The sequence below is a fragment of the Pongo pygmaeus genome, chromosome 9 (assembly GCF_028885625.2).
Source record: "Pongo pygmaeus isolate AG05252 chromosome 9, NHGRI_mPonPyg2-v2.0_pri, whole genome shotgun sequence".
Taxonomy (NCBI): domain Eukaryota; kingdom Metazoa; phylum Chordata; class Mammalia; order Primates; family Hominidae; genus Pongo; species Pongo pygmaeus.
The window spans coordinates 15149702-15221790 of record NC_072382.2 but is presented as its reverse complement, the minus strand read 5'-3'; the positions used below and the strand labels follow the sequence as shown (position 1 = coordinate 15221790).

The window sequence follows — 72089 nt, the reverse complement described above, 5'->3', positions numbered from 1 at the left end:
CTCTCAATTGTTTCAGATGTTCCAAACAAATGACGACGCCATATTATCAGAGATCAGTTACAAACCAAGGTTGCATACTACCTATGAATTTCCAGTGGTTTGCTTTGTGAAGAGGTATGTGTAGCTACTTCCCTTACACATTCTTAAATTTATTATTTGGTTGATAGATGTTTCTGTTAAGAATGCAGCTATAAAAATGCCCTGGAAGGATGCGTATGGCACAAATTTCTAAAGTTTCTCTAATTCTAAGGAAAATGTTCAAATGTACAGAATTGAAAGAATTTATATATAATACCTAGATTCTACCATTTTGCTAAACTTTGTTACACAATCATTTCCCCATCTATCAATTTTGACGCACTTCCAATTGAAGACGTGAGAACACTTTTCCCTAAGTGCTTCAGCATGCGTATCATGAATTAAGGATCAATAATTTATTTGAAGAAAAACTCACATGCAATTAATATATAAATGTTACACAAGTAAATGCATTTGTCAACTGAGCTTTATGTTTAACATAAAACCCTATTGCCATGCGTAAGACTGATTGCTGCAGAAAGTGGATCTTCCCAGTTGGTTCCTGCGGCCACACCTCACTGTTCTTGTCTCTTCCATAACTTTGTAGAAATAGAATCGCAGCATGTATGCTTTTGTGTCTAGCTTATTTCTTTCAGCAGAATGTTTGAAACTCGTTAATGTTGTATATTCCAGTAGCTTGTTTCTTTATATTGCTGAGTGGTATATTTCATTAGATACATATTATTTGATGAAGACTTGTGCTGTTTTCAGTCTCTGGCTATTATGAATAAATGTGCTATCACCATATGTTTGCATATCTTTGGGTGTATGTTTTTGTTTCCTTTAAATACCTAAGAATGGGACTGCTTGATCATAGGGAGAGTATGTTTAGTTTTGTAAGAAATGATGAATATTTTCCCAAAATAAGATGTCCTTTTTGGCACTAATACGAGGAATGTATGGGAGTCCAGTGGTTTCACCCTCTGATGTCAGTTTTTTATTCTAACGATCTGAATAGGTGTATAGTTGTATTTAATTTGCATTTTCTGATAACTAATTATTAGTGGTCATTGGCCATTTGTATGTCTCTTGTGGGCCATGTCTTTTGTTCATTTTTACTCTGCATCATCTGTCTTGAGTTGTAAGTGGTCTTCATATCTTAAAGACCAGGACTTTGTCAGATGTATTTCGCCCCAGTCCCCACATTGCTTATTCATTTTCTTAATGTGTTTTTTTGAAGAGCAGACATCTTTAATTTTGGAGTTTAATTTATAGACTCTTCCTTCTAGTTATTGCTTTCTGTTCTGTCATAAAATTCCTTGCTACTGCCAAGTCTTATTTTCTTCTAGAAGTTTTATGGTTTTGAATATATTTGAGTTTATAATCCATCTGAACTTAATTTTTGCATGTAGTGTAAGGAAGGTCAAGATTCTTCCCTCTCCATAGGGACATCCTATTGATACAGTACCATTAACTGAAATGAAATTTCTTTCATCCTTGAATTGCTCTGACTCTTTCGTTACATCAATGACCTTATAAGCTTGGATTTCTCTGGGCTGTTATTTACGTCTTAATGATCTATTTGATCTTTATCTTGACTACTTAAATTCATTTGCAACTTAGCAATGCCATTTTCAGCTGTTCAGGATGATTTCAAACAAATTCTCACTATATCCTTATACTTCTTGAGGGGTGGAAAAGGTCAGACAAAATTAAGGCACCCTGCAAGGAATGACTTGAAATCAGCTTTTAAAAGGAACCTCTGTTCTTTAAACTTCGCCAGTCATCTCTAAACCTTTGCTGTCTAACATAGTAACCAGTAGCCACTGGTAATATTACATTTAAATTACTAAAATTAAAACAACAAAAAATTGAGTTGCATGAGCTATTTTTTCGAGTGCTCAGTAGTGGCATGTAGTTAGTGGTAACATTTGCACAGTGTAGACTTAGAATTTTCTGTAATAAAAATTTACTAATGGACAGTGTTGCTACATCAGAATAAACACAATTGTTAACCAGACAGTAGCTAAATATCATAAACATTCATGTTGATCTTAAAGTGGTTCTAACCTTTATTTTTAATTTTCTAAATTTTAACTCTTATTTTAGATCCAGGGAGTACATATATAGGTTTGTTACATAAGTACATTGCATGATTCTGAGGTTTGAGACACTATTGACCCTGCTATCCAGGCACTGGGCATAGTCCGCAGTAGGTAATTTTCTCATTTTCCCCACTCCCGCCCCCACATTCCTTTTCCTCACTGTCAGGGAAGGAAAGATTTAACAGTGGGAATGAACGCTACAGCTCCTAAAGTAGGATGGTGAAGGGTTGAGATGACAGCTAAAGGTGGTGGAATCTAACTGCTTTTTAGCCTTGGAATGGGGTGTCTCCCTCTCTTGCCTGGCTAAGATTTTGGTGGTAGTCTTTGGCTTTTTAAATAACATGCTTCCCTGACCATGAGGAATTTTTACAAATTGGTATGAGTCCCCCGTACTTCCTGGAATGGGGTAGAAAATGTACCTCTGTTGTACCCTCTTTTAATCTGAGAAAGTATGTTTGTTCTTCCAGCCCCCAATGTCTTCTCAACGTCTCTGTCTATAATATTAGCTGCTATATTGTTAAAGGCACCTCCTATCCTCTTCCACTTAATTGACCCAGGGGTTAGCACCTGACTTGGACAATGCCAATTAATTTTTCAAACAGCCTTTGTAAACTTGTCAGCCTCTAAGCAGGTAAGGGCTATGATATTTAAAAAAAAAAAAAAAAGATGATCCTAGCACTTTGGGAGGCCAAGGCAGGCAGATCACTTGAGGCTAGGAGTTCGAAACCAGCCTAACCAATGTGGTGGAACTCTGTCTCTACTAAAAATACAAAAATTAGCCAGGCATGGTGGCACATGCCTATAATCCCAGTTACTTGGGAGGCTGAGGCAAGAGAATAGCTTGCACCTGGGAGGTGGAGGTTGCAGTGAGCTGAGATAGCGCCACTGCACTCCAGCCTGGGTGACAGAATGAGATTGTCTTAAAAAAAAAAAAAAAAAAAAAGCCATTAGTCTCCTCCTTTTGGATCATGGAAAGAAGTGGTACTTATGGCAATGGAGTCAAGGCAATGAGCATGAAAATGTGGTGATAAGTTACGTGTCATTTAAATTCCTACTTCTGATTCCTGAGATCTAGTTGCCTTTTTGCAGTTGATATTGTCATATTCACCTTTTAATTATCAGATAGTCTAAACTTGCAGAAAGTAGTTTCTTAGTTACTGTTTTTTTTTTCTTTTTTTGAGACAGAGTCTCACTCTGTTGCCCAGGCGAGAGTGCAGTGGTACGATCTCAGCTCACTTCAACCACCGCTTCCTGGGTTCAAGCGATTCTCCTGCCTCAGCCTCCAGAGTAGCTGTGATTACAGGTGTACCCCACCATGCCAGACTAATTTTTATATTTTTAGTAGAGATGAGGTTTCACCATGTTGGCCAGGCTTGTCTCAAACTCCTGAACTCAAGTGATCCACCTGCCTTGGCCTCCCAAAGTGCTGGGATTACAGGAATGAGCCACTGCACCTGGCGTGTAATCACTGCTTTTATGCAATGTAAATTTTTCCTCAATGCTTGACATCATCTTGAAGTTCATTTTCTGGTTATTAGACTTGTGAAGCCTAGTGGAATACAACTTAATACTAGATTTTCGTACTTAGTTTTCTTCTTTCTCTTCTTTCCAGTTCCGGCTATGCTGGGGTTTGAGTTTTGGAGTAGATTAATGTGATCTTTTTGTGGTTTTAAAATCTATTCTCTTCCCCTACTTTTCCTGTGTTTGCTGGGATAGGGTAATGGTATTAAGACATGAAAAGAGAAAATATTTCTTTGCTGAAATGGTTGTAGGGGTCTTTTGGCCAACACTGAGCATAGATGCCTTCTCCATGGTGGGTCCAAATGCCGGTCTTCCTCACTTAATGACTTTTTGAATGGGTCTGTCATGAACATCAGATTTGATCCTTGGATTTCTCACTTGGTGCTGGCCGTATTAAGGGGAATCTTAGCAGATGGGATTGAACTATATTGCCATCTATATAGGCATCCACTGAGCTCTCAAAAAAATGGTTTCAATAGCGGATTATAGAAGTAAAGGCTATTATGCCTTATCTATTTGCAGTCAATTTTTCTCGCAGATCAAACAGGCCAGGACATATTAGCCCTTCTAAATTCAACAAGAGATACAGAAAATTTGAATGAGATTTTAGCCTCCCTTTACACATGCACTCTGAATCTGAATCATTCTCCTGGAACTGCCTACATGCTGGCTTTGGGAGACGAGCAAACCACATTCCTTTTTCTTACATACAGGGAAGGAAAGACCAGCAGTGGGAATAAACACTGCAGCTCCTAAGATAGGATGGGGAAGGGTTGAGATGGTAGTTAAAGGTGGTGAAATCCTTTTTAACCTTGGAATGGGGTGTGTCTGTGTCTCTATTTCCTGCCTAAGATTTTGGTGGTAGAATCTTTTTGCATACATATGGGTCTCTGTTTTCAATTTCTAATCTTGGGATGTGTGTGTGGCCTGGCTTGGTTGAGTCATAGTCCATTCAGCTTAGATAGAACGTTTGTCACATCTAACAATCATTTTGCTTTTCAAAACTTTTATTGACCCAGGAGCCTCAAAGTCAAGTCAAGGATCAATTCTGGATCAATAAGTACCATCCTATTCAAGATTCTGTTACAAACTCTTTATTTAGATTTACTGAGCTACTTTGCCTTTCCTCCACAAGTCAGTTATTTTCGGTTATCACTTATAATGAACCTATCTAATACATATTTTTCCCACAAAAAAATTGTACAGCTATTAATCCTGTGCTTTTCTTTTGTTTGCTCTGCATTTAGGCTTAAATTCCCACCTGTGATGCATTTTGGAATGAGTGGGTTTGATGCCAACACCTTGAAATAAATCCCTCAGAAAACAAAAGGACAAGAGTCACCAGCTCCCACACAAAGTAAAACATGGACACTTAATTTTAACAGTGTTAATAAGGTGAGAATATTAAGGTTGTTTATTTTATAGTTAACCACAATTTGTTAAATATAACTTCAAGGAAGGCAATAATGTAAATTCCTATTTGAATGCTGCATGCTGAAATTGCTCTGGTTTTAATATGAACCCTGTAGAATTAGGTACCATAGTCTGTACTTGGATACAGTTATAATTTTCTTATTGCACATAAACATGAATAGGTTCCATACTGGTCAGTTTCCTTACCTATTCTCTCAAGTACTAAACTGTTCATTTTCAATATAGGCTGTGACAAAATGAAATTGTTGTCATAGAAGGCCCATACCAGATGCCTAATTTCATACTAATATTTGCAGAAAAACATGTCTATATACATATATGTGTATAAAATAAGTAGGCACATAGGTAAACTAGGCTTAAATTCAGAGGAAGTCACTACATCTAATTAGCACTTTTCCTAAGATTAATACCTGTAGAAAACACTCTTTTTAATCAGGATTTTTCTACTGAGCTTATTTTAAAAGGATGCCAGAAAACTTGTGCATATTGACAATAGCCTTGAAGTTGACATTTCATAAAGAAATAAGCTTTGTTCTAGAGATCTGAAAACCACTTAAAATCAAAGTTGAAATGTATGATGTAATTACTTGATAGTCTCAGAAAGGCAGTGATCTAGCCAACACATAGATGCTAATCACTTCTAATAGCATAATATCTAATGGTTATATTTGATATAGCTGATTAATTCCATAGATTACATTTTAGGGTAGAAATATGATTTTTTTTCCACATTACTTCTAATTGAGCACCCATGAGTTCTCTGAACATGTTTTCTTTTTAGGTAAGGTTATATTTAAGCAGCGCTTAACTGCTTTTCTCCCCTATCCTACAGGAGCAACTATCCAAGAAGTCACTATCAATAATGCCTGTGTTATAACACCTTCTCCTCCCTAAAGCATGGGAACAAGTGATACATACTTGTCTGAAAACCAGTTTCATCAATACTGTTGATGTGTCTGTACAAAGATGAGTAGCAACATCTGTTACCAGTTTCACTACATTTTGGAGTTTTGAATAACATATCTATACCATGATATTTACACTTTTTAATGAGTTAATTTTAAGTGAAATTGCCATTCTAGCTCTGAAATCAAGTTCATACATAATAAAGCTTGCCCATACCCAGTGTGTACTTTTCTGAATTAACATTCAGCATTTTTATGATTTAGTTGCTCACTTTAGTTTTACCCATTATGCTTAGTAACCGTGTCTCAGTGAAATATATTTAAGTCTCCCTCTTTTATAATGCACTCAAAAGGAGGATTTTCCCATGAGCCCTTCATCTGTGGCTTTCTATACTGCTTTTTTCTTTTCTGTTTTCTGGTAATGTCTCATGAGGAAACATTGTAAACTTATTTTGACATTGTGCATTTCTTTCCTATTACCTTGATAAAGCAAGAATCTAGAAGAAAATATTTCAATTGCTTTTTGGCCTAATTCTGAAAGGGTTGTAACCATACAGGGCCACAACTACACTGTCACACCACCCTTCCCACCAGCAGTGCTTTGGTGGAGATTTTCTTAGTGAACAAGATCACTTGCTCTTCCTTTTGAGGCTCCTGAATTGAATGGCAAAATGTCGAGTAGGGAGATCCAGCTATGAATCCCAAATAAGAATTCCCGTTGCATGGAGGGTGGCAAAGATAATAGTGCCAAGCACCAGGAGTGGGAGCTCACATATCTAGACCCACTGAATCTATCTTGGAGTTGCCAAGGATGACTTGGCACACACAAGGCACTGGTTGGAACCAGTGTCTTTTTTGTGTGTGTCGGGAAAGAAGGAAAGGTGCAACAAGGAGAAAAGATGAAGCAAAATCAGCATTTGTTGTGTGTACTACTCTCCCATGTAGGTCCCTCCTGATAGCCAATGCAAAGTGGGGGATGCATGCACCCCTCTGGAGCTGTAGACAAAGACCCCGTTACCTTACCACAGGGGGTAGGTATACCTATACCGATACCAGCCAAGTACCATGTGACACCCACACCTTAAGCAATACAAGGAATGTGCCTTGTGTGCCCAGAACAGGGAAATGATTTCTTCTAGTAAAGTACCTGGAACCAAGTGACAACTTGGCTCCCAGCTTCCATATAGCACAGTGTCCCAGGACCAGCGAAATCCCTTAGAGGGACAGCAGGCTCCACAATAGCTGCTTATCCCAACACAAAAGTGCTCAAAACCCAGATCATGCTGATCACAGCTTGGATCCCAGGTGGAAAGACATCTAATTCTTCTCTTAATTTAAATTGCTTGGTATATCTCCGGAAGTGGAGTCTTGTGCCTTTGAGTATACTGTACAAGAGTACAGGTGCCAAACTCATTCCAGGGAGCCTGAACCAGAAAGTGCCACATACATGAGCAGGGATGCATGCACACAAATGATCTTTACTCAAAACAAGGTCAGTCTTCTTCCATAGGGAAAACTGGTAGTTGGGGCAGAACATTCTTATGGCTAGATTTCTTGCTCCTGGGAGGGAGAAAAACTCATGGACACAAGAAAATGTGAAAAAGGTCTCTCTCCACCTCTTTAGACACAATTTATTTTTGCTAAATCTGAAAGTACCTCTCTTTCCCCTCTAGAAGTGGGGATTTTTGTTCTAAGAGATTCCAAAGACATCTAAATTTGAGTCATCTAGAACTGCTAAATAACTTAGCTGAGCTGCTGGGCTTGGTTGACTAACAGGTACCTAACTATGTCAATTTCCTGACCTTCAATCCTCAAGACAGCTGAAGCTGGAGAAGAGCTGGGATTGGTTGAAGGGACTGAATGCTTTTGTTTTTGAAATGAAGATGACAGTAAAATTTTGTCATCTGAATATATGTGATTCTTTTACTATTTTTATTTCTTTCCACCTTGAGTAAAATTAAAGATGCAGCATGACTTGGCTTGACCTTTCATTTTTTTATTTTATTTTTGAGATGGAGTCTCGCTCTGTCACCCAGGCTGGGATTCAATGGGCACGATCTTGGCTTACTGTAACCTCCACCTCCCGGGTTCAAATGATTCTCCCACCTCAGCCTCCTGAGTAGCTGGGATTACAGGCACCCATCATGCCTGGCTAATTTTTGTATGTTTGTAGAGATGGGGTTTCACCATGTTGGCCAGGCTGGTCTTGAACTCCTGACCTCAGGTGATCCACCCACCTCGGCCTCCCAAAGTACTGGGATTACAGGGGTGAGGACACTCGGCCTAATCTTTCATTTTGATAAACCCTAGTAGATTTTTGACTACTCCTGGAAATATAAATCCCAATTAAAGGATATTTTTGGGCTCTTATTAAAAAGTTAAAAAATTACAGATGCTTGCCAAGTTGCAGAGAAAAGGGAACAATTACATACTGCTGGTGGGAATGTAAATTAGCTCAGCATTGTGGAAAGCAGGGTGGCAGTTCCTCCAAGAACTTAGAGCTGCCATTCAACCCAGAAATCCCATTATTGGTTATATATCCAAAGGAATGTAAATCATTCTACCATAAAGACACATGTTTGTCCCAGCACTATTCACAATAGCAAAGCCATGGAATCAATCTAAATGCCCATGAATGGTAGACTGGGTACAGATAATATGGTGCATATACACCATGGAATTCTATACAGCCATAAAAAAGAATGAGACATGTCCTTTGCAACAACATGGTTGGAGCTGGAGGCCATAATCGTATGTGAAGTAATGCAGGAACAGAAAACCTAATACCGCATATTCTCACCTATAAGTAGGAGCCAGACCTTGAGTACACGTGGACACAAATAAGGGAACAACAGACACCGGGGCCTACTTGAGCGATGGAGGGTGGGAGGAGGGAGAGGATAGAACACTACCCATCAGTTACTATGCTTATTACCCGGGTGACTAATCTGTACACCAAGCCCCATGACACGCAGTTTACCTATATAACAAACCTGCACATGTAACCCTGAACCTAAAATTAAAAAATAGCCATCTGTTGCCCTCATTGCAATAGGATACATGCATTTATTTAACAATCACTACAGTAATGAGGCAGGTACTCATTAACTCAACCTAAAAAGTCTCAATGGTGAATTCAATTGACCAAAATCTCTGCATGTCAGAATGAGGTTTTGATCCAGATGCTTTTGGTTTTAGATCTTAATTTTTGACATTTAATGTCTGATACTTTGAAAAATCTTAAGTTTTTAAAATTAACTTTTAATGTAGGTATTCCCTAATTCCAATAATAATGATTTCAGGAATATACAGTGTATCAAAGGGAGATAAGATGGATAACAATCTGTCTTATTTTTGACAAGGATTTGTGCAGCTGTGAAATTGATGAAACAATGTCTCTGGGTTAAAGAATCTTATTAATTTCCTGGAGACATAGTAGTAACAGGCTGACCAGAAAGTTGGTGAAAATTGTTTTTGACTTGAAAGGTTAGAGCCAAGGGTCAAGAGAAGTGGTACAATTGAGGATATATTTTGCAGGATATTAAAACATACAAATGGTTTGGACACAGAGTGTGAGAAACACACTGGAATCAAGCATGTCTTCTGTGATTGGGGGCTATAAGTGGGTGACTTGTGGTGCTACTTAGATGGGAAAGATTTCTTTGGGAGTCAACACTTAATGTTTGTGCAGGCTTAAAAATTTAGCATCTTTTAAGTTTAGCAGTTTTTGTGGTTTTCTTTCTGTCTTGCATTCTTCATCAGTATTCAGACGGGATTTTTGCTAATCACTCCAAAAAAGGCTGGGCTCAAACTTAATGTGGTTAGGGGAGTTAGCAGGTTTTGTCCTCCTTAGTAGTTGTGACAAAATGTAGAATAAAGGCAAACTGAAAGTCAGTTCCATGGGTGCCCTGGTCAGAGAATGGGACAAAGTGGGGCACAGGTAGGTGTCAGATAGGTATGATCAGAGATGGCCTCTACAACTGCTGGCACCCGAATAATCCTAACAAAGGAATTTAGGTAATGCAGTCTTCCCATTCCTTTGCTTCTAGCATATATAGTGTAACCTAGATAGCTACAGAGAAAACTGCTGTAATATTTATTGTTTAATTTTGATAAAGCTAATCAATTATTTCCACATATGCATTCATTATGCTAAGATATGCTTTGGGTAATACAAATAATTATACATGTGGTCTCTGCGAAGAATACTCTGAACAAAGTGTGTACAAAAACTTTAAAATTTCCTTATGCACTTGCTTTATTCTGCATGTGTATTATAGAAAGGTTGTTTTACTTTGGGATAAGGTCACAGTGGTGGTATAGTTTGAGTTGCCCCAAATCTTACACAAACAGACAGTGCAACCAATATATTGAAACAAAGCACACAGACTGTTATCTTTAGAACTTAGTGATCAGGTATCCCTAAAAATTGTAGAACACAATGAATGGGGCCAACCAACTGCCAATATGAGGCCCTCTACAAGGTTTCATGCAAACTCGGGAACAATTACTAATGGGATTCTTTTATTCTTGTTTTTTTTGAATTGGATCAATGAATCCAAATTAGCACATATGACTGCTTTAAGGTTTTTTTTTGAGTAGTAATATCCATCATGCTTGTTGAATTTTTAATCAGTTTAATAATTTGTTAGTTGATTCTCTTTTTTTATAAGTTGATTATCTCAGCTGAAACTAATATTGATATTAACTATTTCAGGCCAGGCACAGTGGCTCACACCTGTAATCCTAGCACTTTGGGAGGCCAAGGCAGGTGGATTGCTTGAGCCCAGGAGTTTGAGACTAGCCTGGGCAACACGGCAAAACCTCATCTCTACAAAAATTAGCCGGGCATGGTGGTGGGTGCCTGTAGTCCCAGCTACTCAGGAGGCTGAGGTAGGAGGATCATCGGAGCCCAGGAGGTCGAGACTGCAGTGAGCCGTGATCGTGCCACTGCACTCCAGCCTGAGTGACAGAGTGAGATCCTGTCTCAAACAAAAAGTAACGATTTCAAATATATAAACTTTTTGTCTCTTGTTGGAGTGCAATAAGTTTTTTTTTCTGCAGTAGCAAAGTTAGAGGCCTTGTTTTGTGCTTAGTTTTAATAGAAATAATTATTCTCAGTATGATGTAACTCTGGGTATATTATTGATATATTAATTCTGGCCAAATTTTTAAAAAATCTTGCTTCTGCAATAGCATCCTTTCTCAGTGATCACTGTTTGTCTTTAGTAGATCCTCTGTGGTTGATATTTCTCTTCTTTTCTAGCTTATTGGGGTTCCTAGGGATTGGATATTGAACTGCTCACCCCATCTATACATATCCACTCCCTTGGAGAGTTTATTCAATCTCATTGTTTTAATTAACATCCGTATGCTGATGGCTTCAAGTTACATCTCTATCCTGGACTTCACCCCTGAAATGTAGACTCAGTTATTCGTTTTCCTCTACAACATATTCACGTGGCTGTTCAAAACACTGTTTAACCAAAGTATGTATAACATGGATGCTCCTATATTCCTTTCCTACTCCAAACCTCCACCTTTAGCCTTCCCTATCAGAATGTCACAAAGATATTCTGTCCTACGTATTTCTCTTAAAAAATTACAGTCTTGCCTTTCACATTTAGATGTGTAATGTAATAGTTTTAATTTTATTTTTAATAAGATCTATATAACATAAAATTTACCATCTTAACCATTTTAAGGGCACAATTCAGTAGTGTTTAGTACATTTATATTGTCGTGTAACAGAACTCTTCATGTGTACCTTGTGAACAGAACTCTTCATCTTGTAAAACTGTAACTCTGTAGCCATTAAACAACTTTGCAGCCACAATGCAATAATGCTGGCTGCTTAGACTTTAAAATTTTTTTAATTTTTGCAGGTATATAGTAGGTGTATATATTTATTGGGTCCCTGAGATAGTTTGATACAGGCATGCAGTGCATAACAGTCACATCATGGAGAATGGGATATCCATCTCCTCAAGCAGGTATCCTTTGCATTATGAAGAATCTGATTACACTCTTCATTATTTGAAAATGTACAATTAAGTTATTACTGACTGTAATCACCCTGTTGTGCTATCAAATAGTCTTATCCTATTTTTTTTGTACCTGTTAACCATCTCTGTCTCCCCTGTACTACTTTTCCCAGCCTCTGGTAACCATCCTTCTACTCTCTATGTCCATGAGTTCAGTTGTTTTGATTTTTAGATCCCACAAATAAGTGAGACCACGTGATGTTTGTCTGTCTATGCCTGGCTTATTTCATTTAGCATAATGGCCTCTAGCTCCATCCCCGTTGTTGCAAAAGACAGGATCTCACACTTTTTATTGCTGAATAGCACTTCATAGTTTATATGTACCACATTTTCTTTATCCATTCATCTGTTGATGGACACTTAGGTTGTTTCCAAATCTTAGCTATTGTTAACAGTTCTGCAACAAACATAGGAGTGTAGACATCTCTTCAATATACTGATTTCCTTTCTTTTGGGTATATATGCTGCTCAGAATTTTTGATGTCAGGACTCCTTTAGACTGTTAAAAATATTGAATTACAAAGAGCTTTTATTTATATGGCCTTTATCCATCCATATTACCACATTAGAAATTAAAACTGAGTTAAAAATATTTATTAAATAATTAAAATAACTAATAAACCCAACAGGTGTTAACATAAAATAGTGAACATTTAGTGAAAAAATACTGTTTTCCAAAAAAAGAGTGACATCATTTTATATTCCCATTTTTGCAAGTCTCTTGTCTGGCTAACTAGAAGACAATTGGATTATCATATCTGCTTCTGCATTCGGTCTTTGTAATATGTCACTTTGGTTAAAGTACATAAAGAAAACCCCGCCTCACACAGATACGTGGTTGGAAAAAAGAAGAGTATTTTAAAAGCCTTTTCAGATAATTGTAGCTATTTTTTTTTTTTTTTGATAGTGCACCAAAACTTGCCAAGGGGCAGGATCTTCGAGGTTTTTTTGCAACATGGGATCTGAAAATATATCAATAAACTCTTCATACTTATTCCCATTAAAATCCACTGGTCCCTCTTGTACTTTGCCCGTGGATGTTTCTGTAACATCATGTGCAGATAATTTGGAAAATTTTAGCTCAGAGTTATGCAGATGTTTTAAATGATGACATTTTATTATGCAATACAAGAAATCATAGTTAAGATATCACCAGTGAGCTTCCAAGCTCATAGCAGAGAATACAACTTTTTCAAAATGCGAATTTTTCCTTTAGGCTTGAATTTTATCACTGTTTAATTGCTGTTAGTTGTTTTATTTGAAGTGACAAGCTTACATCATTCAATTTCAAAAAATGTCAAATACCCACGGGCAAATAATCATTGTCTGTCTGATAGTCATTCTTCAAGTAAAGATGGTGTTCCATGTAACAAGTGGCTACTTCAGCTCACAGCTCCAATAACTGCACAGATTTTCCTTGAGACACTCTTCATACTTTGATACGCAGCAGAAGTGTATTATGCATACTTTCTATTTGATCACTCTGAATAGTAAAAAGGCATGCATTCAAGGTTTGGCATTTAATAAAACAGATACTTTTTACTGCTTCAAGACAAGTGAAACTGCCTTTTTCCCTTTACTGTGAGTGTATGGGAGTGAAGAATACAATGATGACTAACAAACTAACACATTCTTTTTTTTTTTTTATACTTTAAGTTTTAGGGTACGTGTGCACAATGTGCAGGCTAGCCACACATGTATACATGTGCCATGCTGGTGTGCTGCACCCATCAACTCGTCATTCAGCATTAGGTATATCTCCTAATGCTATCCCTCCCCCCTCCCCCCACCCCACAACAGTCCCCAGAGTGTAATGTTCCCGTTCCTGTGTCCATGTGTTCTCATTGTTCGATTCCCAAAAAACAAACTAACACATTCTTATGCCACTACCTTGATTGGTGCTCAAGAGGCAGCAGTGTTTCCCACCACTGTTTTTGCATACCTGTGCAAATGTCGACATTGTGAAAAAGAAAATGTGTTATTGTTATTGTGAAAATAGATTTGATCCCATGGACCCCTCCATCATCTAAGGTCCAATTACTGAGAACCACTCTAGTAGAAGAATGTCCTTATTTGTTGGATATCTACTTCAAAATATTTAGAGTCAAGGGAACATCTTACCAGCAACCTGCTCTCAGAAGGTCCAGGAAAAATAAAGCTTTTTTGTACTATAGTTGCAACATTTCCCTAAGTTATAAATTGTTTAAAAATATTTGTTTTATCTCTGCTTTATCTCCATCTATTTTACATTAAAGTTATATTTAAATTCCATTACTCTTTCACAGTAAAATTCTGTATTAAAATTGGAATTTTTGGAAAATGAAGTTTGTTCATTTTGCGGCTTTGAGTAATCCTTGAAACATTGCATAAAATCCTGTTACTAACTGTGCTTCAAGATACAGGAAATAGTCATATATTAGATATTTTTTGTACACTATTAACTTGAGCAAGACTGTTTACATTTGCTATGTCTTATTCACAATAAGTTTAGAGAGAATATATCTCCTTTTTACAGAATATGAACAGGAGCCTTAGCTTGTTTAACTAACTTTCTCAAACTTAAATACAAGAAACTGGCCAATGATTCCTTTTGGAACAATATTAGATGTTTACATAGGCAAGATTTAAAAGCTGCATATGAAGTTAACAAATTTTAGATCCCGAAAATGTTCATAACATCAGAAAAAATGTTTAAAAAAATGAAAGATGAAAAAATAACATGTAGACTTACCCTTCTCTTTCTCTAATACTCTTTCCCCATTGGTGGTTGGTGACTGGATTCTCCAGGCTTTCCTGATGCAGAGCACTGTGTGGGTCACATCTTTGGGGATCTCACTGTCCACAAGAGAATGTAATGTCAGAAATAGAAGTCCTTCTTAAACGCATAGGGAAGCTCTGTGCATGTAGTAATTTGACAGTAGATTGTAACATTGAAAATATAATTCAGATATGACTAAAAACAATAATAGGCATTTAATTCAGCCTCTTTGAATTTTATTTACTGTTAGCCTTTGATTTTCAATTACCCTTAAAACCACGCAGTCACATTCAGGCCGTGACTAACATTTAAAAAAAATACAATAAAAATCTTTGGCTGGAACTTTTATTCTACTTGAGTATTGAAATGAATTATACATATAAAGTTATTATACATATAAAGTTATGTGTATATATATGCATATAAAATATTCTCGTGTCTCAGGTTTGAAATGACTAAAGTTACCAACACCTTAATTTAGAAAGAATCAACAGAGATGGATTTGTCAACTTTCCTAATACCAGTAGACTTGGCTTTCCTTTGGGTGCCTGTCCCCTCCTAGAGATTTATGTTCCTGGTCAAGTCACTTTATCGTTTCTGCTTTGCTTCTTCCAGCCAAACCCATAGAAATGAAGAAATAATAGTCTTTTGATTTCAAGTATGAAAGGTCTAGGCTGTTCTCATATTAGATGGAAACTTACAACACCTGAACGTTAGCTAGTAAGAACAGTTTCCTGTAATTTAGTATTTACTGGAAGCATTGTGTGCCATGCCATCCTCCTGATGTTTGTAACAGGCCTTGTACAGACTGTTGTCAAATAACACTTTTTTCTTGATATGTCTCTTTGAGCTTCAGTGTTTGGATAATCAAGAGAGTCTCAGCCTTTAGGTAGTTGACACTGTGATAAGTGCATCCTGTGAACTACCCAAATAAGGAGGAAAACAACGCAGCTGAGCATGGGATGCCATATAAAAATCACTTCAACCAGTCGCCACTCCTTGTTTCCTGAGTCGTCCTGTGCTGGAGGTCTGCCCAAATGAAGGTCTTCATGGCTTTAGAAGTCTTGATGCTCCTCGCTGTCTTGATTTGGACTGGTGCTGAGAACCTCCATGGTAAATAACAAGTTTTAGAGAATGCTTCCTTGAAGGAGTTAATCATAATGATCGCTTTCCATGCAGGTGTTTTACTCCCTGAAGAAATCTGATCTTATTCTAACTGGCTAGAAGAAGAAGCGCTTTCGGGCCAAGTAGACTTGTGTCAATATACGGAGGATACATTTTCTCTTTCTGCCTAAATGTCCCAGTTCTCAGGCTTTTATTTCTCTCTCTCTCTGTTTTGGTCTTCTCTCTATCTTGAGACTCATTTGCAGAGGTTCTTCAGGAATAGTCCTTGGCTCTCTTTCAGTCTAACGTTTCAAACCCACTGCCAATTACTGGTGTTTGATTGTATCAAGTTGTAAGATATTCAGTTGCATCTTAGCTGATCTTCCTGCTTCCAGACTCATATTTTTGCTTGATGCTGATATTATTGCTGTTTTGTTCCCTTAAAAAGACTGCTCTGAACTTCACCCATGTTAAACTCATCAACGGTTCTGCAAAGTTAATAGGAGAAAGCTAAGTCAGCGCCTTGCTGTCTACAAGTTGATTCCAATGTATCTTTTCTGTTTTGCCTGGAATCCAAATGCTTGCCAGCTCCAAGGCCTGACTAAATGTAATCTTCTGTAAAGTAGCATTTCAAAATTACTTTTTATGTTCTTTATGGTTTCTTTTTGTAGACTTTTTTTTTGTTAATTTGAAATGGGGTTTTTCTTTGAAACTGATACGTCAATTTCTTATCCATTTGGGCTGTAATACCTTTGGAAGCAAAGACCACATATAGCTCCTGATATTTTTCCATTTTACCTCAGATGAATTTTAAGAATGCCTAGATCAGTGCAGCTCACCATGTAACAGTTAACAGTTAATTATTGAAATGAACAGCACATGGAGAGAAAGAGCCACCGTGAATTCTGGCTGTCTAGGGTGGGTAGGGTGTTTAGGCCCTAACTGTCTTTCAGGAAGCCTGAGTAAAGGAAGATTCTGCTGCAGTGAAAGTATCTATGTGTGTTTCTCAGGCTTTTCTCAGCTATTTGATAGAATGTCAAACTAAAACTCGAGTTTCTGGCCGGGCACGGTGGCTGACACCTGTAATCCCAGCACTTTGGGAAGCCGAGACGGGTGGATCACCAGAGGTCAGGAGGAGTTCAAGACCAGCTTGGCCAACATGGTGAAACCTCTCTCTACTAAAAATACAAAAAGTAGCCTGGTGTGGTGGTGGGCGCCTGTAATCCCAGCTACACGGGAGGCTCAGGTAGGAGAATCACTTGAACCCGGGAGGCAGAGCTTGCAGTGAGCTGAGATCACACCACTATACTCCAGCCTGGGTGACAGAGCGAGACTCTGTCTCAAAAAAAAAAAAAAAAAAGCAAAACTCCGTCTCAAAAACAAACAGGCTGGGTACACGGTGGCTCACGCCTGTAATCCCAGCACTTTGGGAGCCCAAGGTGGGCGGATCACGAGGTCAGCCAGGCGTGGTGGCGGGTGCCTATAGCCTGTAACCCCAGCTACTCGGGAGGCTGAGGCAGGAGAATGGCATGAACCTGGGAGGCGGAGCTTGCAGTGAGCAGAGATAGCGCCACTGCACTCCATCCTGGGCGACAGAGCGAGACTCCGTCTCAAAAAAAAAAAAAAAAAAAACCCCAAAAACTTGACTTCCTAATGTTAGTGTGAAAAAAATGCAGTGAAATCATAAGTATGGGCTTTCTGTGTGTCATGTCCACTTCTCCTTTCCATCCATCTTTAATCTTAGCTGCTGGAATTTATTTTCCTTTAGGAAGGACCTTCCTGATCATCTTTCCTAGGTGATGTGAGAACAGTATTTCAAACACGTAGAGAGACGTGATTTAAAGGTTATGATCACTAATGCAGGACATTTGCCTCCTCTACTCCTTTTCTGAAATGCGCATTGTCTTACCTTGTTGATGATGATTTCTTTCTAAAGGTGGGACTTCCAAGCTCCAGTGGTGGTGGAGTCCTCTGTGGCCACTTGCTCATTAATAATTTAAATATGTACTTTTTAATGCTGAAGAGGCTCAGTTCCTCCAAATGAATCTATTGCAAATAATGATTATTATTGACTTACTGACGATTTAAATATAGAGGATAAAGATGGGTTTTACAACAAAACATGCATGGAGCTAACATCCCAAATAAAGAGCTTTCTCTCTCTTTTTCCTTTTATGGCTGAGATTGTTTCTGGTTCTGGCTGCTCTAGATAAGAATTCTACTGTTCTAGAACCACCCTTCCTCCTCTTTCTCTTTCCAAAAAGTATACTGGGATGATATCGCTTTTATTCTAACACATTGCAATTCACTTCTGCCCCTTATGTTTTGTCCTAAATATATCACCCTCCACGGAATATTTAGGAAAAATTAAGGGGCTATACAGTTATGGTTTTTCTTTTTCTTTCTTATTTTTTGTTTCTTTTTTTTTCTTTGGAGTCTCGCTCTGTCACCCAGGCTGGAGTGCAGTGGGGCCATCTCGGTTCACTGCAAGCCCCGCCTCCCGGGTTCATGCCGTTCTCCTGCCTCAGCCTCCCGAGTAGCTGGGACTACAGGCGCCCGCCACCACACCCGGCTAATTTTTTGTATTTTTAGTACAGACGGGGTTTCACCGTGTTAGCCAGGATGGTCTCGGTCTCCTGACCTCGTAATGCGCCTGCCTCGGCCTCCCAAAGGGCTGGGATTACAGGCGTCAGCCACCGCGCCCGGCCCATTTATGCTTTTTCTTATTCTTGCATGTTGATCCTCCCACCTCTCCCATGAAATTACTGAAATCTAGTTACTTGGGGGCATAATTAGTTAGGTATTTTGGAAAATAATTTTAATAATGTTTGTAAGAAAACCTTTAAGCCATGGTTACCCTTGCCAGAGAAATAAATGCCTTTTATTTATCACAAAGGGCAGAGTTGACTTCTTTGAACACTTTCTTAAGACAGACACACTTCTGATGCTTTTCGTATGGTTCTTTCCACAGTGAAAATAAATTGCTCTCTGGACTGGTTGATGGTCTCAGTTATCCCACTTGCAGAAAGCAGAAATCTGTATATATTTGCGGATGAATTACATCTGGGAATGGGCTGCCCTGCAAATCGGATACATACATATGTATATGAGTTTATATATCTTGTTCATGATTGTGGCATCAGGACAAAGGTGAGAACAGTGATTGTTTGTAAAAAAAAATACTACATGTTTTGTCAGACTTTTATGCCTAGTATTAAAATTGTCTTTTAAAAAAATAATCTTTGCTTCTCATTGTAGTAATTTATGGGCAGAGGACAATGGAATTTATCATTATTTCTCATTGAATATTGGGTCATTCTGTGTGCACAGGACCATAGATCACAGATTTATAAATTGGCTAGGGATATGATTCTAAGTTGCCCTTAGGCTACTATTATTTTTTTTAAATATTAGCAGACTGCTTTAAATTTTGTGTGATTCTTCTAATGTGGAAGGTCACCAATCTTGGGAAGCTCCATCATGTTCAATGTTAGGTCAGTTGAAATCTATCCATGTTCCGTGAAGATTTGTGTCAATATATAGTGGATTTTCATTGAAATGAAATCTCTTGTTTGTCATTCAGCTAGGCACAAATCCTAAATTGCGTTGTTATCCTGGGATATTATCTTCTCATAGATTCCCAAATTTAAACAATTTATATTCACACTACACAAATATTTTGGGCCAGTGACCAATGATAATAACAATCATTTTTGAATAAAGTATTTTATTTTAGAAATTAGGAACTTGGAGCTTCAGAAGGTGCTTTACCAATTTTTCCAGGGATGCACCGCTTGGTGGTGGTAGTTTAGATGCCAAACCAGGATGAATACTCTCCAAAGCCTGTGCTTTAAACCACTCTGTTATTTGACTTACAAATCACCTTTCTCAAAAGAACTGTTGGAAACCTTTTCATTAATGAATCATAAAGATGGCTGTAAGTGGAAGTTTAAATTTGCTGCAATGAATTAAGATTGTTTTGCCCCCAGGCATTTTAAATTCACTCTTAGGGATAACACTCCTCTTCTGTCCCAGTGACTTGTCATATCTTTATTTATATTTAAGAATGACAGTAACCATTTTTGAGATCATGAATGTTTTTTACAACCTATTCAAGTGTGTGTATTCCTCCTCTGTTACTCCAAATATCTTCCACTGAAACTTTGTGCTCTCCTAGGTAGTTTCTGAGGAAACTCTCCTTTTTCAAACCGAGCTGTACTTTACCCCAAGGAATATAGATCATGACCCTGAGGAAATCCATTTGGAGTGTTCCGCCTCTAGGTAAGTCCAGCAGATCTGATTCCTTTGGAATGTTTTAGCTTTACCTTTGTTTATGAGAAGCTTCTGCAGAAACATAGATTTTAGAGAATATAACATGATTCACCCATAATTGTAAACAAACCCCAAATTAGTATTTACACAAATGTTTTAATGAATACTTTAAAATATTTTAATATTTTGAATGTAATGTTTATTTTAGAATAAAAACATATAGATTTATAATGGTCCTAACAGACAATCTAGTATAACCACGTTATTTTGTAATAACTCAACTACAAAGCAGAGTCATTAAATACTCAGTCACCTTTAGTAAGTGATAGAATTAAGCACTGATATTATCTTTCAATGTTTTGTCTTTTATAATATTTTTTCTGATACATTTTATTGCTCAATTTCGTCTTATAAGAGTAAGTGGCTAAAAACATAAGAAAATCAATCCTTCATTTAATACTAGCTCATGGAGAATACATGAAGGGAGGGCTTATCAGCCTAATTATTAAATGTACTTTGCTTGCAATTTTGTGGAACTGAGATATTGAATCCCAAGAGCATCACGTGAACTTTGAGACTAAGTGGAAAGGTATCCTGATACACTTTTTTTTTTTTTGCCATGCCATTGAAATATTTATGTTAAGTTTTATAAATCTGAGGGATGAATCTTGGAAACTATCTCAAAACCACAGGAAAATTTTTATCCTTGCTTAATATGTGAAAATAGTTGACATCAAAATAAGAATTTAGAGCTCAGCCAATGTGCAATGTCTTTTAATGTGATTATAGTACTTTTTTTCAGGGAGATGCAGAATTTTTTTTTTAATTTTGGTAAAATCTACATAATCTAATATACCATTTTAAGTGTACAGTTCAGTGGCATTAAGTCCATTCACATTATTAATACTTTTACTCTTCCCTTTAACTTATTTTCATAAAGGCTGAGGGGTTTAGTGATATTCAGGAAAGTAGCTGAACTCTAAATAGAAACCACCCCTTGATTCTCTGTCTCTTTCTCTGTCTCTGTCCCTGTCTGTCCCTGTCTTTCTGGTCTGTCCCTGTCTCTCTGTCTCTCTGGTCTGTCTGTCTCTGTCTCTCTGTTTGTCTCTGTCTCTCTCTCTGTCTCTGTCTCTTTCTGTCTCTCTCTCTGTCTCTCTCTGTCTCTGTCCCTGTCTGTCCCTGTCTCTCTGGTCTGTCCCTGTCTCTCTGGCCTGTCTCTCTGTCTCTCTGGTCTGTCTCTCTGGTCTGTCTCTCTGTCTCTCGCTCTGCCTCTCTCTCGGTCTCTCTCTCTCTCTCTCTCTCCCTGTCTCTCTCCATCTCCATCTCTTTGTCTCCGTCTATCTTTCCCACACATACATATGTTTTCAATTCTATGAACTACTCAAAGCTTGGAGCAACACAGAGTTCTGATCTAATGCCCCAGAACTACTGCCTTTCCGTAGGCTGCCAGAGTAATCATGATAAATAGATATTCCTATTTTGATAGTAACTACTATGTTGCTTGAAGCCTACTTTCCTTACAAAAAAAATGAAGACTTGGCCAACAAGTTGTCTGTTTAGGTTTTGGGTGCATGAATTTTAATGTCGTAGTCTCTCTCATATTCACTTACTCACATTAACATATAGAACTTTGCCACCACCACAGTGGGCCAGATTAAGATTTTGGTGGCTTTTTCTTACTGTTCTTGGGATCCATTTGGCTGAGTCTGTTTTGCTGCGTACATTGGTACTCTTCTAATGCAAGCATCACAAATTATCTAAGACCATTCATCTTTCTACTCAGTGTTTGATGCAGAAATCATGGGGAGACTATCTGGAATTAGTTATTCTGTAAGCCTATCTGCTCAAATCCTGTACCAAGAGTCCACGAGGATCTAGAAGGCATAGTATGCTGGCTCTATGCCATACTCCTGAATGACTATTCTGAAAATGATCATGATATTAAACAGTGGTAAAACTGACTTGATCCCAAGCGTGCCAACACTATCTGCTTTCTGCTTCCCTTTTCTTTAGGAAATCAGTGTGGCTTACACCAGTTTCTACTGAGAATGAAATAAAATTGGATCCTAGTCCTTTTATTGCTGACTTTCAGACAACAGCAGAAGAGCTAGGATTATTATCTTCTAGTCAAACTTGCTCTGAGCTAAAGGAGAAATGGAAACTTGAAGCTGGTATTATGTATTTTGCAGGAAAACAGTTTCATTTTTTCATAGCAAAAATATAGTTGGTGTATATCTCTCCTTAAGTCTCTGGTTTCTAAAAACCCTACTTCAGTAAAGGTCCTGATTAGTTGGTTAGTGAATGTGTTATTTCTAAATATTTGTATTCAGTAGGGGTATGGCTGATTAATTTAACGTTAACTATTAGGTAATTCATATTATACATTTAAGTTCTTTCTGTTCTGTGTAGAAGGTTCAGAAATATGTCTTCAAAGACAATGACTTGATCTAATTGATAAGAACCTCCAATAAATATGTTCTAATATTTTTCAGGAAGGATAAAGAATAGAGAGAGACATATAAATGTACAAGAGGCAAAACTTTGAGCATAGTGTAAAATTTAACATATTAACTCTCACGAAAGGCGAAATCCTTTTATGTGCAGGTACTTTAATTCATGTAGACTTTCTTATTAATCAGTAAAGTTGAATCCTAACAATAATGCCATGTGACAACCTATTTAGATTATTCCAGAATTAAATTCAATTTATTTTCTAGAGCTCAAGTAACCAATACCTTAACTGAAATTTGATGTTAGGTTTCCCTTGTTCCTCCGAATGGTTCTTCCACACTCAAAATAGTTGAATGGTTGAGTTGGTTAAGCAAAGAGTTATCCTGCCACCTAAGAGCATTCATTAAATGATTATTTATTAACACCTACTTTATACTGTCTTCCTTTCTTTAAACAGGGAGTCTAAATATGTAATATATCAAAAAGTACTTCTGATTTGGTAGATTTCTTATATCAAGGGTGAGAATTGAACTGTGCCATTGGCTATTCAATAGCTTATTGAATGTATGTTTTGGATGCTACATCCTCCTGGAAGCAAATTTTGCCAAGATACTGTTTATTATTATTTTTAATCAAAGTGATCCTATTCCATTTTCAATTAAATGCCATCTATAGCTGTTTACTTGTCAAATAAAGAATTTGACCCTGTCATAGTGAACATCTGTCTTTACCAGTTAATATGCAGCTAAGAGGTAATACTTCAATGGGACTTCCTAAGGGTCAGAATATGGTACAAGTACATTGCAATAAATTATTTAATCTTCTTAAAGAGTGAAATATATCACGATTATCCCAATTTTACAGATAAGCAAACAAACAGAGGTTAAATCATTTGCCTGAGTCACATAACTTGTTGGTGTTGGTTCAAGATTTAAAATCGGGCAATCTGCCTTTAGATCTGTCTCTATGCTCTCTCTTTGTATATTAGCCACTATACTCTACTGCTTGGAATCATCTTAAGTTGCTGAACTTTAGTTCTCTAGAAAACAATTGCTATTCAAGCAGTTATACAACTCTCAATAAAACTTAAAGTTGAGCAATAGTGTTTCTCTTGAATATAGAAGTAAAATTATTTTATATAAACCGATTTGAGAGAATATTGGGCAGGTGAATGGTTGCTGAAAACAAAGTAAATTATTGAGTGTGAGATAATACATATGTACAAGATAGAGTGATGTGGCTGGATTTTAGAAGGGTGGCTCTAAAACCTCTTCATTTTTTTCTTTTTTTAAAAAATTATGATTTACACATAATAGTATCTATCAGTGATGTTTCAATACATATATAAATCACGTAATGAGTACTTAGCATATCTGTCACCTTAAACATTATTTCTTTTAATGAGAACATTCAAAAACTTCTCTTCTAGCCATTTTGAAATATGCAATACATTATTCCTAACTTTCATCATCCTACTATGCAGTAAAACACCAGAACTTATTCCTCCTAACTTTAGCTTTGTTGACCAATCCCTCGGCATCCCTCCTCCTCCCCTCCCCTCCCCTCCCCGCCCCTCCTCATCTTCTGGTAACCACTATTCTACTTATTCCACATATGAGTGAGATCATGTGGTACTTCACTTTAGTCAGATAGCTACTATAAAAAATCAAAAGATAAGTGTTGGCAAAGATGTAGAAAAGAAGGAATCCTTACATACTGTTGGTGGGAACGTAAGTTAGTACAACCACTATGGAAAACTTTATGGAGGTTCCTCAAAAAATTAAAAATAGAACTATCGTATGCTCCAGCAATCCCATTATTGGGTATATATCTAAAGGAAATGAAATCAGTATGTCAAAGAGACATCTGTTCTCCCATGTCCACTGCAGCACTCTTCGCAATGGCCAAGATATGGAGTCAACCCAAGCATCCAGCAACAAACAAAATGTGGTGTACATATACAAGGAGTACTACCATTTAGCCCTTAAAAAGGATAAAATCCTGCCATTTCATTTTTTAGGTGATGCCAGTTAGGCTCAGAAAGAGGAAGTAATTTGTCTTAAATTCACATAAACATTTAAGAATGAAGCCAGGCTGGGCGCGGTGGCTCATGCCTGTAATCCCAGCACTTTGGTAAACCGAGGCGGGTGGCTCACCCTGAGGTCAGGAGTTTAAGACCCGTCTGGCTAACACGGTGAAACCCCGACTCTACTAAAAATACAAAAATTAGCTGGGCATGGTGGTGGGCACCTGTAATCCCAGCTATTTGGGAGGCAAAGGCAGGAGAATCGCTTAAATCCGGGAGGCGCATGTTGTAGTGAGCCAAGATCCCACCATTGTACTCCAGTCTGGGTGACAAGCAAAACTCCATCTCAAAAAAAAAAAAAAAAAAAAAGCCAGAATAAATATAATTCCATTCTTCATTTCACAAATTCTCCTACCTTCTTTAATTGTGATGGATTCAGTTATTTCTATTATATCTGTACATATTAGTTTAAAACATTTGAAAGTGCTTATTTTATGTGGTCGAGTCAAAGCTCAATTTGGCTTCTCTCTTTTCCTCCTAAGTAAACCAGGGAATATTATATATTTAAGACAAAAATAATTCAAGTTACACATATACATTACTCCTAACTCTTTGGTAGCTTTTAATTATACAAAGTCAAGCTTTGCCTCCACAAAAACTAAAAAGAAAATATCTACCGATCATGAGAATTATATTGGATTTTACATATTATCTTTAGTGAATTTATTATTCAATCATTTACCAAAAGAAGAAACAGAATGCCCATGCCCATAAAAACATAATGGGGAACCCATCAGGCTACCAGCAGCAACATACAGTTATCTTGGTGAGATAAGAAGCCATTGCGGGCACTGTAAGCAGAGGAGTGACAGGATCTGATTTATATTATTACCCTGTGAACAATGGATGAGAGCAGTAGCCAGGATTGCATGTAAGAGTTTTATAAAAAATTAAGGCAAATAATGATGTTGTCATAGCCTGAGTTTGTGGCAGTGAAGACGGAAAAATATGTGGGCTCATTTTCTATGTATTTTGTAAAATATTTCCAAATGGATTTAAAGTGAGGTAAGAAATTAGTGAAAATCAAGCCTGACAACCAGATGTCTGGTCTAGGCAATTGTGTGGACAGTAATAATATTTACTAAAATTGGAAAGATTGAGGATAGGACATTTTTCCCATCATAAGTCTGAACTGTCAAAGTAATAATTAACTGGATAATTAGTCAAGGACCACCTTGACTGGCATTTGAGAAAATGAAAGCAAGGGGTGCAATAGGATTGTAGGATCTATTTTTCTTGACTGAATTCTACTAAATGGTATTTAGTCTTTCATTCTAATGTATAAAAGTAGGTAAACATTTGAATCATCTCTATTTCTATAATTAAATATTTGAGCAAGTCCTTTCTTTTCCCATCTCTGACCTGTCCTCCATTTGCCCACAAAAACTTGTGTGTGTGTGTGTGTGTGTGTGTGTGTGTGTGTGTGTGTTTTAAAGTTATTTGGGGGAGTTATAATCACCACACTGTTCTTGAATAGTAGTTTAGGGCAATGACCGTTATTAGAACAACTGAAACCTAGGAGTGACTTAATTCAGATTTCAAATTATTTCAGGTCTCAAACTGCCAGTTGTATAAAGCAGTATAAATTTGTTTCTTTACCTGCATCAGGCAGTATTTATTAGGTTCTGCTACAATAACATGACCTCAAATATCAGTGTCTTAAAAAACCAAATGTTTATCGCATGCAAAGATTTCAGAGTCTCAAAATCATTGTCATTTTGGTTGAGGTGTCGCTTACATGATTACTGGTCCTTATTAGAAATCAAAGATGCAAATGATAAAATTACCAGTATCTCTATTCTTAAGTATTCTGTTTGTGACTTCATGGCTGGTAGCCTGGTGAGACTTTCTATGTGTATATGTTCATTCTCTTTCATTACATGTAAGTTATGCAGGGATGAATTCATCAAGAATACTTATAAAACCCAATAGATTTCACACAAACAACAGACACTTTGTTTTCAGTTTTGCAGAAGGCAAAGCTAGACTTGGTATAATTAAAAATCATCAAAGAGTTAGTGTTATTTCATATATTTAAATGCTGATTTATTTTTTCTTGAAAATATATCCCTGTTTTTCTTCAGAAGTGGAGAAGGTGACAGGTTAGAGTAGAAATTCTTTCTTCAGAATCATGTTTTAGTGACGCGATGGAGTTAGTCTTCATTCCAGGAACAAAGGCAAAGGAAGGAAGGTATGCTGCAAAAAGCTAAGTCAGTATGAGTCTCTGCACAGACCTAGGCCCACTAGGAATGATATCTGTCTTCACGGACAGTGGGGACACAAATGCAGGAAGGTATGACAGCCACGTGGGCTTCTCTCTAAAAAAGCACCTGGGTCTTAGACATGGACTTCTTACCCGGGAGGAAAGCACAAGACGTAACTCCGGGTCTACATGGGACCAACAAGTGAGTGACTACAGGGCTTCCTCTCCCCTACTACGTCTGCAGATTCATCTTCAATCAATATTTGGGACTAATTAGGATACACAAATACATCAATTTCTATTTCTATTCTGGATACAAATTTAGCAAGATGTAGGGCTAGCAAAAGCCTCACATCATAAAAAAGAGATGGATTATTTTGATAAAGATCCTGTATTCCTCTGATGTTTCCAAAATAGTCAGAATTTCAAAAGGTTATATAATCTTTAATATGTGAAACTGTATATTTAAAAGGTTGAATGGAATGGAAGTAAAATTAATGATATTTTAAAGTCATCCCTAAAATTAAGGAGTAATCCTGAGGGCAGGGGATTCTATATTCTGTGAAAACCCTAGAATTCCTTAGCATCTACTGTTCTTCTTCAGAGAAGGCTGAAAAAGCATTTTGAAATTGAAAGCTAGTTTCAGTGAAATGTATGTTTTACTGTTCTAATCAAATAAATCTGCTGATGACTCACAGGAAAACAAGTCCAAAAAGCTAATAGAGGAACGAAAACCAGAAAAGAGTCATGATATAACACTTATACCTTGTAGCAGTTAGGGTTCAATCAGGTAAGCAGAACCAGATTGAGTGATATTGATAAGGGATTTATCGTAATTAATTTTGAGAACTGGGAAGGCTGTTACTTTTGCATCTGATGGTGAGCCTGATGTTGCTTGTAGGTCAGCAGGGCTGGCAGCCTGGAAAACAAGCTGGACTTGAAAAAATGGTTAAGATGGTACATTTTATGTTATGTGTTTTGTACAGTAATTAAGCGACTTTGAAGCATGGAAGCAAAAGAACACATTGGAACCACATCTTCCTCTCATCTCCAACCTTAACCACAAGGATGACCTGGCATCCATTGCCATGGAGTGTGCAAGCACTTGGTGCAAGACTCAGAGAGGCTAAAGAGATTTGGTGAGAGCAGGAGAAATTGTAGGCCCAGCTATAGTCCAGTGCTAGGGAGGTGAGCCAGAGGACCAGAGACAGAGTGTGTAATCTGCACCCTAAACCCATTTTGGTGCACCATGGCTACTGTCTTACTTTCTACCTTCCAAATCCCACACAAATTTCTTATATGACCAACCCAAAGACTGTTCAGGAAAGATAATTCTAGTAAATGTAGTTACAGCTTAGCTAAATTTACCCAGAAATACTTTTAGGCTGGTAAGTAATGGAGTTGAATAGTGCCATGGGTGGCAGTAAGTGGGAATATTGAATGCCACATGCACTGTATGTGTGCACATAGAGGTGCAGATATTCTAGGGTTTACTACCTGGCAGTCCTCAGTCAAGTTAATTATGTGCACATCCTATGGCCCAGCAATTAGGATTTTGATTATCCATTGCAAAGAAATCCTCATACAGAATTAAGGAACATGGGTATGAGAAGGTTCCTGATATCAAGCTACAATCCCTGTGTGTTCATTTATGGGTGGTGGTTAGGTAAAACATAGTGGATGTCAGTGCAGTATTTGGATACAGCAGACTGCACACTCACAGTGGCTCAGGCCTGTAATCCCAGCACTCTGGGAGGCCGAGGTGGGTGGATCACTTGAGGTCAGGAGTTCGAGACCAGCCTGGCCAACATGGTGAAACCCCTGTCTCTACTAAAAATACAAAAATTAGTGGGGTGTGGTGATGCGTGCCTGGAATCCCAAGTATTTGGGAGGCTGAGGCAGGAGAATCACTTGAACCTGGGAGGCAGAGGTTGCAGTGAGCCTAGATCATGCCACTGCACTTCAGCCTGGGTGACAGAGTAAGACTTCATCTCAAACAAACAAACAAACAAACAAACATTGGGTATTACTAACAAAGCTGAGTGAAAAAGAGGACCATGATATATATAACACAATGGCATTTAGGTATCTTAAGAATGTGTGCATGTAGAACTCAGTGGTTACCTTTGGTGAGGAGAATGCAAATCAAGGCAAAAGAAGATTAAAGAGCTGTGATATTTCACATGAAGCCCATCTTGCACTATAGAAAATGTACTTATCAGGATGAAATCCCATTAAAATGGCTGTCAATAATGAAATCTATTTAACTCCAAACTAAGATACAATTTTACACCCTAAAATAAAGTATATAGGCCACCCCCGTAGAAGAGGTGATCTTTCTTAGAGAAATGCATTTGTTCTTTCCTATCTTATTTCCAACTATCTCATTATAAAGGTCTTTTAGACATACCCAGTAGTTCTACAATCTGGCTTCACATTAGCGTTACCTTGGGACCTTTAAAAAATGTTTGTGTTGGGCTGGGTGCAGTGGCTCATGCCTGTAATCCTAGCGCCTTGGGAGGCTGAGGCAGGTGGCTTACTTGAGGCCAGGAGTTCAAGACCAGCCTGGTCAACATGGGGAAACCCTGTCTCTACTAAAAAAAATACAAAAATTAGCTGGGCATGGTGGTGTGCCCCTGTAATCCCAGCTACTCAGGAGGCTGAGGCACAAGAATTGCCTGAACCCGGAAGGCAGAGGCTGCAGTGAGCCCAGATTGTGCCGTGGCACTCCAGCCTGGGCAACAGAGTAAGACTGTCTCAAAAAAAAAAAAAAAAAAAGTTCATGTTCATGTTGGGTTCATGACAAATATCCTGATTTAATGTCTTATAAACTTCCCAGAAGATTCCACTAGGTAGTTGAAAGTAGAACTGTTGTATTAGCATTTTCTGTCTTGGCTATTTCCATGTTTACCAGTAAATGACATGATAAATTCTTCCAGTTTTCTTAGGAACTCTAAAAAAACAATGCCTTCATTCAAATGCTAAGATTGGATTTCTAGTCCATTTTCCTTGTTTATTTGAAAACACAGCATGAGGTCAAAACAAGAGTGAATCAAAGGTAGTTTCTGATTGTTGGTTTTATTTTATTTGATGCCTCATTATTTCAAGACCTCTTGGAACAACAATCCTTGTCCGTCTTAATCTTTTATTGATCTTACAATTATAGTAACTAATGCCATTTCAACGTGATTTCAACTTGTGACTTTTGCAACATTATAAACTGGTAATTTATGAATTAAACACGTTTAATGCACCCCAAAGTCAAAAACCTTAGGTGGTTAACTGTTTTAAGAGCTTATACATGTGTTAAGATATATAAAGGTACTGCTTCATGAAGAGTGTGATTTTAATATGTACACACATGGGCATGAGTGTGTGTGGGGGGGTAAAACAGACAGTGCAAGCAATAATATTTAGTAAGTAGATAAGACCAGCAAGTCTTGAGAAATATATTGCTTTTTAGTCAAATGGGGCACTTGTAAATTAATAGCTAGACTATAGGTGAATTCACTTGAAGATTTCCTTTTCCTTTTGGAAATTTGCTACTTGAGTTTTGAACTCAATTATTCTTTAAGGTATCTCAGCACTGAAAGCTAGTCAGTCTCTCCTTGATCATTTCTCCCCGCCATTAGGAGATATTGCATGCAAGTGGAAGAAATGTCTATGAATCTTCTATTTTTCCCTTTTTAATTTGTTTTTTAAAATTTTTAATTTATTTATTTTTATTTATTAGCCATAAAAAAGAATAAGATCCAGTCATTTGCAACAACATGAATGGAACTGGAGATCATTATGTCAAGTGCAATAAGCCAGGCACAGAAAAACAAACATCACATATTCTCACTTGTGGGATCTAAAAATCAAAACAATTGAAATCATGAAGACAGAAAGTAGAAGGATGGTTACCAGAGGCTGGGAAGGGTAGTGGGGGCCTGGGAGGGGAGGTGGGGATGGTTAATGGGTACAAAAAAATAGAAAGAATGAGTAAGACCCACTATTTGATAGCACAACAGGGTGACTGTAGTCAATAATAACTGTACATTTTTAAGATAAAGAGTGTAATTGGATTGTTTGCAATGCAATGGATAACTGCTTAAGGGGATGGATGCCCCACTCTTCATGATGTGATTATTGTGCCTTTCATGCCTGTATCAAAACATCTCATGTACCTCATAAGTATATACACTAGGTACCAACAAAAATGGAAAAAATAGGGGGCTGGGTGTGGTGGCTCACGCCTGTAATCCCAGCACTTTGGGAGGCCGAGGCGGGCAGATCACGAGGTCAAGAGATCGAGACCATCCTGCCCCACATGGTGAAACCCCGTCTCTACTGAAAATACAAAAATTAGCTGGGCGTTGTGGTGTGCGCCTGTAGTCCCAGCTACTCGGAAGTCTGAGGCAGGAGAATTGCTTGAACCTGGAGGCGGAGGTTGCAGTGAGCTGAGATCATGGCACTGCACTCCAGCCTGGTGACAGAGTGAGACTCTGTCTCAATAAATAAATAAATAAATAAATAAAAAATAAAAATAATTTTTATGTATTTATTTTACTGTTTCTTCCCTCAGCTTTAGTGAGGTACAATCAGATAAATACGTTCTGCAGATCTAATGTACAGCATGATAACTGAAGTTAACAATACGGTGTTGTGTACTTGAAGTTTGTTAAGAGAGGAGATCTTAAATGTTACCACCACCACCACCACCAAAAAAAAAAAAAAAAGATGATTATGTGATCTGATGGGTAGATTAATTATCTGCTTTGTGGTAGTGACTTCACAATGCATACATGTGTCAAAACATCATGTTGTACATGGTAAGTATATTATATTTTTATTTGTGCATCTTCCTTTGAAAGCAGTTTCTCACAATCATTCTCTAAGGAATTGAAGAAAGCGCTCAATCATTTTTATTATTTACTTTGAACTCATGTGAAGATCTTAGTTATTAAGACCTTTACGTGCATTCTGTCATCTACGCTTTATACCCCAAAGTGGGCACTATGATGTTCAACTTACAAATGGGAGAACCGAAGTCTTAGAGTTTAAGTAACTTCCTTTCATGGCTTTTTCTACCGCTCCAAATTCAAAAAGAGCATGTTGAAAGCATCCACTCTTTTTCCTTTCACTTCTTCAGATTTCTTTCTCTTCTTCGCTGAAGGCATTTTCTTGTCATCCCTTTCTTCTTCAGTATTCCGTTTGCAATGGTTCTGGCTAAAACGGGGAGGGAAGGATCTTATCTTTACCACCTTCCTTTTGGCTATTTCCTTCTGACTTCTGTCTCTGTCTTCTCTTTCGTCAGTCCCTTCCTTCGCTCCTAAACGTAGACCGTGGAGAGCCGCTGCCCTAGGGCTCAGGTGCCAGCTCTCCTAGCAGAAGCACCTGTGCAGAAATTTTCTGGCAGCTGGGCCCCTGCTCATTTCATATTCACAATCTCTGCCCCACACACTATGCTTTGGTCTTGGTAACTGGCCCTCTTTCTCTTTCCTGTGATCACGTCCCCACTTACGCTCCTGTTTGTAGGACTAGGACCTCGCTTTCCTTGCTGTGAACATTCTTCTCTGTCTCACAGACTCCCCTGGGGCATGGATCAGGGGTAGTGCCCTCATTCTTTCTCTCAGGCCTGGCCCTGTGACCTTCATAAGGATTGTGGTTTGAATCTTCACATTACCTACTTCCTTACTCCCTATCACTTGGCTCTGATCTTTCTGTCACCTATTTTAGGACATTTATTTAGGATAAGCATATAATTTGACCACTTTTGAAACTGAAAGGAGGCTGGGCGTGATGGCTCATGCCTGTAATCCCAGCACTTTGGGAGGCTGAGGCAGGTGAATCACCTGAGGTCAGGAGTTCGAGACCAGCATGACCAATATGGTGAAACCCTGTCTCTACTAAAAATACAAAAATTAGCTGGGCGTGGTGGTGCATGCCTGTAGTTGCAGCTATTCAGGAGGCTGGAACAGGAGAATTGCTTGAACCCAGAGGCAGAGGTTGCAGTGAGCCAAGATCACACCATTGCACTCCAGCCTGGATCACAGAGCGAGACGCCATCTCAACAAACAAACAAAACAAACAAACAAATACAAAAAACCCAAAAAACAAAAAAGAAACTGAAAGGAGGGGTTTTAACAATCATATTAGGATAACAGGCACACTTCGGGCTTCAACATTGTACAAAACAGAGATTTTGCACAGGGCTTTTCCAGTTAAATTTTAGGAAAGCTGGGTAACATTTCTATACCATAGTTTTCTCTACCATAACATCAGGTTAATAGTAGTACCTGGGACCTGGGTTATTGTGAGGATGAAATGAATTAACATATGTAAAGCATTTAGAACAATGACCTGTACATAGTAATCATTTAATACATTTAAACAATAATTAGCATTATTATTATATCTGTGATATTGGGCAAAGTAATTAACCTCTCTAAGCATGTGAGAATTGAATGTCATCACACATATAAGGTACCTAGCACCTTTGCTGGCACATCATGTAAAATAAGTGCCTGAGTGACCACCTCCCTCCTCCAGATGCTTCTCTTACAGTGTGACTTTGTCTCTTCTTGCTATGCAACTAACACTGTTCTACCTCCATCTCACAACCTCTTCTCACTTGTCTACCCATATTTGTTGCTTGTATTTCCTGTTTCAACAATGCGTTAAGCAACATCTGAAAGCCAGAAGACAGTTATGCCTCACACCGGTTTCCTAATCATCACTAAGCCCTGGGGAAACACAATGGATCAGCGAGGCCCCGAATGCAGATATGATTAGCACACTGGTCAGTCAGCCCGCAAAACATTTTCACCGAGTCCTCTAAGGTGTTGCATAAGGCAAAGATAACGTTAAGTCTGTGGAGGCTTCCGTTATCGGGAAAAGATCCTGTTGTGATCTTTTCTGAGTGTCTCCTACTTGCGACAAGGTGGACTTGGGAGGAAAGCCATCTGCCAAAGCCTGAAGCCTCCAAGGTATAGATTCCCTCTCCATAGACATTCCCCTTTCTTTTATATCTTTTGTTAAAATGCCTCCCAGTGGGCTACTGGAGATGTCTGCAAAGGTCTCTGTTTGGTTGCTATGTAGAGGTTTGGAACATTTAACCGTGAGCATGGCTTCTCTTTGGGATGTGATGATTCCTTTGGAGCCATGATAAACAGTGTTAGACATAATAATACAGCAATTTCTTTGGGAAAATGTGGGTATGGATACACACACACATGCACACGCACCTCTTAGGTACATTAAATCCCACTGGCCGCACCTGAGTTTGTCTGCCAGCTCTGATAATGAGGGGTGGTCTGGATATGCCTGAAGTATGGGGTCTGCAAAGTGCCTTTTAGCATAGCTCAGGGGACGGTAGAGTGTAATGATAGCTTCAGATGGATTACCAGGTTCTGATTTTTAGCTTCTCAAATTGCTGGCTGTGTGGGCTTGGGAAAGCTACTTAACTTCTTTGTTCCTCAGCTTCTTCGTCTGTTAGATGGAAAGGATCATAACAGTAGTACCCATTTATCTGAGGTTGTGAGAACTAAATTAGTAAACATGAGTAAAGCCCTTAGAACAAATGCCTGCCACATACTAAGAGCTGGAGAGGTGAACTTAACTGGCAGTTTCCTAGAAAATCTACATTTCTCTGATATTTATTTATTTATTTATTTATTTATTTATTTATTTTTGTGATGGAATCTCGCTCTGTCGCCCAGGCTGGAGTGCAGTGGTGCCATCTCAGCTCACTGCAACCTCTGCCTCACGGGTTCAAACAATTCTCCTGCCTCAGCCTCCTTAGTAGCTGGATTACAGGTGCGTGCCATCACAACCCGCTAATTTTTTGTGTTTTTAGTAGAGACAGGGTTTCACCGTGTTAGCCAGGATGATCTCAATCTCCTGACCTCGTGATCCTCCTGCCTCAGCCTCCCAAAAGTGCTGGGATTACAGGCATGAGCCACTGCACCGGGACCATTTCTCTGATTTTTTTTTTTTAACAAATAAATTAGAAAACATAGTTTGTTTCACCTGGAGGCTGAAAATTCTCCCTGGTTATTTTGATTATTTGAAACAAATCAAGTTAAATAATATGGTTAGATATTTGTTCCCTTCAGAAATGCTCTTGGAGTTTCTTGGGATGAGAGGCTCCAGTGCTTGCAGAGGTGTTTTCCATTATCATTTATCAGGATGGCTACCTTGGGCTGGACCAAAAGTCTGGTTACTGATTGAACATGTGTTAACTGAGTGCTTGCCATCTGATGATTCTGAGCTAGGCACTGGAGTTGCAGTGATGAGTAGACAACAAGGTAATAGACAAGTATCCAGTCTGGAAGGGCCAGGCTCATTGACTCATGCCTGTAATCCCAGCACTTTGGGATTAGGTCAAGAGTTCGAGACCAGCCTGGCCAACATGGTAAAACCCTATCTCTACTAAAAGTACAAAAATTAGCTGGGTGTGGTGGTGCACACCTGTAATCCCAGCTACTTGGGAGGCTGAGGCAGGATAATAGCTTGAACCCAGGAGGTGGAAGTTGCAGTAAGCTGAGATCGGGCTGCTGCACTCCAGCCTGGGAGACGGAGTAAGGCTCCATCTCAGAAAAAAAAAAAAAAAAATCAGTCTGGAAGGAGAGCAGAAATTATCCAGGTGAAGCTTGAGGGGACTTGTTTTTCAGGAATTGGGGGATAGCACAGAGGATTAAAGACAGTTGAGGGCTTGGAACTTCTGAAGGAAGACAATTCAATAAAACAAGGCTGGATGGAATTTTGAGATAGGGAGGGGTGAGGGGTGAGGCGGGAGACATAGGCAAGAAATTATCTGGTCATAAATCAGCAACGTTCTCCATATTGTATGCATCTTAGTTCATTAGATATTTAATCCAAAATACATACAAATTTCCCAGTGGATAAATTTGAAGTCTTGGCTTTTTGGCTATTCTTATTTATACTTCTTGCAGAAAATTACGTTAGGAACTCATTCACACAGAGTTTGCTTTAAGCCTTATTGATCTTCCCTCGCTCTTGGGTTCTGTGCAGTGTTGAACACGGGAGGTTAAGGGTTCCTTGTCATTTCACATTTATCCATATTTAAATACATAGAGAATGTAATTTAATCTTGGCATGAAAATCAATATTGGTAGGAAACTTTGATGAAGAGTATTGGTAGAAAAATTTTATGACATTTATAATAAATGTTTTACCAGTATTGGTAGAGAACTTTTATGAACTTTTATAGCAATTCCCAGTGTAATAATAAAACATGGCTTGACTCTCACTTTAAGTCAATGCTTAGTAAATTTGTCACCACACTTAAATGGTCATACACGCCCCCAGAGTAGAGTATCAGAAAGGTAAACATCCTGAAAGTGGCATGTATTTAGCTTGACAAAAACTTAAGTTATTAGAAAAATGGATCTAGTATATAATTTGTAACAAAGAGTAGAAATTAAGATACTATACTTTCTTTTTCAATAAAAAGCTTTTATTTTAGGTTTACCAGTACATGTACAGTTCGTTATATAGGTAAATTCGTGCTACAGGGGTGTGTTGTGCAGATTGTCACCCAGGTACTAAGCCTAGTACCCAATATTTATTTTTCCTTATCTCCTCCCTCCTCTCTCTGATAATCTCCAGTGTGTTTTGTTCCCCTCTATGTGTCCATTTGTTCTTAACATTTAGCCCCCACTTATAAGTGAGAATATGTGGTATTTGGTTTTCTCTTCCTGTATTAGCTTTCTAAGGATAATGGCTTCTACTTCATCCATGTTCCTGCAAAAGACAGGATCTCATTCCTTTTTATGGCTGCATAGTATTCCACAGTGTGTATGTACCACATTTTCTTCATCCAGTCTACAACCGATGGACATTTAGGTTGATTCTATGTCTTTGCTATTGTGAATAGTGCTGCAATGAACATTCACGTGCATGTGTCTTTATGGTAGAATGATTTATATTAAGATCTTATTCCTAACCCAATCAATAGTTATGGCAGAATACAGCATCATTTCGTGTGTTTGTGGTTCATCTCATGCCATCTCCCTCATCCGTTATAAAAGCATATAAGCATTTTACAACTATTTTGTGTTGGAGGGTACTATGAATTAGGAAGTTATACTGCCCAACATTCAGAAGTCCAATGTAAGCATTCTGTGTGTACTTTAGTGACACATATTTTTTAGCTGTAATGATTGAGGTGGTTGTTTTGCGACCCTTATGTATATAGAAACTTGAAGTCCTTTTTGTCAGAAGGCAGAGTATAAGTTAAAACTGATACCACCTGTTCACAGGTTAAGAATTCTGTACATTATCAAAGTCAACTCTCGCAATGTTAATATAAAATTCAAATTATTCCCATTTTATAGAAGTGAAAACTGAGGTTCCCACTACAAGGTCATGCAACTAGTAAGTGATGAAATCTGGATTTGAATTTGGATCTTCCATAGTGCTTAAACTCTGAAAACTGAGGTTCCCATTACAAGGTCATGCAACTAGTAAAGGATGAAATCTGGATTTGAATTTGGATCTTCCATAGTGCTTAAACTCTACCATGCTATGTTATACTCAGAAAGACATTTTCTATATAGTGCTATATAATGTGGTGATTTGAAAAATATTGGACCTTAGAGTAGAATGTTTTTAGTAGAATCTGAAATGATTTTTAAGCTATATGAGTTTGGATAAGTTTCTCAGTCTCTCTATACCTCAATTTTTTTCATCTGTGAAATGGGAATAATAATAATATTATAACAGGATTAAATATATTAATACATTCACAGCATCCAGACAGTGCCTGGCATATAGTAATAAGTACTAAATAAATGACACCTACTATTATTTCTGGAATGTGGCTAAAGCCGTTATTCTTATAAAGAGACCACTGCTCAGAGAAACCATATATCTTGTTGCCCTCGACTGATTTGAAGAAAGGCAGGGACTATATATTGGTGCATGCAAAATGAGAAAGAAATTGTTCTTTACCATTCCAAAGTTAAATGAATCACCAAGGCCTACTACAATGACCTGATGATGTCTACTACTCCAAGAAAAGACAGAATTGAATATTGTACAAACTCTGTTACTCTGCCCTGGTGTCCCATTTGTGGAGAGTCATTGTAATGTATGGACAGAATTGAACCCTTCTGTAACACTCAAAATTTTAGTAGCTAGTGGAAAAAGGGAAAGCATGAAGCCTTTGGATTTCTTTTCTATCACAGCTATAAACAACCCCAAATGGCCTCCCACAAAGTTGATAATGCAGCGCTGGGGTCAGCCTCTGCCCATGGTACCCCAGGCAGTGAGGCTGGACCAGACGAGCTGAATAATTCGGTCTACCAGCGCATCGATGGATCACAAGATTATCAGAAAGGAAAATTACAAGTTCTTGGGGTAAGTCAGCCTTAGTTTAAACATTGATTTAAGAGGGAAGAAAATAAATACAGTTGACCTGTGAATAATGTGTGTTTGAACTGTGAGGATTCCCTTACATGTGGATTTCTTCCACATATATAATATATATATATAATATGTCTCATACAAATATATATACAATATATAATATGTCTCATACAAAATATGTGATAATCGACTGTTTATGTTAATAGTAAGGCTTCTGGTCAACAACAGGCTATTAGTAGTTAAGTTTTTGGGAAGTCATAAGTTATAAGTTTATGTTAATAGTAAGGCTTCTGGTCAACAGTAGGCTATTAGTAGTTAAGTTTTTGGGAAGTCATAAGTTACATGTGCATTTACCACCGTGAAGAGGTGGGCATTCCAAACCCCAATGTTGTTCAAGAGCCAACTGTATCATTAGAAAACCTTGCTTATGCTGAGAAGGAGGAAATTCTGAGTTATTTATCACTGACTTAATGATGAATTGGAGAAAAGACAGGGACTTCTTATAGATCTGGGGAGCAGAAATGCAAAGGCATTTTCTCATGGTAGAAAACATCAAACCTTGGAGGACAGATTCCAAGACCCTTCATTTTTTGTTTTGTGCCTTTTGAGCAGCCATTTGAGGAGGCTGAGCTCTATGAAGCTTATATTCTATATTTTAAATTTAAAAATTGGGTTGAGAAAAAGGCTGAGTAGGATATGGCTTATCCTCTGTCTGCCTTCATCATATTAGGACCCAAAAGCATGCTGGGAAGAGACTTTGACTCCATCTACCTTACCAATCATGTCTCCTTTACTCTCCTGCCACTTTCTGAGAGGAGTTCGTGAGAATGAACAGAAATGTGGGGGAGAGGTGAAGATGAAAGGCTGCCACTGGAATTGGTGTGGATAGCGTGGAACAAAAAACTCTTTCAGATAAGCTCTTGTTCTGTTAATTTAGGCTTGACACTTTAACCATTTCAAGCACCGACATCTCCTTTCTGAGGAAAATTAAAATGGCCTGTTTTCAGTGTCCACTTTAGTATATGACTGTTAACGCCTTTTTCTCCTTTCTTCTTTCAGGCCATCCAGATCCTGAATGCAGCAATGATTCTGGCTTTGGGTGTCTTTCTGGGTTCCTTGCAATACCTGTTCCACCTCCAAAAGCACTTCTTTTTCTTCACCTTCCACACAGGCTACCCAATTTGGGGTGCTGTGTTTGTGAGTATTCATACTCCCCTGGCTGTATGTTATTTCTTAGATACCACTGCTGGAGATGTGTTTGATGACAAAAGTATTGTTTGTAGGTTGTTGGAAGGTTGCATGCTGTGGTTTTGATTCACAATTCTTGATATACACAATTAGAGACAATAAACTCTTTCTTTTTTATTTTTTAATTTAATTAATTACTTAATTAATTTATTTTTTGAGACAAGGTCTCGATCTGTCATCCAGGCTGGAGTGCAGTGGCATGATCTCTGCCCACTGAAACCTCTGCCTCCCCAGTTCAAGTGATTCTCTTGCCTCAGTCTCCTGAGTGGCTGGGATTACAGGCATATACCACCATGCCCAGCTAATTATTGTTTTTGTATTTTTAGTAGAGACAGGGTTTCACCATGTTTTCCAGGATGGTCTCGAACTCCTGACCACAAGTGGTCCTCCCAGCTTGGCCTCCCAAAATGCTGGAATTACCAGGCGTGAGTCCTGATGCCAGGCCAAAAATCTCTTTCTGATTAAGAGAAACCACATTTGCCAAGTACAAATGAAGTCCTAAAAATTATCTTATATCTATGTGTTACATTTATAGATACTTAAAAAATGGAATGAAAAATGGGTATTGATGAATTGCCTTGTGGTATAGCAGAGAATCCTGGCTTGAGAGTTAAGAAATTTGTCTGCTGATTACTGTCTGAAAATCAGAAGAATCATTTCCACTATCTGGGTCAACATGCAATCAGAAAAAATAGGGGTGATTTAAAAATGTATTCATTCAGCTTTGATTATTTGCTTGTTACTTCTCTGATGGTTCATTTTTAAAAAGTGAATGATATGTTTGTTGGCCATTTGTATATCTTCTTTTGAGAATTGTCTGTTCATGTCCTTAGCCCATTTTTGGATGGGATTGTTTGTTCATTTCTTGTTGATTTGTTTGAGTTCATTGCAGATTCTGGATATTAGTCCTTTGTTAGATGTATAGATTGTGAAGATTTTCTCCTATCCTGTGGGTTGTCTGTTTACTCTGCTGACTGTTCCTTTTGCCATGCAAAAGCTCCTTAGTTTAATTAGGTCCCAGCTATTTATCTTTGATTTTATTGCATTTGTTTTCGGGTTCTTCGTCATGAAATCCTTTCATAAGCCATTATCCTAAGTGAAGTAACTCAGGAGTGGAAAATCAAACATCATATGTTCTCACTTATAAGTGAGAGCTAAGCTATGAGGATGCAAAGGCATAAGAATGATACAATGGACTTTGGGGACTCAGGGGGAAATGTGGGAAGGAGGTGAGGGATAAAAGGCTACAAATTGTGTGCAGTGTATACTGTTTGGGTGATGGGTGCACCAAAATCTCACAAATTACCACTAAAGAACTTATCCATGTAACCAAACACCACCTGTTCCCTAATAACGTATGGAAATAAAAAAATTTAAAAAAATAAAATGAATAAAACTAATTGCATGGAAAGACAAAATAAATAAATAAAGTGAGCAATATCATATACAATTCTGTGTCCTAGGATGTGAATTTAAAAAGAAGGTTTGTATGACTATTGCTGGTTATCTGCTAATTGAGGGAGGACCAAGAAGAAAATGGTTGAGACTTAATATTCCTTTATCTGTTTTACTTCCTATTTTCAAACAGTTCTGTAGTTCAGGAACTTTGTCTGTTGTAGCAGGGAGAAAGCCCACAAGAACATGGGTAAGTAGCACTTCCTCTTTTTCTATGATCAGAGGAGTAGAAATATATTATTCATAAACAGTAGGACAGTAAGTGTCCATGAATACAACTGAGACACTGAGTATCATTTAATGCACAAAAAATTAGTTTTCTTAATGTATTCAGATGGTAGGTCGGCAGAAGATCACATACATTGTGCGGATGCATTCCTGGGATGCTTGCTCTTAATATTGGTGAACTTGAAGCTTAGAAAAAGTCTTCTTGATTTTTATGTGTTGTCAAGTTTGACCAATTCTAATTATTTGGAAGTAAGAACTCCCACCACTAACTAGTTTGACCACTGAAAGTCTAAACTTCTATTCTAAACAACTGCTAAGTCTCTGTGATGTGTTCTTAGTGAGTCGCGTAGCCACTGATACTCCACTTTCCTACTCCATTCATTCACTTTCCCTCCTCCATGGATAGCTATTTTACCATTTTATTGTATCCTCAAACACCAATCCCACTTCTCTCATCCTTACTCTCTGCTGATGATTTTTCTGTCTCTTCTGAGAAAACTGAAGCCATTAGAAGAGAATTTTCAGACCTCCATTACTTAATGGACTAGATCTGTACCAATGTATTTTTTTCTTCTAGTCTCTTACCATAGGAAAATTTTGTGATTTTCTTTAAAGCTGATCTCCCTAGTTGAGTATAAGATTCCATTCTTTTTTTCCCCCACACAAGTGCATCACTTTAATTTGTGTCTCTCTGCTATATATATATTTTTTGAGTCTCACTCTGTCACCCAGGTGGGAGTGCAGTGGTGTGGTCACAGCTCACTACAGCCTCCACCTTCCGGGGCTCATGCGATCCTCCCACCTCAGCCTCTTGCATAGCTGGGACTACAGGTGTGTGCCACCATGCCTGGCTAATTTTGTCTTTTTGTGTGTGTGTGTGTGTGTGTGTGTGTGTGTAGAGACAGGATCTTGCCATGTTGCCCAGGCTGGTCTCAAAATCTTGGGCTCAAGCAGTCCTCCTGCCTCAGCCTCCCAAAAGGCTGGGGTTACAGGCATGAGTTACCTTGCCCCATCTCTAATCAGCAGGTAAACGTTCAGTTACTGTTCTCAACTTAAAAACAAAACAAAGCAAAACAAAACAAAACAAAACAAGAAAACCTTGACATTATTTCTCCCTGCTAGGGACAGGCACAATTTGTATTTTCCTTCTGTAGCTAAACTCCTTCAAAGGAATCATCATGTTCTTTCTCTAATTTCCATCTACCAGTTTGAATTAAACCCACTTCAATAAGACTTTATTTTATTCCCTACTATCCTTCTGTAACTGCTGTCTTTAAGATCACTGAAAACTTCCACCCTGCTAAAACAAGGGTCGACTCTTGACCCTCATCTAACTTAAGCTATGAGTAGCATTTAGCATAGTTAGTCTCCCACTCCTCCTTCCAGGAATTTCCTCACTTGGCTTCCAGCATACATTGCTTGGCTGGTTTTCCTCCCATCTTTTGGTTTCTCCATCTCAGTCTCCTTTCCTGGTTCCTCTCCTTGTCTCTGACCTTTTAATGTTCTGGTGCCCCAGAGCTGAATTCTTTGCCACCTGCTCTTCTCAATCTATACATACTTCTTCCGTGATCTTACACATCCTTATGACTTCAAATAGTATCTATATGCCCACAACCCTGAAATAAGTATTTCCAGCCCAAGTGTCTCTCCTGATCACCAGACTGGCATGTAAAGATCCAAAGCTCAACTCCCAGTCTTCTTCCTCAAACCTTCTCCTCATGTCAGCTGATGGGAACGTCATCCTTCCAGATTCCCAGACCAAACACCTTAGAATAACCCAGAGTCTTCTTTCTTTCACAATCCTGAATCCTATTTATCAGCAAATAATGTTGGCTCTACTTTCAAGCTATTATTATATCCAATTTTGACCTTTTCTTATCTTTCTATTGATGACATTTCATCCAATCCACCTTGTCTCTCCTAATTGGGCTTCTAGATTTTATCGTTGAACTTCTCTTTGCCTTGCTAGAAACAGTGATCCCTTGAAACCATAAAGTCAAGTATATCATTTATTTGCTCCAAATCCTTCATTGGCTTTGTATTTTTCTTAGAGTTTGAAACAAGTTCATTTTCATGATCTGCAGAGCCCTACATGATTTGGCTCTCTGTTAACTTTCCTTCTTCTTCATTTCCTAGTATTGCCTATGTGCCTCCAACGCCCTTGACCCCTTTGCTTCCCCAGAAGATTCTGGCCTCAGGACTTTGAGTGTTTCCCTAATTGCAAGGATATTCCCCCAGATATCCTCCTGGCTGGCACCCACAGCTCTTTCATGCCTCTCCCCAGTGTCATTTCTATTTAATATCATGAACCCCCACTCCTCTCTTTGGATTCCCAGATTCTCCTTATCCCATTCTGTTAGCCCCTAGTACTTTATCACTTTCAAAAATATTATGTAATTTACCTATGTTTACTTTTTTATTTGTTTTTATTGCTAGAATATAAGCTCCATGGAGGGTGGGGGACAGAAATCTTTCTTTGGTCATTGATGTTTGCCTCGCATCTAGGATATCAATGGGTGTGTAAACAATATTCAATCAATGTTTGTTTCAATGAATTGTTGCCAAAGGAATGAAGTGTGTGCTGCATATATTAATTGAAAATTCTCATTCTTTTTTAGATACAGAACAGTTTTGGACTGAACATTGCCAGTGCTACAATTGCACTAGTTGGGGTTGCTTTTCTCTCAGTAAATTTAGCAGTTAATATCCAGTCATTAAGGAGTTGTCAGTTTTCAAAGTCACCGGACCTATGCAATTACATGGGCTCCATATCAAATGTATGTTTCTGAAAAATATGTATAAGTATAAAATATTTCAGACAATCCAGGATGTACAGAAAAATAATATATCAGGTACCAATGTGCCATAATTAGCTTTTTTTTTTTTTTTTTTTGAGACGGAGTCTCTCTCTGTCGCCCAGGCTGGAGTGCAGTGGTGTGATCTCGGTTCACTGCAAGCTCCGCCTCCTGGGTTCACACCATTCTCCTGCCTCAGCCTCCTGAGTAGCTGGGACTACAGGCGCCCACCACCATGCCCAGCTAAGTTTTTGTGTTTTTTTAGTAGAGACGGGGTTTCACCGTGTTAGCCAGGATGGTCTTGATCTCCTACCTCGTGACCCGCCCGCCTCGGCCTCCCAAAGTGCTGGGATAAGGGGCGTGAGCCACCACGCCCAGCTCATAATTTGAATCTTGGGTCTGTCACCTATTTGCTTTATAATGAAGGGCAAATTAGATAATCCCTTAAATTTTCTCATTTTTGAAATGAGGATAACAATAGTACCCATCTCATAGGATTGATGTGAGTATTTAATAAGTTAAGATATGATAAGCAATTAAAACAAGGCTTAGCATATCATGATACACAATTATGCTAATATAAGCTCCATGGAGGGTGGGGGACAGAAATCTTTCTTTGGTCATTGATGTTTGCCTCACATCTAGGATATCAATGGGTGTGTAAACAATATTCAATCAATGTTTGTTTCAATGAATTGTTGCCAACGGAATGAAGTATGTGCTGCATATATTAATTGAAAATTTATTGAAAATTCTTATTCTTTTTATTACTACGACTATTACTATTACACTCCCCAGAGAGATTTTTTTAAAGTTTCATTTCATATCTCCTTGCTTAATAAAACAAACTTGAGAGATTTACAACTTTCTCTGCAATCTGGAATGTTCAAATAATGACTTGAAGTTTTGAAGGACTGTGCTTTAGAATGAAATGAGCATGGTGTTTTCAAAGGAAAGCTCTTTAATAACCTTACTAATTTTTAAAAAATTTGTGTTTAGATATTCTACCTTTTCTGAGGTCTACTTAGAAATTAATATTTTCCTTTGGAATTATCCATTTCATCCCAATGATCTATGAACTGTTAATTACAGACTCACTCCTAAGCTTCCTGTTTTCTTTTTTTTAATTATTATCATACTTTAAGTTCTAGGGTACATGTGCACAACGTACAGGTTTGTTACATATGTATACATGTGCCGTGTTTGTTTGCTGCTCCCATTAACATATCGTTTACATTAGGTATTTCTCTTAATGCTATCCCTCCCCCAGCCCCCCACCCCACGACAGGCCCTGGTCTGTGATGTTCCCCACCTTGCGTCCAAGTGTTCTTATTGTTCAATTCCCATCTATGGGTGAGACACTACTCATGGAAGTTTGTGTTCTCATTTTCTTTATTATATTTTTAATGATCTAAATTTACATTTGTCGGAGCCTGATTTTTCTGTGAATTTGGAGGTATTTTTCCTTCAGGGATATATTGTATCGGTTGCTTCTAGGTGCCTCAGTAACAATAGTAGAATCATTAGCCCAACCATTTTATTTTGTGTTTATATGAGCTTAGTGTTTTAGTTTCTAGGGATAATGTAAATGCCTAAACCCCTATGAAGTGCTATTAATGAAATTGTGGAAGGGCCATTTTTGTTCATTTTCCTAAACTGCCTACTCCTCTCCTTAGTTTACTACTATTCAGATTGGAAGATGTTAGTGATAATGTCAGAATTTTGTTTCTACAGCTTCTGCCCCCTGTAGCTACTTCACGTCCATTGACATAGAAATGCGACACATCTTTCTCTTCAGAGAAAATGTTTTCATGCTTTTAGATTGAGATACTATCTCTTCTACAGTATTATATGTGTCTGTGTCTTTAATTTATGGTTTGCTTTGTTCCACTTTACGGGAGGGAGATGTTGTAGTCTGGTTTCCTGCTGACATTTTTTTTTTACCTCTGGATGTTGCCACTGGGTTTGATATAAGGCATCATATCCCCTAGGGCATGGTGTCTCTACTGCTGATTCTCACCTCGCTGGAATTATGCGTAACCATCTCTGCCATAGCCATGTGGTGCAAGGCAAACTGCTGTAATTCAAGAGAGGTGAGATTTTTCAAATGATTAATCATTCACATGGTCTCAAAGCCTCCCTGTAGGGTTTGAAGTTGTTTCTGATGCTTAGAAATAAACTTTTATGTGGTAATGATTTGTGGAGTTCCTGGAATTACAGATTGTATGAATGTTAGAGATGAAATGAAGGGTAAAAAAGAATTTGGATGTGAAAATGCAAGAGGAAATACTGTACTTAACATGTAAGAACATACTTTCTTATACAGCTGGAATTAAGTTTTATTATTTTCTTATAACTTGTAGCTTTCTACTTGTATGACCTAGGAAAAATTAATAATTCTTTCTAAATTTTAGATATATTAACTGTAAAATGAAAATATTTTCTTCTAAACATTCTCTTCTAATGTTTGTTATGAGTACTGTGTATATAATCTTTACAGCATTTGGCACAGTAAACATCAATGAATGGATTTTATTGTTGATGATTATGATGATAACAGGAAGGGATGGGAGGAGAAGGAGATAATGATCCTGTTCATGGACATTAATGTTGTTTTATTTTCTAGGAAATTTCCTCACCTCCCAATCCTGTGAGATAAAGAATACCTCCTTATGAAAATAATTCTGAGAGCATGAATATTTGACCTTAAATCTCCAGTGACTCAGAGCTTCACCGACAAACTCAGGAGAACATGAGCCTCTTTGTAAAGCTCAATCCTTCTATCATGGCACCAATCACAAGAACCTTGGACGTTTGACTGACTCTATCCTTTCTCTCTTAACTATAAATCCTATTTGTGTGTTGTGGGTATGGAAGGACAGATATATTTCTTTAGGCATTCTTGGATATTTGTAACTTCTATGATCATTACTCTAAAGTTATTTCCAGAAATTGGTTCTATTTCTTCTTACCCACCTACTCCATTGCTTTATGAGGTTTAAGGAAGGAAGGCAGTATAATCCCTATTCAATATATTTTTTCTAAAATCCAACTTCTGACCACCCAGTAGGAAGAAAAATGAGACATTTTTTCCATTACAGAGAAATGCTTCTTGACTTTAACTAACATCAGCATTATAAAAAGTGTCAAATAAAAAATTACCATCATTGTCGTTAAAATAAATTTTCACCGTATTTGAGATGGGAAGATTAAGGCTCAGGGATTTTATTTCAGTGAACTGCTGGAACTCACACATGCCCTGATACGTAAATGATGATTTATGTTGGTGAGTCTGAGAGCAAGCCCAAATGTGTTCTTCAAAGGACAATGGGAAACTGTAAAGTAGAGAATTAAAGAATAAGGCCTTCAGAATCTGATACATCTGGGTTCAAATTCTGAAACTGTCACTTATGACCTGTATGAACATGGGCAAGTTATCTAATCTCTCTGACCTGTTCTTCCTCATCTGTAAAATAGGTGTAATAATAACAACTACTTTGTCAGTTGCTCTGAGGGTTAAATGAAAATAAAAAGAAAATGTGAAACAGCACCATAGGTACTTGATAATGATGTTGCTGTTGTTGTTGGTCTTGCTGTTGCTGATGAAAGCTAAGGTGGGATTGTGGTCAGATGTGCTGGAGAGATACAGTGGAAACCTTATTTACAGTTCCATTGTGGCTCCTCGTATAACCTCCAACAACTCCAATAGCCATCTTTTCAAGGTGGCAATGTGGTGTGAAAACTTCCCTCAGTTCCTCATTTATAAATCTGCTAAAGCACTTATATTTCTTATTCATAAATATTCAAGATAAATAAAATGTATGAATAAGAAATATAGGCACTTATTGTATCCATAAATTTATACCCATAATTTTATCTTAGCTACTTGTATATCGTATGTGCAAAGGTCATTTTCTACCACTTGTTGCCTACTTATATAATAATTATTTCTTTATTTTTTAATCCATTCTGCAGTGGGATAATTAAGGAATCAGACAGACTGAGGGGTTGAGGAGGAATTATTTAATTATTTAGGTGCACTGACCCAGTCGGATTAACATCCAAAGGACTGAGCCCCGAACAAAGAGTCCAGTTACATTTTAAGCATTTTGTAGGGCAGGGGAAGATCTGTGCAGGGGGAAGCATATTACAGAAGTGAGAAACAAAGACAGTTATTCAATTAAGACATGTATTACATTATTTCTTATTTTTTCAAGGAAAAACATGTTTTACGACTTGAGTTTATCTGCCTAGTGACCTTGCAGCTGCACAGCTAGAGAAACAGCGTCTTCACAATGCCTGGGAAAGGGAGAGATAAGGCTCACTAGCCACAGAAAAACAGGCAGTTAATTTTAAAGGACTCCAGCTGTTTCTCTTCTTCAGGGGGAATTGGGTTTTCTTACATACAACTGAGCTTTTGCTTACACATTCTTTAATTTCTTTTAATTCCTGTTCTAATTCAACAATCATTTAGGGAGTGCCTACTGTGTGTCATGTATTGTGATAAGAGCTTGGCATATAATAGAGAATGATGCATAATCTCTGCTCTTAAGTTGCTTGTAGTGGGAGATACAGACCCCTAGAAACACACAAGGGCTCTGATAGGAAGAGTATAGGAATCTTGAGAAGCATGTAGGATGAGCTTCTAACCCAGATTAGAAGACATGTCAGTGATAATTTTTTAGAACACTTTTCTTCTCAACTTAGCTCTTAAAGATAACTGAGCATTAACATGATGGAAGGCAAATGGAAGAAAAGAGGATACATTCAAAAGCCTTTAAGTTAGAAAAAATTTTGAATATTCAAATAAACTAGAGACTTTAGTGGGTCTAACTTCAGTGTATAATGGGCAGATAGAAAAATAAAAGTTTGGAGAGAGGTGTACATCACAAGAGATTATAAAATGACAACCCCGTGAGTTTTAAGAAGCAATTGAAAATGTATGCAGGTTCTGGGCACGGTGGCTCACACCTGTGATCCCAGCACTTTGGGAGGCCGAGATGGGTGGATCACTTGAGGTCAGGAGTTTGAGACCAGCTTGGCCAACATGGTGAAATCCCATCTCTACTAAAAATACACACATTGGTCATGTGTAGTGGCACGTGCCTGTAATCCCAGCTACTCAGGAGGCTGAGGCAGGAGAATCGCTTGAACCTGAGAGGCAGAGGTTGCAGTGAACTGAGATTGCGCCACTGCACTCCAGCCTTGGCAACAGAGTGAGACTCCATCTAAAAAAAAAAAAAAAAAAAAAAAAAAAAAAAAAAAAATTTACAAAGGAATGTCCTGAGACTGGCTTATATTGGTCTGTGGAAGTCAATTTTAAATTTTCAGGGAGCACAGGTCAACATAGTTTGGGTAGCTTGAAGTTAGCTCTGATGGGAGAATTTACACCACAGAGATGGGGAAAAACCACAAGTTTTAGCATTCATGTGTAGATTTTGCCTGCAGCACATACTATTGTGTTGTTCAAAGGGTGATTTTGTTTCCCTCATTTCTCCTTTATTTATCATTTAAATGTTTCAGTAAGGAAGATTTGTCTCTTCTCTCATTTGTTTATTAAAGTATTTATATTGTTATGTACTCATGAATATTTATATTATTCTTTTGGTTATGAGCAATATTTATTTTGTTTCTCAGAGTTTTCCAGCTTTGGCCATTGGGAGCTGAGTTGGCTCCTGTGTACTTTTGACATGCTCCACCCCACCCTCCCCTTTTTAGAACTTTCATATTTTCTGGAACTACAAGATTCTTCATGTTATTTTACCTGCTACAGACCTAGAATTTTCATTTCTTCGGGGAGCCCTGGTTTCTTTATTTAGAGAACTATGTTTAGAAAACCTGACCTGGAGGCAAGATATGCTCATTGCTACTGTATGTCACTGCTTTTAGGCCCTCTCAGGGGACAAAGCTAAGAAATATATGCATGTACATGCATGCACATGTCTATATTTATTATCATATGTATGTATGTATCTATCCATCTGTCTCTCTCCATCACGAATTCCTACTGATAAATTCCACTCAAATATGGCCACGCAGGGTCCATTCTAGCAACCTCTCAACCTTGCTTATTTATAACCTGTTTTCTGAATATAATAAATCTGGCAACAATTTCCACAATTTATTTCCTTACCTGTTTAACGTTAGTATACATGTAAATTCATTTCAGAATTGCTAACCAGTATTTTTGTGAGAAATAAATTTACCACCTAGAGTACACTGTGTACAGTTCTTTTTATCCTTAGCTTTAAGATATGCAGTCAAAGTAGTTGTTTTTTATAGATACTTAGGCCAGCTCCTTTTAACCTCTACCTCTTTCAGTGAGGTTGGCATGCATTTCTAATGTTGTTTAATTTATTTTTCACAGTTTAAATTTCATCCTGCGTTCCATAGGTATCTTGGTTAATTTTTATTTTAAAGTAGCATACGGTAAAGTTCATTATTTGCAAAACATAATTTTATCAGTTTTAATGAAACATAGAGTTATGTATCCACAGTACCATACAAAGCAGTTTCATCATCCTAAGAGTTCCCTTCTGTAATCTGTTGAAAATCAAGTTCTCTCCCAACCACAAACTCTGGTAACAACCAAACTAATTTTCCATATTAATAGATATATAGATATAGTCTTTTCATATGATATTCTGCAAAATACTATATCTATATATCTATTCACATGGAGGCAGTAGGGTGAGAAGGAGTGAAGGCAGAGATCCAGTCATAAAGCAATGGGTGTTATGGAATGGATTTCAGAGGATGGTAATACTACTAATAATGCCAATTTGAAAGGTCACTGTGGCTGCATTATGAATAACCGCTCTGAGAGAGCTGGTACATAAGTGAATATGTAAAAAAGAAACCCAGTAAGAACAGTATTAACAGTGTAAAGTTGGACAATAATATGAGCTTGGATAACTGCTGCGCCAGTGAAAATCAAAGAAGTATACAAAATCAAGATAGTTTTAGAATTGGGAAAATGTGAGACAAAAATAATGGTGTTAGGAAAGCTAGATATTTATATGGAACAAAGTGATATTGGACCCTTATACCATATACACAAATTAACTCAGAATGAATTAGAGACTTCAATGTAAGATCTGAGATGATGAAAATTCTAAAAGAAAACATAGGGAAATTTCCTTGATATGGGTCTTGGCAATAATTTTTTTGATAAGACACCAAAAGCACAGGTGACAAAAGCAAAAATAAATAACTGGAGTCACATCAAACTAAAAAGTTTCTGCATAGCAAAGGAAACTAACAAAATGAAAAGTCAATATATAGAATGGGAGAAAACATTTGCAAGCCATTTATCTGATAAGAGGTAAATATGCAATATATGTAAGGAACTCCTACAATTCAGAAGAAAAAAACCATATAACCTTATTTTATAAAATGGGCAAATGACCTGAATAGACATTTTTCTAAAGAAGACATACACGTGGCCAACAGCTATATAAAGCATGCTCAATATTACAAATTACTAGAGAAATACAAATCAAAACCATAATGAGCTGTCACCTCACAGCTGTTAGAACAGCTATTGTCAAAAAGACCAAAGATAGCAAGTGTTGGCCAGGGTATAGAGAAAAGCAAACCCTTGTACACTGTTGGTAGGAACATAAATTCGTACAGCCATAGGGAAAACAGTATGGGGGTTTCTCAAAAAGTTAAAAATAGGTCCAGCAATCCCACTTCTGGTATATATCCAAAGGAATTGAAATCAGTGTGCTGAAGAGATATCTGTACTCCCACGTTCATTGCAGCAATATTTACAATGGCCAAGATATGGAAACATCCTAACTATCCATGAACAGATAAATGGATAAAGAAAATGTGGAATACATATATAATGGAATATATTTTTTAGTGATAAAAAGGGAGGAAACCCTTCCATTTGTGATAACACGAATGGAACTGGAAGTCATTATTCTAAGTGAAATAAGCTAGGCACAGAAAAACAAATACTGTATGAGCTCACTTATTTGTGAAACCCAAAAAAGTTGAACTAATAAAAGCAGAAAGTAGAACGATGATTACCAGAGACTGGGGAGCAGGGGATGGGAGGGAAGTTTGGCCAAAGGGTATAAAACTTCAGTTACAAGATAAACAGGAGCTTTCGAGCAGCAAGATCCAGGGACAGAATCTCAGCTTCCTGCTGCCACTGCTGCTGCCTAGAGACTGCTGAACCCCTGTCCGTCTACTTCCACCTACTCCGGACACAGAGCATTCAGTCATGGATAAAAATGAACTGGTTCAGAAGGACAAACTGGCGAGTAGGCTGAGCAATATGATGACACTGCAGTCTGCATGAAGTCCATAACTGAAAAAGGAGGCGAATTATCCAATGAGGAGAGGAATCGTCTTTCAGTCCCTTATAAAAATGTTGTAGGAGTCTGTAGGTCATCTTGCAGGGTCATCTCAAGTATTGAGCAAAAGACAGAAGGTACTGAGAGAAAAAACAGCAGATGGCTTGAGAATACAGGGAGAAAATTGAGAAGGAGCTAAGAGATATCTACAATGATGTACTGTGTCTTTTGGAAAAGTTCTTGATCTCCAATGCCTCAGAAGCAGAGAGCAAAATCTTCTATTTAAAAGTGAAGGCGGGCTGGGCGCAGTGTCTCACGCCTGTAATCCCAGCCTTCTGGGAGGCCGAGGCGGGCGGATCACGAGATCACGAGTTCGAGACCAGCCTGGCCAATATGGTGAAACCCCGTCTCTACTAAAAATACAAAAATTAACCGGTCGTGGTGGCATGCGCCTGTAGTCCGAGCTACTCAGGAGGTTGAGGCAGAAGCATCGTTTGAACCCGGGAGGCAGAGGTTGCAGTGAGCCGAGACTGCGCCATCACACTCCAGCCTGGGGGAGGGAGCAATGCTCCATTTCAACAACAACAACAACAACAACAACAACAACAAAATAAAAAGAGACTACTATTTTTACTTGGCCTGTGGCTGCTGCTGGTAATGACACAAAAGGGATCCTAGATCAGTCACAACAAGCATACCCAGAAGCTTGTGAAATCACCAAAAAGGAAATGAAACCAACAGATCCTATCAGATTGGGTATGGCTCTAAACTTCTCTGTCTTCTATTATGAGCTTCTGAACTCCCCAGAGAAATCCCATTCACTTGTAAAGGCAGCTTTTGATGAAGCCCTTGCTGAACTTGATACATCAAGTGAAGGGTCATACAAAGACCGCCTGCTAATGCAGTTACTGAGAGACAACTTGACATTGTGGACATTGGATACTCAAGGAGATGAAACTGAAGCAAGAGGAAGAAAAAATTAACCAGCCCTCCAACTTTTGTCTGCCTCATTCTAAAATTTACACAGTAGATCGTTTGTCATCTATGCTGTCCCACAAATAGTTTTTTGTTTAGCTTTATGACAGGTTTATGTTTATTGCAGCAATATTCAGAATGGCCAAGATATGGAATTTCTATTTAAATTTTAATATTTCCCATGTGGTTTTTATGTTTAATATTAGAAGATTAGAGCCAGTCAACATTTGGGGAGTTATCTGTTTTCATCTTGAGATGGCAAATATGGGGATGTGGAATTTTTATACAGGTTATAAATGTTTGGCATAGGACTTTTGGTACATTGTTACTTCACAATGGACAGAGTTAAAACCACTTCCATGTCTGAGTGAAGAAAACTGCCTACATATTGATTTGTCCTCATGCGGAATAAAAGGGATAATTTGTTCCAGTCACAGGTATAGTAACTGTGGGTACTTTAAGGTTTGGAGCACTTAGAAGGCTGTGATAGAAACAGATATGCTATGGATATCACATGTTAAACCACGTATATCTGCAGAATACTCAATCTCAACGTGCACACCTTTGACTACAGCTGCAGAAGTGTTCCTTTAGACAAAGCTGAGACCAATTTACTCTGGATACGGGCAGAAGTGGTTTATATTCTATATTTGTAAAGTTCACTGCTGTTTGCTTTCATTATTTTTGCTACACTCATTATCTTTGTATTTAAATGTTTTAGGCAACCTAAGAACAAATGTAAAAGTAAAGATGCAGTAAAAGCGAATTGCTTGATAGTCATTACTTCATGTACATCAAGCAAATCAGTAAAATTAAAAAAAAACACATGTATTTAATTTTTAAAGTGTTTTTTCTTTTATGCCTTTTTTTGATACTTGCCTCATATGCATGTACTGCAAAAGTAGTTAACAGAGAAGTAACTTGACATGATGCATAGTTTCGTTTAATATCTTATGAAATTTTTACAAACAAGCCAACATAATTGTTAATAACACATGTATTATGTTCATGTAAGTGGAATAAATGCTGTATGAATAGACCTTCCAGCTACTTTCTCTATAGCTTTTCATGTAAATTAGTCTTTTGATTCTGAAATTTCTCTAAAGGAAATTGTCCATTTTTTGAAATTTATTCCTTATTCTCCCTTGGCAGTTAATGAAATTTTACCAAGTTTAAACACAAAATTTATCATAGCAAAAATACTACTAACATAACTACTGTTTGCAGCCATGCCCCATGTTCCCCTTTGCTCCTCCTCACCCTGAAAAAAAATGAGTTTCTGTTTTTTCTAGTGGAAGGGGATTGATTGGAAAAAAGTAATATGTTCCTTTTAAAATTTTAATATACAGCATTTTTTAACTTAGGAAGCCACAATGTTCTTGGTCCGTCATGACATTGGGTAGCATTAACTGTAAGTTTTGGGCTTCCAAATCACTTTCAATTTTTAAGAATAATTTATAGATACTATTATAGGCTGCCTTTGATTTTGATCCTTTATTCTTCCCATTTGTCAGGAGCACAAGATTACCTTCTTTTTTTAGCCTTCTCTCTTGTCACCAACCATTCCTACTTGGTGGCCATTTACTTGGAAAAAGGCCGCATGATATGTCTGGCTCCACTCAGTGTTTAAAACACTCTGCTTCCTTTGCCTGCATCCCATAAACTATTTCCCTCATCCTATTTACTGCAACAAATCTCTCCTTAGTTTGTATTTATCTCCCTTTAAACCTTACCTATCCTGAATATTCTGTCATTGTCGGCCTTTAAAATCCTTCCTCTTTCTTTTCCTCTATTCTCTAGGTAATGATGGGGTAAAGTTACATCCAAAGTTCACTCTACAGAATATTTTCTCAGTACTTTGCAGAAAACACCAAACAAACCATTTTAAAAGAGATGTTTTTTGTTTTGTTTTTTTTTTTTTAGAATGTAAGCTCCTCAAGAGCAGGGACAATGTTGTCTCTATGTTCTATTGTGCCTCACACATTGTAAATGCTCAATAAATATTGATGACAGGAGGCATTGAGTCTTGAGTATAAGGGCGTGAAAGTGAAATCCCAAACACTGTTTTGTTGCTTGTTTTATTATGACCTTAGATTAAGTTGGAAAATATTTGTCCTTTTGAATAACTGTCCCAAATATTACATTCAAATAATGTCCCAAATATTACATTCAAATAACAGTCCAATGGAGGGAAAAAAAGGACTAACAAGTTCTGGGTTTCTAAGGTGATGTAGTTTGGCTGTGTCCCCACCCAAATCTCATCTTGAATTGTAGTTTCCATAATTCCCATGTGTCATGGGAGGGACCCTGTGGGAGGTAATTGAATCATGGAGGGGCTGTTCTCATGACAATAAGTGAGTTCTCAGAAGATCTGATGGTTTTTTAAGGGGCTTTTCCCTCTTTCCGCAGCACTTCTCCTTCCTGCCCTCATGTGAAGAAGGACATATTTGCTTCCCCTTCTGCCATCATTGTAAGTTTCCCGAGGCCTTCCCAGCCATGTGGAACTGTGAGTCAATTAAACCTCCTTCTTTTATAAATTGCCCAGTCTCAGGCAGTTCTTTATAGGAGTGTGAGAACAGACTAATACATAAGGTATGACATGGGTGGTGATGGATATGTAAATTAATTTGATTATAGTAGTCATTATACAATGTATATGTTTATCAAGTCATTACATTATACATCTTAAATATATACAACCTTTGTCAATTACATATTTAAAAGCTGGGGCAGGGGAATAAGCAAACATGGAAACCTCCAGCCAGCTACCCACATTATAACAAAAACAAAAATTGTGGCTAAATAGATATTTGCCATGGAAAATAGTAATGAAAATTTGTAATAGATCATAAATAATAGGACATGCCTGAAAGAGGAAAAGCCAAATTGATATTTTATTCAAAATACATTATATTGAGGTATGTGAAAGGTACAGAAAAATGTACAAATAGTTAGTGTACAACTTCATAATTTTTTATTACGGTAAGAACACTTAACATGAGTTAACACTTAACTGTCCTCTTAACAAATTTTTAAATGTACACTACATTATTATGGACTATAGGTGCAATGTTATACATTATATCTTTAGAGCTTATTCATCTTGCTTGACCGAAACTTTATGACTGCTAATTAGCAACTCTCTATGTCTCTTTCCTTCTAGAGACTGGCAACCATTATTCTACAGTTGGATTCTATGTATTTGACTATTTTAGATACCTCATACAAATGAAATCACGCTGTATTTGTCCTTTAGTGACAGGCTTATTTCACTTAGCAAATGTCTTCTGGGTTTATCCATTTTGTTGCAGATGGTAGGATTTCCTTTTTTTAAAAAAAAAAAGACTGAATAATATTCCATTGTATGTATTTAACACACATCCATTTATGGATATCTAGGTTGTTTCCACATCTTAGCTATTCTGAATAATGCTTCAATGAATATGGGATCTTGGTATTCTCTCAAATATAGAAAAGTAGGGTTGATGGATCATATGGTAGTTCTATATTTAATTTTTGCTGAAACCTCCATACAGTTTTTCATAGCTGCTGCGCCGTTTTACATTCCCACCAACAGGGTACAAGAATTCCAATTTCTCCACATCCTCGCCAATACTTATTATTTATTTATGTTTTAATAATGGTCATCCTAACAGGTATGATGAGGTGATATCTCATTTTGGCTTTGATTTGCATTTCCCCAATGATTAGTGATGTTGAGAATCTTTTCATCTACCCATTGGCCATATGTATGTCTTTTTTGGAGAAAAGTCCATTCAAGTACTTTGTCTACTTTTTAAATCGGGTTATTGTTTTTGTTTGTTTGATTGTTTAACTACTGAGTTGTAAAAGTTTCTTATATATTTTGGATGTTAATCCCGTATCAGATAGATTATTTGCAAATATCTCTCCCATCCTATAGGTTGTCTCCTCATTTTTTTGATTGTTTCCTTTGCTGTGCAAAAAGTTTTTATTTGATTTATTTCTACTTACCTATTTTTGCTTTTGTTTCTTTGCTTTTGGTGTTTTATCCAATACATTATTGCCAACTTCAATGTTATGAAACTCTTCCTCTATGTTTTATTTTATGGGATTTACAATTTTGGGTCTTCTTTACAGTTAATTCTTCAATTCATTTTTAGATGAGATTATTTTCTTAATTTTCTTTTCAGGAAGTTTGTTGTTATTGTATAGCAACACCACTGATTTTTGTATTCTACTTACAGAATTTATTTATTCAAAGTGTATGTGTGTGCACATGTGTGTGAGTATATGTAGTCTTTAGGATTTTTTACATATATGATTATGCCATCTACAAAGAGAGATAATTTTACTTTTACTTTTTTCCAATTTGAATACCTTGTATTTATTTTCCTTGCCTAATTTTTCTTGCTAGGAATTTTAGTACTATGTTGAATAGAAGTGGCAAAAATGGGCATCCTTGCCTTGCTCCTTACGTTAAAGAAAAAGTGATTTTATACTCTCATATACTTTCATATTGCTTTTAATTGTTCTTTGTTTCAACTTGAAAAACTCCTTTCAGCATATCTTGTAATGCAGGTTCAGTGGTGGTACATTTCCTCAGCTTTTGTTTGTCTAGGAAAGTATTTATCTCTCCTTCATTTCTGAAGAATGGTTTTGCCAAGAGTAGTATTCTTGGTTGGCATTTTTTTCTCTCTCTCAGCACTTTGGATATATCATCCCACTTACTTCTGGCCTGCAAGGTTTCTGCTGAAAAACTCTCCTAATATTTTTATGGGGACACCACTGTATTAACAAGTCACTTTTCTTTCGCTGCTTTCAAAATTCTCACTTTGCCCTTGACTTTTGATAATTTATTATAATGTATCTCAGTATGGATATCTTGGTATCATCTTATTTGGGGTCCACTGGGCATTGTAGGTGCCCATTAGGGGATTTCTAGATGCCCTTAGATTTGGAAAATTTCCTTTATTATTTTTTGAATAAGCTTTCTTTCTTTTTCTCTCCCTTCTTTTTCTGAGAATCCTATAATTTCTATACTGACCCACTTAATGGTGTCCCATAAGTCCTTTAAGCATTTTTTTTTTTTTTTTTGAGAGGGAGTCTTGATCTGTTGCCCGGGCTGGAGTGCAGTGGCGCAATCTCAGCTCACTGCAAGGTTGTTTGATTTTTTCTTGTAAATTTGTGTAAGTTCTTTGTAGATTCTGGATATTAGCCCTTTGTCAGATGGGTAGATTGCCAAAATTTTCTCCCATTCTGTAGGTTGCCTGTTCACTCTGATGATAGTTTCTTTTGCTGAGCAGAAGCTCTTTAATTAGATCCCATTTGTCAATTTTGCCTTTTGTTGCATTTGCTTTTGGTGTTTTAGTCATGAAGTCTTTGCCCATGCCTATGTCCTGAATGGTATTGACTAGGTTTTCTTCTAGGGTTTTTATGGTTTTAGGTTTTACTTTTAAGGCTTTAATCTGAGATAGTATAAATTTCAACTTGTAACATGCAAATTCATGCATATTTATTTTAAGTAAATTGAACATTCAGTTTGAGAAAACAATTGTTAATGTGGGATATGAAAGCAAATTTTTGGTAAGTTTCAAGAAATAAATCTAGTATGTAACTTAAAGAGGAAACCTTGCTTGTCAAAGAGGAAGCCAGAGATGTGGGGTGGGTGAAAGGCCCGTGCAAAGACCGTGCCAGAGAAGGAAAGATACATGGTAGGGAAGGGGTGTTAGCTCTGTTATCTCTTCCTTTCAGGTAGCAGCATAGTTAAAACTCATCTTGATAATTTTGCCTCACCAAAAAAGCCAGTCATTTTTTGTCATATGTTTCAATGTTCATTATTGTGAAAGATGATAAAACATGGCTGAAAGGAACCAAAGTGTGGGCATAGAAGCTAATAAGTAACTTACGAAGGGGCAAGAAGGTTGTTGTGAAAATTGGAATAGGAAACAATTTGGAGGCCATAAGGTATGACAGGTTCTGATTTGCATTTTGCAAGGTTCTGTTGACAATTCTCACAAAATAGCATCGTGTGCAAACACTAAAGACCATCTTCAGGTTGTTTCCAGTCTAAATCTGAAGTTCAATTCGTGATTATTTGCTGCACAAATAATTAACTACTATAAGCTACTAGGAAACACCACACAGAACCATGACTTCAGGACTTTTCCCAGCAAGTGTGGGGTAATTTCACTAAGAAGGAGGAAATAAGGCTGGGTGCGGGGCTCACGCCTGTAATCCCAGCACTTTGGGAGGCCGAGGCGGGTGGATCACCTGAGATCGGGAGTTCAATCTAGCCTGACCAACATGGAGAAACCCTGTCTCTACTAAAAATACAAAATTAGCCAGGCGTGGTGGTGCATGCCTATAATCCCAGCTACTCCAGAGGCTGAGGCAGGTGACTCGCTTGAATCCAGGAGGCGGAGTTTGCGGTGAGCCGAGATCACGCCATTGCACTCCAGCTTGGACAACAGGAGCGAAACTCCGTCAAAAAAAAAAAAAAAAAGAAAAGAAAAAGAAAGATAAAATGAAAATTGGTGGCCGGGCGCAGTGGCTCACTCCTGTAATCTCAGCACTTTGGGAGGCCGAGGTGAGTGAGTCATCTGAGGACAGGAGTTCAAGACAAGCCTGGCCAACATGGTGAAACCCCGTCTCTACTGAAAATTCAAAAAAATTAGCCCAGCGTAGCTGCACACTCCTGTAGTCCAGCTACTTGGGAGGCTGAGGCAGGAGAATTGCTTGAATCTGGGAGGTGGAGGTTGCAGTGAGCCATTGCACTCCAGCCTGGGTGACAGAGTGAGACTCTGTCTCAAAAAAAAAAAAGAAAAAAGAAGAAAAAAAAGAAAATGGAAAATTGTTGAGGCTATCATTTTTATTTTAAGTCTGGTCTCAAATGTTACCTTCTCTGGGAATTCCTTCCCTGAACTCTACATATCCCCTATCAGGCAGAATTGTTTTACCTTTCTATGTGTTCCAACATCCTCTGGCCTCCAACATATTGGGTAATAATATATCATCTATCTTTGTTCTATTCTGCTTGATTGTGGACTAGAAGGACTTCGGATTTTGGCATTCATCTGTGCATGCACAGTGATAAGGGCAGTGCCTGGCATGGAACATTAAGTTCTTTTTGGATGAATGAATGAGTAAGGTCTATTCCTTAATTCCAATAGCATCTTGTTTAGGTCCACCAATTCCTGAAGACACCATGGGAAGATGACACCTGAGTTAATAAACTTGGCTACAAAAGCTATACCAATATGTTTTTTAGTATACTCTGTTTATGCAAATATCTTAGTTTCCTGCAAAAAGATTTCCTTTTTCACCCCCCCTCAAAAAAAAGCCACACATGATTAGAGATGTGATTTTTAGTATCTTAAATATTATTGAAAGCCATTCAAGGTTATGTTTATAATTAAACTGAAATAAAAGAGATTAAAACCTTCTCTGAATCTTATCTGTACTGATTTTGCTATGGTCTAGCTAGTTATGGTATTTCAATGTTCACATGGTTTAGCCCTAATTCTAACTTAGGCATACTACTTAGTCCAATGCTGTTTAGATTAGCTCATGGGATTTGTTATAAAGTTCATGCCTCTCAGTGTTTTCACTATCCCATTCTTGCCATTGTAAAAATCTAAACACCATCAGTCTGATAATTTAGCAGACAACGGAGTCTTCTTAGCTTTTACACACTATCAGGTATGGTTCACAGCAGTTAGAATGCAGCCTGCAGCCTGTTGTATTTCCAAGACCATCTGCTGCAGCGAATCATGTAAACAGTTTCCAAAAGACGGAAAGAGAGAGAAAGATGATAGATATTAAAGTCAGAGATGGATCTGGAGATTTAGAGACTAACACACACTCACTCACGTACAACAGCACTTCAGTTTTGGGTCTATGTGTGAAACCAAGAATGCCTTTAACAAGGAAGACAAGCTTCTCAAAGGTGCAATTGGATAACTTCTGCCATAGAAATGGCTGAATTGGGACACAAGTGGGGAAAATTCCAGAAGAAGGGCACATCTCTTTCTTTTCTGCAGTTCTTTCTCACCTTCTCAACTCCTACTAAAATGTCTCATTTTCAGGTTCTGTAAATCCTGCTAGTCTCAGGCAAAATTATGCTCCAGGAGTCTCAAATTTTCTTATTTCATATTAGTCTTTAGTAGACTTCTCAATTTTTCTATTCATCACAAGTAAAAGCCTGTTGATCTTAATCAGCCAAGAAACTTATCTGTCTGGCAAATGACTTACGTATAAAGATAATCATCAATGTCATGAGGTAACCCATTTCAACTGCCTATTCAGAGCATGCAGTAAGAGGAAATCCACCAAGTCTCAATATAATAATATTCTTTACTCCTGGATAGCTCAGTTAATGAAAAAATGGACACGGAAAGTAATAGGAGAGCAAATCTTGCTCTCCCACAAGAGCCTTCCAGGTAGGTACAAGGTATTATTTTTTTCTACTCTCAGTCACTTAGTGGCAGGGGAAGTCATAGTCACAGTGCTTAGGAGATGAAACTTTATTGATTTAGGCATGGATCCATCTAGTTTAATTAATATATTGGGTATGAGGCAGCTACTTGCCGTACTTTCCAAGTGGTTCTCTCTTCCTGGAGAGGAACATTTTTACTCAGCTTGTAAACTGGAAATAGATTTTCTCACATTAGAAGCTCATTTTCTGGGTATGAGACAGGAGAGTTCATACTGTGTATGCAGATCTCTTGCTTCTGGGTCTGACATGTGCTGAGGGACACATATCCTTCACACATGCTTTTATAAATACTTTATAAAATAACCTGCTTCTTGATTGGTCTTTATAATCCATAAGCTGTGGGATGCTTCTCTGAAGATGAAAATAGTAATAGAGTCCCATCTAGCTATTCAAAGCCATTCCTTCATTGTATTCTGTGCACATGAAGTTGGGGTTTGTTATTGACAAAATATATTCAGATACATTTCTATGTTAAAAGGATTGTGAGATGCATAGGTAAATGTGTTTATTTTCAGTTTTACTTGTCAACATAGATGAATGAGAAAGAACTTGAAAGTAACACTGGATTAAGAAGAGGAAAATTTGGCATGGATTTTGTTCCATTTTGTCCCATTTAATCACTTGGATAGTGTTCAGGTGTTCTTGGTCAGTTACTTGGATGCTCTGAGCTTTAGTTTCTTAGTGATTACAATGAAGATTTGAATTACAGGATGGCTTTGAAAAAATAAACAAAACTCCCCTTTCTGTCTGTCGAGAATGTTGCACAGGGAGTTACAGAATGTTCTCATGACCGAATTGCTTTTAAATTTCACAGCGTGCCTGCATTTGAAGTCTTGGAAATATCTCCCCAGGAAGTATCTTCAGGCAGACTGTTGAAGTCGGCCTCATCCCCACCACAGCATACATGGCTGACAGTTTTGAAAAAAGAGCAGGAGTTCCTGGGGGTGAGTGAGCCTCTTCCAACTTTGACTAGAGTAAGGGTTGGGTCTAGAAAAGAATATTGAGTTGCATCAACTGTTTTCCCACTTGGATTCATGAGAGGTGGCAGGTCCTCTAAAAAACATGGTAGATAAAGAGTTGACACTAACTGGGTCCTTTTGGGAAGAGCGAAGCATTTCCTCATAAAGACTTTAAATTGCTAGGACAAGAATGGCCAACAGGAGTGAAGGATTCATAATCTTTATCTTTACTTAGAGGTAAAGAACAATTACTGATGTTCAACATGACTACGTACATAAAGGCTCATGGAGAAAAGTATTGGCCATCCATGCATTAGGTAGTGCTTGTATCAATTCTTATAGTGGCCAGGGTGTCCTGGAAAATCTTACGTGTGGATCATTTCTCAGAACAGTCTAGGACACTAAAGCAGTTTCTCATATTTGGCTTCTACTATTAAAAAATGATACAATCTTGGGAAAATTTTTTTGATTTTCATGAAATTCATGTGTTTTTCTATAGGTAACACAAATTCTGACTGCTATGATATGCCTTTGTTTTGGAACAGTTGTCTGCTCTGTACTTGATATTTCACACATTGAGGGAGACATTTTTTCATCATTTAAAGCAGGTTATCCATTCTGGGGAGCCATATTTGTGAGTATATATCTATAATTGTTTCTGAAATAACACTAAACATAGGTTTTTCTCTTGCTCAGATCTAACCAGTTGTTTATTTCTAGTATTAAGATGATATTTATAATTCTTAACACAGATATGCTCATTAACAACAACAAAAGATTCTTTTTACAATTAACGGTGGGTTAAACATTTAGCCCACAGTTTTATCCCAAGAGAAACCTGAATCTAATTCAAGTTAAATGACTTGCCTAAGGGACACTTGACTAATAGTAATTGAATCTAAACTTTCAGAATCCAACTCCAAGAACATACCTCTAGCACTATTCATCAATAAAGTTATATGATAAATACATACAACTTTGTCTGTCAACTAAAAATAACAACAGAGGCTGGGCATGGTGGCTCACACCTGTAATCCCAGCACTTTGGGAGGCTGAGGCAGGTGGATCACCTGAGGCCAGGAGTTCGAGACCAGCCTGACCAACATGGTGAAACCTCGTCTCTACTAAATATAAAAAATTAGCTGAGTGTGATACTGCATGCCTGTAATCCCAGCTACTTAAGAGGCTGAGGCAGGAGGCTTGTTTGAACCTGGGAGGCAGAGGCTGCAGTGAGCTGAGATTGTGCCATTGCACTCCAGCCTGGGCGATAAGAGCGAAACTCTGTCTCAAAATAATAAGAATAATAATAATAGAAAATAAAGTTATCTTCATGAAAAATGAGGAAAGAGATTGCTGGGGTGAGAAAAATTAAGATCAATGGGCATATGGTGACCTTCTATGCCCTAGAAACTCTTTTAGGTATTTTTTCCTGGTATCTATTTTACTCACTGTTCTATCTGGAAAAATAGGTGGATGAGTGAGATAATAAGGTATATAACTTTTTAAAGGTCTAATTGACATATAATAAATTGCAAGTATTTCAGGTGTACAATTTGCTAACCTTGACACACATAGACACACATGAAAACATCACCACATTAATACAATGTATGTATCCATCATTTCCAAAAGCTTCCCTGTGTATCTTTGTAACTCTTTCTTCCTCCCTCCACTCCTTGTCCTCTCATCCCCAAGAAACCATTGATCTGCTTTCTGTGAATATAAATTAACTTGCATCTTTTAGAGCTTTATATAAGTATGTTCTCTTTACTGTTTGTCTTCCTTCGCTGCACAGTTATTTTGAGATTATTAATATTTTTTCTTTATATCGATACTTCATTCACAAGAATATATTTTAATTCTAAACTATGTCACATTCACTTTGTATTCTGCTAAATCCTTAGTGCTCAGATGACTTGTTCAGGACTCTTCTTGAACCTGTACCTCTGTTATAACTGAAACTTGTCTCTACTATCTTTTTATTTCAAACACAGCTTATTAGGTGTCTCTCAACCCATCAAACTCACAATCTGAGTCTTTAGGAGATTGCTTTGAATTTGTGCTATTGACTTATATTTATATCAAATATATAAATGTTTGGTAAAAATATCATCATGTACATTTTCATAATTACTCTATATTCACATGATGTATGTCAGACTCTGGAAATACGCATGCCACGAACACATGTTTCTTGCCTAAAGGAGCTGATGGAAGATGCACATATAAATAGACAATTGCAATAGAATGAGTGGTGGTCTAATAGATTCATGCCCCTGTTGTTGCTGGACGTTGCTACTCCAAGAGTAACCCCTGCATTGTCAGGGTTAGCATCTCCTGGAAGCCTCATGTAAATGAAGAATTTCAGGCTCCACCCAGGACTAATGAATAAGGATCTGCATTTTAGCAAGACCCTCACATGATTCATATACACTTTTTTTTTTTTTTTTTTTTTTTTTAGATGGAGTCTCACTCTTGTCGCCCAGGCTGGAGTGCAATGGCATGATCTTGGCTCACTGCAACCTCTGCCTCCCGGGTTCAAGTGATTCTCCTGTCTCAGCCTCCGTAGTAGCTGGGACTACAGGCACACGCCACCATGGATGGCTAATTTTTGTATTTTTAGTAGAGACAGGGTTTCACCGTTTTGGTCAGGCTGGTCTTGAACTCCTGACCTCAGGTGATTCCCCCGCCTCGGCTTCCCAAAGTGCTGGGATTACAGACATGAGCCACCACACCCAGCCTTATTCGTATACACATTTAATTCTGAGAAGCACTCTATAGAAAATAAGAATAAGGAAATATTGGGCTCACAGGTGACATTAATAAGTAACTTTATCGAGTACCCCAAATTTTACCTATGTTTGGAAGATGGGGTTAAAAAGGACACACTGAAAACAAGAAACTCATTGTCGCTTTTTTTTCCTCCTTTTTGAACAGTTTTCTATTTCTGGAATTTTGTCAATTATATCTGAAAGGAGAAATGCAACATATCTGGTGAGTTGCCCGTTTCTGTCTTTGTCCATCCTTGAAAAGATAAGAAGAATCTTTCCTTTCTCATTCATGACTACCGAATGTTTCCACTTGCCTCACGGGTGAGGCAAGAAGAACGGAGTTTTAAGAGTCTTAAGGGAAACACATCTTTGTCTCCTATATTACTTGTGAATGTGGATATATGATTTTGTTTCAATCTATTTTGTGTCCTAAGGCTTTTTGCAACAGAAGTTGGATATAATCATTAGAAACATAAATTGTACCATTTAACATACAATGAAGTTTATGTTTACCTTGATGCTTGTTCTAAAAAAAGTGTACTCACACTGGCATTGTCCTTGTAGGCATATTCACATGATCAAATAAATAATTAGTTTTCAATTAAGGAGAATATTTGAGGAAAGACTGTACGTGTTCATGTGGTTCCTGAAGGCAGTCCAGCGAGAGAGTAATATATGCTCATTAAACAATGCGGACAATTTGAGGGTTTCCCTTTTTAACCAAAATTTGGAAGCAATGTGGAATTTACTGGATGCATCCAGCCCTGAAATGAAGATAGTTTTATTGAATGTGCCAGCAAGTGCAGGCCCAGGTCTGAGTGTTCTTCATTATTATCAGGTGAGAGGAAGCCTGGGAGCAAACACTGCCAGCAGCATAGCTGGGGGAATGGGAATTACCATCCTGATCATCAACCTGAAGAAGAGCTTGGCTTATATCCATATCCACAGTTGCCAGAAATTTTTTGAGACCAAGTGCTTTATGGCTTCCTTTTCCACTGTATGTATTTTTTTTGTGTGGGAAGACTAAGATTCTGGGTCCTAATGTAAGTAAGAAGCCCTCTTCTCCTGTTCCATGAACACCATCCTTTTCTGTAACTTCTATTACATAGTATAGTGTTCTGTAAGTTCACACAGTCCAGGGAGATGCTGGCTGCCCACTCCCCTCAACCCAGGCAAATTCGTCGGGGTTAAAGTTATCTACTGCAAGTGACGATCTCTGGGTTTTTCTGTGCCTGTGTTTGTGTGTGCGTGTGTGTGTGTGTGTGTGTATGTGTCACTTTAGAAGGACTGGTCAGATGGTAGGGAGATGAAAACAGGAGATGCTATACGAAAATAAACTTTTGGGGCGCATACCATGTGACTCTTTTTGTTTGTCGTTTGTTGCTGTTCAATAGGAAATTGTAGTGATGATGCTGTTTCTCACCATTCTGGGACTTGGTAGTGCTGTGTCACTCACAATCTATGGAGCTGGGGAAGAACTCAAAGGAAACAAGGTAGATAGAAGCCTGATATAAAATCTTGAATGACAGGTTAATGAATTGGAGCTTTATTCCTTAAAAATATGGCTTGGGTTTTCTGAAACATTTCTTCCAGAAAATAGTTTCTCCAAGTTTTATTACTTTGGTTTCCAAATCTCACATTTTAAATCACATTTTATACCCATAAGTAGCACACATTTCATAATATATCCCTCTGGATGAGGGTTGGAATAATAGGATCTGTATAATGTTAGAAAATGCCTTAAAGTGTGTGGAGCATGACAGATGAATGTGCAGAAGGCTTGTGAGGAAACCACCCAGGTATCTGGCCTTGTTTTCTGCCCCAGAAGTAGCCGCCTATTCCTGTTTCTGTTTTATTCCTTTGTTTCTTGACTTTTCCTTTCCAACTTGCTCTAAAACCTCAGTTTTCTTTCCTTTCTGATTCATGACTACCAAATGTTTCCACTTGCCTCACCCGTCCATTACACCTTTGATGAGAACCACCAGCACCTTGTGCTCATGTACTTGCCCATGTCTGATGGAAGAAACATACTCTCTCCATCTGTCCACTTTCCTGAGGCATTCAAGTCTAGCCACCTTTTAAAATCACTCTCCTCCAGGCTGGGCACAGTGGCTCACGCCTGTAATCCCAGCACTTTGTGAGGCCGAGGAAGGCGGATCACTTGAAGTCAGGAGTTCGAAACCAGCCTGGCCAAATGGCAAAACCAAATCTCTACTAAAAAATATAACAAAACAAAACAACAACAACAAAAACAGAAAAGGAAACATTAGCCCAGCATGGTGGCAGGCACCTGAGGTTCCAGATACTTGGGAGGCTGAGGCAGGAGAATCGCTTGAGCCCAAGAGGTGGAGGTTGCAGTGAGCCTAGATCATGCTGCTGCACTCCAGCATGGGTGACAGAGCCAGACTTCCCAGCACCTTGGGAGACCAAAGCCAGAGAATAATTTGAGGTCAGGAGTTGGAGACTAGCCTGGCCAATGTGGTGAAACTCCGTCCTTACTAAAAATATAAAACTTAGTGGGGCATGGGGGTGCATACCTGTAATTTCAGCTACTTAGGAGGCTGAGGCAGGAGAATTGCTTGAACCCGGGAGGTGGAAGTTGCAGTGAGCCGAGATTGTGGCCACTGCACTCCAGCCTGGGTGACATAGTGAGACCCTGTCTCAAAAGAAAAAAAAAAAAAAAAATCACTCTCTTCCAAAGATGGATAAATAAGATAGCAGATATACTAAGGAATAACCTCCCCAACTTGTCATTGACTGACATGATTTCTTTTGGGCCCACTTGGCCAGCCAGTCTGATTTGGTTTTCTGGAAATGAAAGAAATAATCAGTTTAGTGACAGAGAGCGTGAGAGCCAGAAAGACAAAAGTAGATGAGGTAAGTCTCTTGAGCGAGACTTCTAGGGATGGGAAATTCGTGGTGATTGATATGAAATGATTTTTCCCTTATCAGGTTCCAGATGATCGTGTTTATGAAGAATTAAACATATATTCAGCTATTTACAGTGAGTTGGAAGACCGAGGGGAAATGTCTCCTCCCATTGATTTATAAGAATCACATGTCCAGAACACTCTGATTCACAGCCAAGGATCCAGAAGGCCAAGGTCTTGCTAAGGGGCTACTGGAAAAAATTCTATTCTCTCCACAGCCTGCTGATTTTACATTAGATTTATTCGCCAGATGAAAATATTTTGTTTTTGTTGCTTCTGTTCACCTTAATATTCTTCTTCCATTTGTAGATATGATAGACTCCTATTTTTCTTGTTTTATATTATGACTTCACACACATCTCTGCTGGAAAGTCAACATGTAGTAAGCAAGATTTAACTGTTTGATTATAACTGTGCAAATACAGAAAACAAGAAGGCTGGCTGAAAGTTGAGTTAAACTTTGAAAGTTTGATAGTATTTGGTTCTTAGGGTTTTTTTTTTTTTTAGCATTCCTAATAGTTACAGTTGGGCATGATTTGTACCATCCACCCATACCCACACAGTCACACACACATATGTATTACTTACACTATATATAACTTTCTATGCAAATATTTTACCACCAGTCAATAATACATTTTTGCAAAGACATGAAGTTTTATAAAGATCTGTATAATTGCCTGAATCATCAGCATATTCACTGATATGATATTATTTGCAGATTGACAAGTAGGAAGTGGGGAATTTTATTAAGTTACCCGTTGTCTGGGGAGGTAGATAGGTAAAAACAGGGAAATTATAAGTTGAGAGATTAACATTTCACAAATGTTTAGTGAAACATTTGTGAAAAAAGAAGACTAAATTAAGACCTGAGCTGAAATAAAGTGAGTGGAAATGGAAATAATGGTTATATCTAAAACACGTAGAAAAAGAATAACTGGTAGATTTTGTTAACAAATTAAAGAATAAAGTTAGATAAGCAACCGGTTGACTAATACATTAAGTGTTTGAGTCTAAGATGAGAGGAGAACACTGGTTATGTTGAAAAAATGATAAAAAGGGCCGGGCGCGGAGGCTCACGCCTGTAATCCCAGCACTTTGGGAGGCCGAGGTGGGCAGATCACGAGGTCAGTAGTTTGAGACCAGCCTGGCCAACATAGTGAAACCCTGTCTCTACTAAAAATACAAGAAAAAATTAGCTGGGTATGGTGGCAGGCACCTGTAGTCCCAGCTACTTGGGAGGCTGAGGCAGGAGAATTGCTTGAACTCGGGAGGCGGAGGTTGCAGTGAGCTGAGATCGCACCAGTGCACTCCAGCCTTGGTGACAATGGGAGACTCCATCTCAAAAAAAAAAAAAAGATAAAAAGTCAGAAATCTGAAAAGTGGAGGAAGAGTACAAATAGACCTAAATTAAGCTCATTTTTGGACTTTCATTTTGGGAAAACAAAGGGAAATGCAGCCATAGAGGGCCTGATGACATCCAATACAGAGTTCTGTAAAGATAAAATTTGATACAGGTTTAGTGTCATTATAAGAGAAATCATTATTAAATGAAGCAAGTTAACACTCTAAGAGAATTATTTTGAGATAGAAGTGAAGCTAAGCTAAACTTCACATGCCTATAATTGGAGGGAAAAACTAAGGATAAAATCTAGACTAGAAGATACAATAATTAGTCATCAACATGCATTGTGAAACAGTAGAGAGCAGGTAGCCCAAAATAGAGAAAGATCAGATAAAGAGAAAATAAGTATCCATCAGAGACAGTATCTGTAGGCTTGGGCAAGAGAAAAGTCCACAGTGATAAGCAACTCCACCTAAGGCATGAATATAGGGCAGAGAAAACAGCAATAGTGAATGAATGCAAAAGGTGCTGAGAAATTCCACACATGAGTATTGTGATGAGTAAATGAATAAAACATTTGCAAAGACCTTTAGAGAAAGAGAATGGGAGCATATGTGAGAAATAAGATAGTTGATTATGAATAGAAGGTATTGAAGAAAAGTAAGCTAAGAAAAAATTCCTTTTATAAAAGAAGGAAAAGATAGTTTATGTTTTTAGCCTAAGAGTCCTATAGAATGACTGAAAAAAATCAGTCTGAGAGTATTAGTCACAATTAATGAAATAATTAGTTACATTTTATGTATTGAGGATGCCAAGATTAAAAGGTGACAGGTAGATGTTAATTTCCCTAGATTATGAAAGTGATTACGACAATCACACAACAAATAATTAAGTGACTTGGTACGCTTTATTTAATTGTAGGGCCTGAGGATTTCCCCTTCTCATTTTTCTAAAATAAAATTTTGTTTCTCCAAATTTGACGGCAGAATAAAAAACCCTACGCTTTCACCGTGTATCATGCTAAGCTGCATCTCTACTCTTGATCATCTGTAGGTATTAATCACATCACTTCCATGGCATGGATGTTCACATACAGACTCTTAAACCTGGTTTACCAGGACCTCTAGGAGTTGATCCAATCTATCTTTACAGTTGTATAATATATGATCTCTTTTATTTCACTCAGTTTATATTTTCATCATTGACTACATATTTCTTATACACAACACACAATTTATAAATTTTTTCTCAAGATCGTTCTGAGAGTTGCCCCACCCCACCTGCCTTTTATGGTATGCCCACCTCGGGCAGACACAGAGCACAATGCTGGGGTTCTCTTCACGCTATCACTGCCCCAAATTGTCTTTCTAAATTTCAACTTCAAGGTCATCTTCTCCATGAACACCACTGAATGAACACCTTTTCATCCAGCCTTAATTTCTTGCTCCATAACTACTCTATCCCACAATGCAATATTGTATCATTAATTATTAGTGTGCTTGTGACCTCCTTATGTATTCTCAATTACCTGTATTTGTGCAATAAATTGGAATAATGTAACTTGATTTCTTATCTGTGTTTGTGTTGGCATGCAAGATTTAGGGACTTATCAAAGATAATGGGGAATTAAGGCATCAATAAAATGATGCCAAAGACCAAGAGCAGTTTCTGAAGTCCTCCTTTTCATCAGCCCTTTATCAACAGAACACTCTATAAACAACCCATAGCCAGAAAACGAATGTAGGAACAATCACCAGCCATCTTTTGTCAATAACTGATGGAAGAGAGTTGAAAGGAAACTGGAGCATGAGTCATATTTGACCAGTCAGTCCTCACCCTTATTTACTTGCTATGTAAACTTGAGAAAGTTTTTTCTCCTTGTGAACCTCAGGTTTCACATCTGAAAATGAGCAATTTGGAACAAAAGATTCCTAACTGGTCTTTCTGTTCCCATATTCTGTGATTTTTCAATATTTAGGATTTTTGGTAATCACAATTACGAGTTTGTGGTTGAGATAGCAACAGCAATCAGAGCTATTTGGTGGACATATTTTCAAAGGAGCAGCTCTCCACTTTGGGTAAAGAAGCGTGTGGTGTAGCAGGACACCTGGAACAATAATATTTTTCTAAATCCCTCTGAAAAATGCTAATCAAAGGCTTTTTTTTCTAAAAATTGTCTTAGAAATAAAATTTCCCCTTTGGGAGGCCGAGGCTGGCGGATCACGAGGTCAGGAGATCGAGACCACGGTGAAACCCCGTCTCTACTAAAAATACTAAAAATTAGCCAGGCACGGTGGCGGGTGCCTGTAGTCCCAGCTACT

The 72089-nt window shown here is 37.8% G+C and overlaps 4 protein-coding genes and 1 pseudogene across 4 annotated transcripts in view; all 5 read left to right on the top strand.

The window, feature by feature from the left end:
• OOSP4B (oocyte secreted protein family member 4B) overlaps nt 1-5955 on the top strand; it is a 12060-nt gene extending 6105 nt beyond the window's left edge. Inside the window, 3 exon segments of the mRNA XM_054440981.2 lie at nt 17-114; nt 4892-5039; nt 5911-5955. Of these exon segments, the coding sequence (XP_054296956.2) occupies nt 17-114; nt 4892-5039; nt 5911-5955 (291 nt within the window).
• A 9788-nt stretch (nt 5956-15743) lies between these two features.
• OOSP2 (oocyte secreted protein 2) lies at nt 15744-24980 on the top strand. The gene is made up of 4 exons (XM_054440040.2): nt 15744-15898; nt 18861-19039; nt 20067-20170; nt 22175-24980. Exons 1-4 carry the CDS (start codon nt 15823-15825, stop codon nt 22383-22385), a joined length of 570 nt encoding a protein of 189 aa, XP_054296015.1. The 5' UTR covers nt 15744-15822; the 3' UTR covers nt 22386-24980.
• An 8816-nt stretch (nt 24981-33796) lies between these two features.
• MS4A3 (membrane spanning 4-domains A3) lies at nt 33797-50220 on the top strand. The gene is made up of 7 exons (XM_054440039.2): nt 33797-33872; nt 38097-38268; nt 39337-39474; nt 41114-41170; nt 43827-43985; nt 45995-46096; nt 46630-50220. Exons 2-7 carry the CDS (start codon nt 38113-38115, stop codon nt 46660-46662), a joined length of 645 nt encoding a protein of 214 aa, XP_054296014.1. The 5' UTR covers nt 33797-33872; nt 38097-38112; the 3' UTR covers nt 46663-50220.
• A 1995-nt stretch (nt 50221-52215) lies between these two features.
• LOC129008312 (14-3-3 protein zeta/delta-like) lies at nt 52216-53295 on the top strand (annotated as a pseudogene).
• Nucleotides 53296-61651: 8356 nt separating this feature from the next.
• Nucleotides 61652-71296, top strand: MS4A2 (membrane spanning 4-domains A2). Its single transcript, XM_054440393.2, has 7 exons — nt 61652-61707; nt 62578-62707; nt 63222-63356; nt 65660-65716; nt 66332-66490; nt 66888-66986; nt 68446-71296. The coding sequence occupies exons 1-7, from the start codon at nt 61652-61654 to the stop codon at nt 68542-68544; spliced, it is 735 nt and encodes a 244-aa protein (XP_054296368.2). The 3' UTR covers nt 68545-71296.
• Nucleotides 71297-72089: the final 793 nt, after the last annotated feature.

Excerpts from the sequence above, each read along its gene's own strand:
- MS4A3 (XM_054440039.2), top strand. The coding sequence starts at position 38,113 with ATGGCCTCCCACAAAGTTGATAATGCAGCGCTGGGGTCAGCCTCTGCC. Across the intron at positions 38,269-39,336 it reads GAAAATTACAAGTTCTTGGG|GCCATCCAGATCCTGAATGC; the intron begins GTAAGTCAGCCT and ends TTCTTCTTTCAG. Across the intron at positions 39,475-41,113 it reads CAATTTGGGGTGCTGTGTTT|TTCTGTAGTTCAGGAACTTT; the intron begins GTGAGTATTCAT and ends ATTTTCAAACAG.
- MS4A2 (XM_054440393.2), top strand. The coding sequence starts at position 61,652 with ATGGACACGGAAAGTAATAGGAGAGCAAATCTTGCTCTCCCACAAGAG. Across the intron at positions 63,357-65,659 it reads CATTCTGGGGAGCCATATTT|TTTTCTATTTCTGGAATTTT; the intron begins GTGAGTATATAT and ends CTTTTTGAACAG. Across the intron at positions 66,491-66,887 it reads TTATGGCTTCCTTTTCCACT|GAAATTGTAGTGATGATGCT; the intron begins GTATGTATTTTT and ends GCTGTTCAATAG.
- OOSP2 (XM_054440040.2), top strand. The coding sequence starts at position 15,823 with ATGAAGGTCTTCATGGCTTTAGAAGTCTTGATGCTCCTCGCTGTCTTG. Across the intron at positions 15,899-18,860 it reads TGGTGCTGAGAACCTCCATG|TGAAAATAAATTGCTCTCTG; the intron begins GTAAATAACAAG and ends TTCTTTCCACAG. Across the intron at positions 20,171-22,174 it reads TTGGAGTGTTCCGCCTCTAG|GAAATCAGTGTGGCTTACAC; the intron begins GTAAGTCCAGCA and ends CCTTTTCTTTAG.